The 72,089-nt window shown below is 36.4% G+C and overlaps 5 protein-coding genes across 10 annotated transcripts; 4 read left to right on the top strand and 1 right to left on the bottom strand.

Moving 5' to 3' along the window:
- Positions 1-13,475: 13,475 nt before the first annotated feature.
- On the bottom strand, positions 13,476-29,360 carry LOC133785482 (iron-sulfur protein required for NADH dehydrogenase, mitochondrial). 4 transcript variants are annotated; one of them, XR_009871422.1, is made up of 10 exons: positions 29,158-29,360; positions 28,906-29,026; positions 28,426-28,548; positions 27,787-27,884; positions 27,501-27,627; positions 27,078-27,163; positions 26,794-26,919; positions 26,520-26,699; positions 16,565-16,615; positions 15,682-15,903 (listed from the first exon to the last, which is right to left on the bottom strand). XR_009871422.1 is itself a non-coding variant. In XM_062224719.1 (9 exons), the coding sequence occupies exons 1-8, from the start codon at positions 29,182-29,184 to the stop codon at positions 26,529-26,531; spliced, it is 879 nt and encodes a 292-aa protein (XP_062080703.1). In that variant the 5' UTR covers positions 29,185-29,360; the 3' UTR covers positions 13,476-13,493; positions 26,520-26,528. The 4 variants fall into 4 exon arrangements, 3 of the variants coding, with proteins under 3 accessions (XP_062080703.1, XP_062080696.1, XP_062080707.1); XM_062224719.1 differs by lacking the exons at positions 15,682-15,903; positions 16,565-16,615 and adding an exon at positions 13,476-13,493; XM_062224712.1 differs by lacking the exons at positions 15,682-15,903; positions 16,565-16,615 and having other exon boundaries at positions 26,365-26,699.
- LOC133785469 (uncharacterized) lies at positions 22,885-26,015 on the top strand. 2 transcript variants are annotated; one of them, XM_062224706.1, is made up of 3 exons: positions 22,885-23,352; positions 23,562-24,963; positions 25,058-26,015. In XM_062224706.1, exons 2-3 carry the CDS (start codon positions 23,902-23,904, stop codon positions 25,934-25,936), a joined length of 1,941 nt encoding a protein of 646 aa, XP_062080690.1. In that variant the 5' UTR covers positions 22,885-23,352; positions 23,562-23,901; the 3' UTR covers positions 25,937-26,015. The 2 variants fall into 2 exon arrangements, with proteins under 2 accessions (XP_062080690.1, XP_062080686.1); XM_062224702.1 differs by having other exon boundaries at positions 22,885-24,963.
- Positions 29,361-29,571: 211 nt separating the features above from the next.
- On the top strand, positions 29,572-31,961 carry LOC133785501 (protein MAINTENANCE OF PSII UNDER HIGH LIGHT 1). The gene is made up of 3 exons (XM_062224731.1): positions 29,572-29,853; positions 30,294-30,428; positions 31,404-31,961. Exons 1-3 carry the CDS (start codon positions 29,650-29,652, stop codon positions 31,776-31,778), a joined length of 714 nt encoding a protein of 237 aa, XP_062080715.1. The 5' UTR covers positions 29,572-29,649; the 3' UTR covers positions 31,779-31,961.
- Positions 31,962-33,661: 1,700 nt separating this feature from the next.
- Positions 33,662-38,229, top strand: LOC133785460 (myosin-binding protein 1-like). 2 transcript variants are annotated; one of them, XM_062224698.1, is made up of 4 exons: positions 33,662-33,733; positions 34,654-36,014; positions 36,101-37,599; positions 37,717-38,229. In XM_062224698.1, the coding sequence occupies exons 2-3, from the start codon at positions 34,745-34,747 to the stop codon at positions 37,576-37,578; spliced, it is 2,748 nt and encodes a 915-aa protein (XP_062080682.1). In that variant the 5' UTR covers positions 33,662-33,733; positions 34,654-34,744; the 3' UTR covers positions 37,579-37,599; positions 37,717-38,229. The 2 variants fall into 2 exon arrangements, with proteins under 2 accessions (XP_062080682.1, XP_062080676.1); XM_062224692.1 differs by having other exon boundaries at positions 33,667-33,733; positions 34,619-36,014.
- A 28,165-nt stretch (positions 38,230-66,394) lies between these two features.
- Positions 66,395-68,117, top strand: LOC133785452 (cytochrome P450 94A2-like). Its single transcript, XM_062224687.1, has one exon. The coding sequence runs from the start codon at positions 66,471-66,473 to the stop codon at positions 68,025-68,027; it is 1,557 nt and encodes a 518-aa protein (XP_062080671.1). The 5' UTR covers positions 66,395-66,470; the 3' UTR covers positions 68,028-68,117.
- Positions 68,118-72,089: the final 3,972 nt, after the last annotated feature.

Below are 72,089 nucleotides of genomic sequence, written 5' to 3'. Positions count from 1 at the left end.
AAATATTCTCTTGTAATAGACTCTGAATTTTTTTTTTTGGGATCCCAATGTATACAGTAAACGTTCTAGTGAAACGTTATATCTCAACCAAAATGTTTAATCCCTAAAACGCTAATCATACCTAGTTACACATTTATGCCCAAATGACTCGATTAGCGAGTTTAGCACTGTTTGCAATGTGCACTATAGCGGTCCCTGGAGTTGGGGCGTTACACTTTTGTTGAAGAAAAATATATAATTGACAAGTGAAAATATCCCCTTTTCTTATATTGGTTTTGAAAACATAATTTTAAGACATAGTTTGCTTCCCCTTTTAGTTTATTTAAAAATTTCAATTTAGAATACAAAAATTCCAGCAAGCATAAAATTCTCATAAAAATGCTAAAATGCCCTAAAATCCTTTCTACAATCTTTTCAACAATTCACCTAACATGTTTCTAAACTTTTTGTGCATTTTTATATGACAATTAGTATGCAACCCCAATGAATCAATAAAATTACACCATCCTATCTCATATTACACCCTAGTCGAAAACCCTATGCATGTGTCTAACCCAATTTGCCTTTTTAATATTACCATTGGCATGCAATTAAACAACTAACTCATTTTAGGAACATAAACTCCAAATATTACTCTTTGGCCGACACACCTAATAACATGCTTTTAGTATGAACTTTGCATTTTAATTATCAAGGCATCAAGATTCATCGAAACAACAACAACCCAATATAATTCTTTCAAAACAATACAAATCAAAACTCTTAGTCATTTTCATGAAACCCTAACATGCTCTATAGCGTCCCAAATTTGCTAATAAGGCTTAGTGCCTTGATTAGCGTGTCGAGAGGGCAATCATTGATTTAATTATGTTATTACGTGGATTAAATGATTATGTGATTAGACATGCATGTTTAGGTGAATTAAATATGCATGTGGGCCCATTTTTGTTAATAAAGGCATATTTGTAATTTTGTCTCGTTGAGGGCGTAAATGTGATTATGTGTATGTTATGACTGAGACCACATGATTGTGGAGATATATTTGTGATGTGTGATCCGAGATGGTTCTAGGGAGCAGATTAGTCACAACGGGATCGAATACTTGGCTCAGGGTGACCCTAGGGGTATTTTGGGGATATAGCATGTGTTTGGGATTATCGAGTAACAGGTAGTAATTTTGCGATTGTTTAAGTATGTCGGGATTAAATGGGGATTTATAGGACTATTCGAGGAATTAGCGGGAATGTGGCAAAAGATGATTTTGCCCTTGGTGGTGTTAGAAGGGTTAAGGATAGGTTAAGGGCATTGTTGTCTTTTGTACTAGGGGATAAACTCAGCCATAGCCTTAGGAATTCTGTGGAATGAACCAAAAAAAATTAAATTAGAAAACACTTCCTTAGCCTTCTTTTTTTTTGTCTGCCACGTTTCTTCTCTCTCTCGTTAAGGCTTGGTTGATCATCTTTTTCTCTGAAAATTCTGGAGGAAAAGGGCTGGGGAATTGAAAGGAATTGAAGTTTGGAAGAGGTTAGCTGTTGGGAATTGTGCCCTGAAAGCATATGTAGTAGACACTGTTTTAAGAAATAAATAAATAAATTGAATTTGTTATGCATATATTTTATGGACTATATTAGTATGTGATAATATTAAGTAAATATCAGAAAAATTCTTAAGTTCATATATGTGATCTCAACCACGTATTTGTACGGGATGATTGTGTTTGAGATAAATGAACTTGAATAGTTCACAGTAAAATAAAGTTATGAAATCTTTAGATTAATTACTGCAAGTACGATCCACTAGTATTATGAATACATGTGATCTAGATCCAGATCATTAGTGTAGTAGGACACTTTACTGGAGGTACTTTATATATTAGAGAATATATAGAACTAGACCAGATATGTTTAATAATACTTAGTTAAATACCGTTTCGAAGTATTAATTAAATATATCATCTGATGATCATATACAAATGGATCTTGAACTCCTGTTTATGTTATATGAGTTCTTTGATTCACTCGTTAGGGTCTGTCAGAATAATCAGGCTAGAAACTTTTGTTTTGGGAACTCATTAATGTAAATGGTTTGGGACATAATATAAAAATATGGAATCTATACCTTCTCGTAAGAGATTGAATAATGGTTCTCTTAAGGGTTGACTTTTGGGACTGAAAAGATTATTGAGCTCAAATTCATAATTTAGTTATGAATAAACATTCACTAGTAAAGTCAATAGTACTTAAGGAAACAAGATATAATTAAAAGGGTAAAACAGTAATTTTATTTCCGATTAATTATGAACCATCATTAGAGGGTTAATTTGTATGTAATGATTATATCAATTGACACTTTATTATTATAAAGTACACAGTAAATGAAATGTCTATAATTACAAGAGTGCAGAGTGCAGCCTCATATTTATAGTGGAGTAATCATGAGATTAATAAATTAAGATTATTTAATTAAAGAGTTTAATTAATAATCTCAAATTTACTGGAGATTGGAATTATAGGTCCATAGGTCCCCACAGCGGCTCTATCAATACTATTCAAAGCAAGAGTTGATATAAAGAGAAAAATGGTGAAAAAACATATTTAAGAATAAATTTGTTCTTCGGGCCAAATATGCAATTATGTGATAATAGTGATTAATTAATTACTTAAAAATTAGTTGTAATTAACAAAATTAATTAATAATTAATATATAATTTTTGAAATTATATTAAATAATTATTTAATTATGATTTTTGAAATTATAATAAAATTAATATTTAATTTTCGAAATTAGTATTAATTAAAATTGGTTTTAATTAATTAAATATCTTTATTTGAGTGGGAGATAATAATATGATAAGTTCAAATTGGATTTAAATTTAAAAGATTGATATTTATTCAAATAATTAATTATATTTGATAATTAGTTAAAAAGATAATTAATTCAAACTTGAATTAATTATTAGGTTGTTGGATTTTATCTGATAAGGTAGTTTGAATAAATAATTAAATAATTGTGGAAAAATTAAATATTCCTAAAATATAGGGTGCTACACGACACACACAGTCCCTGGACTGTGTGTGGCGTGAGCCACATATTTTTCAGGGATAGATTTTTCACTTTTATTTATTTAATTAATTAATTAATGGAAAATTCAAAAGTTAGTTTTTTGATATTTTCATTAATGAGATAATTAATTAGTAAAAAGATAAATTGTAAATTGGTTATAGATTTATTTTTTAAATTTAAATATTTTCTATTTAAGTTAGACTTATCAGAAAATAAAAGACATTATTTTATTTGCTCTAAAGAAAAGAACGATATTTTTCTATCTCTCCCTGAAAAAGATAAAGAACCAATCTCAGGCCTATTATCTTGATCTCATGTGTTGAGTACATCAAGTTGAATCAGAAATTTACCATCCTTTATTCTCTAAGTGCCCACACACTTCTTGAGGTGTAGAGAACGTTGTGGAAGATCTTGGTGTGAGTACCTGGGAGCAACTTGGATAGGAAGTTCGTTCAAATTACGAAAAGATAGCAAGTACACTTAATAGACATCAAGAGTTATGTCTTCTATTCTTTTCTTGCTTATGATTAATGTATGTATATTAATGGATCCGTATATTTAAAGGTAGTTTAAATATGTTACAAAATTTTTGTTGTACACTGGGCCAACCCACCACCATTCCGCTGCGTATTAAAAAACTCGTTCCTAACATTAGCAGCAGTTGAGGGTGAAATCATCACTGAGGTAAGGCTTATAACATGCTCTTTCAATTAATTTTCTGGTTAAGTTTGAAGTTTAACTGAGTTTTAAACTTAGGTTGAATTTAATCTGAATTGGAGGATTTGGCTAGCTTTCTAGGGTGTTTACATTGCTGATATTATGAATTATGAGTTTAGTGTTGAATTGGGTGTGAATTGGAAGGTTTGGCTGAGGAAAAACGTAGTGAAAACGCATGAAATTTCTGGGTTTTGGGGCTCGAGCCGCGGCCCGCATGAATCTAGAAGGCTCTAGAGGCCTTTGAAACCGTCAAGGCGCCACAACGTAGGTTGAGGCGTGTCGCAGCCCGTGTTCTCCAAGAGAGAGCCCCAATGCTCTCTGAATTGTAGCGCGAGCCGCGACTCAAATTAAGGGGAAACTGGCCAATTTAGGGGTTTAAGCTTGCAAATTTAAGGGCTCAAGAAGGGTTCTATGACCTGGTTTAGTAGAATTCGAGGTCTCGGAGGCTAGAATATTATTTTGAAGTTCTTATTTGGTTTAGTACTTGATGGGTTATTATTATTGCGTTGTGAATAGGTTTACCGCCAAGGCTCGGGTTTAGAGGATTGTGCTTGGGATTGCACTATTCTGTCAGCTTGGGACACAGGTAAGAAAAATGTTTGTGCCCGTAAAGCAGGGCATGGCTCGATTATCTGTGTTTAATGCTTTATGTGAATGTTTATGACTTGATATGCCATGTTTGTATGCTTGTGAATGAACGGCGAAGGCCGAGAACGAAGAAGGCTGAAAACGGCAAAGGCCATGAACGGCGAAGGTCGGGGACGGCAAAGGCCGGGATCGACATTAAGCATGCTGAATGTAGGTCGCTAGGGCAAGACCCTCTAAGGGTGTTGTACTTACCCGCTTGGTGAAGATCGTGAACCCAGTGCCTAGTAAAGCACTTGGGTCGGCATAGGTCGTTATATGTTTAATCTGCTATATGTTTAAGTTGTTTATTGTTGGATTGAATTGTGATATGATATGTGTTGAGTTTTATTGCTGGGCCTCGACTCACGGGTGCTCTTGGTGAAGGTAAGGGCAAGGGAAAGGTCGACCAACCATGAGCTGGAGAGCTTGGAGCGGTGTGTACATGTTCGGCCTACCTGGCTGCCACGGCCGGGGTTGTTTTGAGAGATGCTATAAATAGTTGAATTTGTCGCTTAGGTCGACTGTACCTTAATTTTTGAATTGTAAATACATTTTGAAACAATATTTTGGGATCCCAATGTGTCACTTTTATAACTTTAATGAATGCCCAAATCTTTTATAATTAACGTTCGTCAAATGAGTATTTATTTCGATTTAATCACAATTTTCAACCTAAAACCTCGATTAGCGAGCTGTTGGCACATTTATAAATCACATGGTAACGACTCTAAGGTAGTAGGGTGTTACAACTTGGTATTAGAGCATGCCAATGTTTATGGTTCTTGGAGATCGATCGAACATGTACACTCGCTGCTAGAGACAAGCTCGACTCAGGGTTGGTCGCTATTAAGGGAATTATGTGTTTAATTGCTTGTCTGAGTTACCCTGTTTGCCTGTGTATATATGATGCTAGGGCATGGCCTCTTTGATTGCTATATCTTTATGCAATATGTTGACCTGGCATTGTATTTGACTGATGCGACTAGGAGGTGGATTTTAGATATTGTTATCGTGCCTGATGTGCGGCGTCATTGATTGCAGGCATATTGAAGCTATGCCTCGATGATCGATTAGACTCCGCGACAATATGGCTGAAGATGACAACCAGGGTCAGGACCCTCCACCTGCCCCACAGAACTGGCAACTAGATGTTTGTCAAAATGGAAGCGAGACTTCAACGAATGGAAGATGAGATCCGAGAACTGAGGTAGCAGGCCCCTCCTCGGGATATTGGGTTACAGATTCCACAGGTTGTGGCACCAGTGCCAACCCAACCTGTGATGGAGAGTAGGTGGGAGCCCTTGTATAAGAGGTTCAGGAAATAACCTCCTCCCACCTTTGAGGGCGGTCCAGACCCACTGCGGGTAGAGCAGTGGATGAATATGACTTCTTCCATCTTGAATTTTATGAGGGTGGATGGGAACGAGAGGGTGGCCTGTGCCAGTTATATGGTGAGAGAAGACGCCCGCATCTGGTGGGAAGTTGTGTCCAGATGAGGGATGTGATGGTTATGACCTGGGAATAATTTAGAGATATCTTCAATGAGAAATACCACAGTGTTGCAGTCCGAGCTGCAAAGGTGGACGAGTTTATTAATCTGACTCAAAACCAAATGAATGTTACAGAATATGCGCTGAAGTTCAACTGGTTGGCGAAGTTCGTGCTGGACTTGGTGCCTGCTGATATGACACGGATGGATCGATTTGTACGGGGATTGAACGTCATGATAGTCTGTGATGTTAGATAACATTAGATCCATAGACTACCACTTATGCATAGGTAGTGGAGAAGGCCCTTACAACGGAGGGGGATGAAGATTTGATATGGAGAGAGGGTGCCGTAAGGCTCGATGCTCGGAGGACAGTGCCTCCTTTCACTGGTTCTAGTTGGGGTAGTGGTCCTAGTGAGCAGAAGAGAAAGGCCCTAGATTCTTTTGTCCCTCTTGGTCGAGATAGGAGGGCACAAGGTGCTTTTAGTGGCCGTCAGAGCGGGGGAGAGAACTGGATGAGCTTCCTAGAGTGTCTACGGTGCAAGCGATGACATTTGGGGGAGTGCAGAATCATAGCATGCTTCATCTGTGGGAGCGTCAATCATCTGAGGAAGGACTGCTCACAAGCCAGGAAGGAAGAACCAAAGAAGAGTGATAGCCTCACTCAAGCCAGAGTGTTTACCTTGACCCAGACCGAGATTGAGGCTAGTCCCTCAGTCGTGACATGTCAGATTTTTAGTGCTGGTTCTTCATTTACTGCATTGATTGATTCAGGAGCTATTCATTCGTTTGTATCTGCTAGAGTAATAGATCGTTTGTGTAGACCTTGTGATTTTTATGCTAGGGGATTCAGGACTTTGTTGCTAATTGGGGAACTGGTAGTCTCTAGGATATGGGCTAGAGCCTTACCAGTAGAGATAGACAGTAGGGAGTTGTCTATGGATTTGATTGAGTTAGCGATGGATGACTTTGATATGATTCTAGGGATGGACTGGTTATCAAAGTACGGGGCGACGATAGACTGCAAGCGAAGAATGGTGACCTTTGAACCGGAAGGGGAGGTACCCTTTGTATTTGTGGGGACAGTGAGTGGGCCATGAGTACATATGATCTCTGCACTGAAGGCTAATGACCTAATGCAATAAGGTTGCATAGGGTTCCTAGCAAACATAGTGGATACCTCTAGGATTGTTTTAGTTGGACCGGATAAGACCAGACTAGTGTGTGAATTTCTTGATGTATTTCCAGCAGACCTGCCAGGGTTGCCACCAAACCGAGAGATCGAGTTCGTCGTAGAGTTGGCACCAAGGGTAGAGCTAGTATCTAGGACACCTTATAGAATGGCTCCAGCAGAGTTGAAGGAACTGAAGATTCAGTTGCAGGAGTTACTGGATCTAGGATTCATCAAACCCAATTTTTCACCATGGGGTACTCCAGTTTTGTTCGTCAAGAAGAAGGATGGGACCTTAAGGATGTGCATTGACTACAAATAGTTGAATAAGTTGACCATTAAGAATAAGTATCCACTGCCCAGGATCGATGACTTGTTTGACCAGCTACAGGGGAAGATGGTGTTCTCTAAGATCGACCTTTGGTTTGGCTATCATCAGCTGAGGATTAAAGAGGAGGACATACCAAAGACTGCATTCCGTACGAGGTATGGACATTATGAATTCTTGGTCATGTCCTTTGGATTAACTAATGCCCCATCAACCTTTATGAACTTAATGAATAGGGTCTTTAGGGAATATTTGGATGAGTTTGTGATCATATTAATCGATGATATACTGGTGTACTCCTAGAAAGAGCACAAGAAACATCTTCGTTTGGTACTACAGCGGTTGAGAGAGCATAGGCTATATGCTAAGTTCAGAAAATGTGAGTTTTGGTTACCCTAAGTAACATTTCTGGGCCACATTGTGAGTAAGGATGGGATTCTGGTGGACCCAACCAAGGTCGAGGTAGTGAGAGATTGGCCCAGGCCGAGCAGTGTAGCGGAGGTTAGGAGCTTCTTGGGATTAGCAGGATACTATCGTTGGTTCGTTGAGGAATTCTCCAGAATAGCTACACCGTTGACTGAGTTGACGCATAAGAAAACCAAGTATGTCTGGACGGATAGATATGAGAACATTTTCAATGAGTTGAAGCGGCGACTGATTAGCACTTCGGTATTGAGTCTTCCATCAGACAATGAAAAGTTTGTAGTCTACTGTGATGCTTCAAGGCAGGGTTTGGGGTGTGTATTGATGCAAGTTGGAAAGGTGATAGCCTACGCGTTGAGACAGTTGAAGGAGTATGAGCAGAGGTATCCTACTCACGATCTGGAACCGACAGCGATAGTGTTCGCACTGAAGGTATGGAGGCACTATCTGTATGGAGAGACGTGTGAAATATACATCGACCATAAAAGTTTAAAGTGTTTCTTTACATAGAAGGATCTGAATATGCGCCAAAGTCGTTGGCTGGAGTTGGTAAAAGACTATGATTGTGACATTTTATACCATCCGGGGAAGGCCAATGTGGTGGTTGATGCATTGAGTCGGAAGGGCCCATGGCAGTTATTCAGTTCAAGGTAGATATTAGAAAAGTTAGCTGAAGAAATGACTAGAGTGGGAATTGAATTGGTAGTTAGTTAGCTAGCCAATATCACACTTCAATCCATGCTCCTTGAAAAGATCAAAGAAGCATAGAGAGAGGATCCCCGGTTGAGGAAACACAAGGAGGACGTCTTAGCCGGAGTGGTGTGAGACTTTTCTATTTCAGAGGTGGGTTTATTGAGGTATAAAGGTCGAATTTTCATTTCGATGGATTCTGGTATCAAGCGTGTAATGCCCCGGATTCCCTAATATGGTTTAATGGGTGGATTAGTAGGCCGGGAGGGCCATAACTGTTTAATTATGCCATTAAATGTGTTTATGCATGTTTATGAGAATTATATTATAATATAATGTTAATTGTATGCATGTCGATGATATGTGTTGAGACAACATTATGATGTGGGTTTGTTCGAGCTATTTGGCGTGAGACGATCGTAGAATATTGATTAGCGGTTTAGTCACAACAGGTTTAAGTGTCGGGACTTGGGTTGAGTCTTGGGGTGATTTTGATGGTTAGAGCGTTACCGGGAGATATAGGGTAACAGGATGTGAATTATTGGTACTTGAGAACATTGAGAATAGCGGGATATAGAAAGCATTAGTTATGATTAACGAGATAGGAGGGAAGTACCAAATATGCCATTGGGAGCCTTTAGGAAGTATTAAATGACCTAGGGGTAAAATGGACATTTCACCCCTAGGATAGATATAACCTTTGATGGCTGAAGTAGATAGTGGAAAAAACAGAGTATGCAAAAGAGTTCTCCCGTATCTTCTTCTCTTCACTTTTCTTTGTAGTTTTTGAACCAATTTTGAGGATTCAAGCTTGGGAAGCAAGCCTTGGGAGTTTGGAAGTGTGTTCCACCATTGAAGAGCATCATAAGCCAAGCTTTGGGTAAGTTTTTGACCATGGTTTTCTCTGGTTTGCCCTGTTCTGGTTCTGTTTTGCAGCTGAGATTCCTAGGGTGAATTCATGATTTTGTTGGGAGTTTTGGCTAGGGTTCCCATGCTTGTGATGTTTAGGATGTGTTAGAATGGTTTTTGGGTTCATTTGGCATCAAGAATAGGATTTGGAAGCTTGGAGATCGAGTTAGAATCGAAGAAGTTGAAGAAGGTCGGTTCAGGGGAGTTTGGGTCTGGAGGTAGCGCTATAGCGCCCACCTTAGGGCGCTACAACGCTCCTCAGGAGGCTTTCTGGCATTTGGGAGGTTCTGAGTTTAGCGCTGGGGCGCTAGGGGTTGAGCGCTGTAACGCTACCCTGTTCCTTCTAAGTCCCGTTTTGGGTGTCTTTAAGGGTTTTTGACTTGGGGTTTCAATCCTTAAGGCCCGGGATCGAATCTACTCACCGTGTGGGCATGTTTCGAGGTCCCGAGGGTGGTGCTTAGGTTAAGACCCTATTATTGTGGATTCTCATTAATGGAGGTTATAATTGGTTGTGACCAGGTAACCGCTAAGGAACTAAAAGATCGATCGTTCTCAGGAGTCGTCTTTATCATATTTCTCGCTCGAACCTGAGGTAAGAAAACAGTGTATGAATACAGTTGCACCCTGTATAGGTATATGACATGCATGGTTTGATATTAAGGCATGTTGGTTGATATATGTGGACATGGATTGCATATTAAATGCTAGTGAACACTGTTTACCTGTTTAAGACACTGACTAGTCAGGGACCGACTCTAAAGTCGATGATCACGCATTGAATGGCCCTATGGCATTAATGTGGGAACGACCCTAAGGTTGAAGAATTTATAAGCGCTTGCCTGGTCTATGACCAGATGTTTATAGCCAAGGTATATGACCTCGGTGACCGTTGTCACATGGCTAGGGGACGTTGTCCATAGCTTCGACTCTAGAGTCGTGAGGAAGGTTATGTTGGTGACCAATCACCATGCACCTGTCCTGAACAAACTTATGAAAGAATCACTTATCAAATAAGCCCTGGTGGCCCTATCGTCACATGGCTAGAGGGAGCGATGCTCATTATTGTGACTTTTGGCTATTGTCACCTATTTGTTGAACTGATAGCCCTGAATGGTTATTATGATCGTTGTTGATATTATATCATGCTTTATTGTGTTTTCTTGCTGGGCCTTGGCTCATGGGTGCTATGTGGTGCAGGTAAAGGGAAGGAAAAGCTTAGCCAACCCTGAGTGGAGAGCTTGGGCGATGTGGTGTACATACAGGGCCGCTTGACCGCCACGGTCAAGGAGTTCTCAGAGGGACTAAGGGTTTACCCTATTTTTGCCGCATAGGCCGGCGAGGATTGTAAATTTGAAACTGTAGCGTCTCTTTTGTATTATGAACTACTTGTAAACATTTTGGAAGGCTCATGAGCAGTTTATTTACTTAATGAAGTGTACCCTTTCCTTTTTGCTGGTTTTTCACCTTAACCCGATAATAACACTTAGATCACGTTTTCAACCAAAGGATTCGGGTAGCGAGTCAAATTTCCGGTTCACTGTTCACCGAAACTGTTCTGGGGTAGCCAGGGCGTTACAAAGCGAGAGATTCTAGATGAGTCTCATACCACTCCCTACTCCTTACATCCAGGTACGACGAAGATGTACCAAGACTTGAGAACTTTGTATTGGTGGCCGGGGATGAAGAGGGACGCAGTGGATTATGTGGCCAAGTGTTTAACCTGTCAGCAAGTGAAGGCTGAACATCAAAGGCCAACAGGGTTTCTGCAATCTTTAGGGATTCCGAAGTGGAAATGGGAGGATATCACCATGGACTTCGTGGTTGGATTACCAAAGATAGTAGGACAATATGATTCTGTGTGGGTGATTGTGGATAGGTACACCAAATCAGCCCACTTTTTGCTTGTTAGAACAAATCATATGGTGGAGCAGTATGCTAAGTTGTTTGTGAAGGAAATTGTGCGACTTCGTGGGGCTCTGAGGTCAATAGTGTTCGACAGGGACCCCACCTTCACCTCTAAGTTTTGGGAGAGCCTGTAGCAGGCTATGGGCACACAGTTGTAGTTTAGTACCGCCTATCATCCTTAGACGGATGGACAATCTGTGTGACAGTCAGAATCCCGTGATCCGTAAGGGGAAAGACCGGGTAAGCTGTGCAATCCTACACCGCCAGGGGAAGGTCAAGTGTAATGATTCTAAGACTGTGTAGGTATGAGACTACACAGTTGAAGAGGGCTTAAATGGATTGATGGGTACTACCTATATCAGGAAGATGCATCTTTTTTTCGGTAGCCCATCACTTGAGAACTCCAAAGTTAAGCGTGCTTGGCCTGGAGTAATCTAGGGATGGGTGACCTCCTGGGAAGTTTTCCCAGGAAGTGTGCGAGTGAGGACAAAGCACGCTGGAAAGATTTGTGTTGGTTTGTAGGGCCAGTCGTCATTCCAGAAAGCAGCCATAGTGATGTGGGGCGTCACAAATGGTATCAGAGCCTTGACTCAGCCGGAAGTGTGGCCGACGGGGACGTCGGACCCGTAAGGGGGGGTGATTGTGACAGTCAGAATCCCGTGATCCATAAGGGGAAAGACCGGGTAAGCTGTGCAATTCCACAGTGCCTGGGGAAGGTCAAGTGTAATGATTCTAAGACTGTGTAGGTATGGGACTACACAGTTGAAGAGGGCTTAAATGGATTGATGGGTACTACCTATATCAGGAAGATGCATCTTCTTTTCGGTAGCCCATCACTTGAGAACTCCAAAGTTAAGCGTGCTTGGCCTGAAGTAATCTAGGGATGGATGACCTCCTGGGAAGTTTTCCCAGGAAGTGTGCGAGAGAGGACAAAGCACGCTGGAAAGACTTGTGTTGGTTTGTAGGGCCAGTCGTCATTCCAGAAAGCAGCCATAATGATGTGGGGCGTCACAATCTGAGAGGATAATTTAGATATTAAAGGATATGTTATGGGCCTGTGTGCTAGATTTTGGGGGAATCTTGGAGTAAGTATCTCCCTTTGATCGAGTTTTCGTATAATAACAGCTATTATGCAACTATCAGAGTGGCTCCGTATGAGATGTTGTATGGGAGGAAGTGCAGATTGCCCATCCATTGGGATGAGATGGGTGAAAGGAAGTACTTAGGTCCTGAGGTTGTTTAGAGAACCAATGAGGCGATTGAAAAAATTAAAGCTTGGATGCTCGCTTCCCATAGTCGAAAGAAGAGTTACTCAGGAGTGTAGAGTTTCAATTCGGTGATCATGCGTTCCTCAGAGTTGCTCATTTGAGAAGAGTTAAGTGATTTGGAGTAAAAGGCAAGTTAAACCCTCAGTTTGTTGGCCCCTTTGAGATTCTGGAACGGGTTGGAGAGGCAGCTTATAGATTGGCTATGCCTCAAGCTTTATCAGGGGTTCACAACGTATTTCATGTGTCCATGCTCCGGAAGTATGTTAGGATTAATGCCTTAAAAGCATGTAAAGACATTTTATTGATTTTAAATAAAAGTACAATTTTATATTATATTTGAATGTTATAATTATTGTCTAAATTAATTATATAATAATATCAAGAAAATTCCCTATTCATTTATGAAAATATGATCTTGTATTAGTACGAGAGAATTAAGATCATATATAATGAATAAAATAGTCAGTAACATATTAAAGTATGGAATCTTTAATGAACGGTTACTAGTACGGTTTGTGCAACGCCCTGGGTAGCCAAGACCGTTACACTGTGTGTGTTTAAATCATGCTTAATTCGCTAAATGAGACATTAGGCCATAAACGTGCATCTAAATGTAATTACTCGTCCAAGGTTAAAAATTTCGGTTAAAAGAAATTGACATTTCATTAAAAACATTAAATTGTACATGGGATCTCATAATAATGTTTACAAAGTTGTTTACAGTTCCAAAATGGTCATTACAACTCAAAAGTTATAACCCGCTGACCTAAGCGGCAAAATAGGGTTACATCCTAGTTCCTTTGAGAAACCTTGGTCGTGGTGGTCAAGCAAGCGATCACATATGTACACATCGCCACCTAAGCTCTCCAACTCATGGCTGGTCCAGCTTTCCTTTCCCTTTACCTGCACCACGTAGCACCCATGAGCCAAGGCTCAGCAAGAAAACTTAATGCAAGTGCATGAACAATATATATAGATTCAGATGCATATCTAGCATGCCCAACAGTAATAACATTACTCATGCATGCATACCATTCATATAAATGACTACAATGTCATATGGGACCAAATGCCCTAAACAAATGATTAACATAATTATATCAGGGCCCAATACCCAAGCACATGACTAATAAGTCACACTGGGGTCTCAGCGCCCTAGGATCTGGGACTAATAAGTCACCTTGGGGCTCGTTGCCCTATCCTCTGCATAACCAGCCTTGGAGCTGACCTAGTGTACCTGACACTTTAGTTTCCTACGACCATTGGGTCGAACAAGCGTGTAATGCACTCCTGATTAGATCCAATCATATCGACCAAAGCTCAGTGAGCTATTGCCGCCCTTGACTCATAAGTCAATGCTTTATGATCAGAGCTCAGCGCTATTGTCGTCCTTGATTAATAAGTCAATGCTTTTCTCAAGTATATAATGCTTAACAGGCATTCATCATATAACAAACATCCATATATAGTGAACTCAACATGCTTCATCAATAATCACAGGCATAATCATAATCATGCGCATTTACAGGGGCCAATGCCCAATCAAAACCATATTCAGTATTCGGGCCAAGCCCTAATCACGTATGTCACATAATGGGTGCAGTTTTCTTACCTCAGGTCCGAGTATAATGTAAAATAAGAACGACCCTCGAGCACGATTCTGATCCTGAGCCCCTAGCGATAACCTAGTCTCAACCAAGTATAGAATCCCATCAATAATGAGTAAATAAAGGCTTCCGGACCGAGTCCTAGCCTCCAGGACGTCGAATCCTACTAAACTGGGTAGTAGAATTGACCCCGAGCCCTTAGGTTTGAGATCCCACACCCAAAACCTCCCTAAGGCCAACTTTCCCCTTAAGCGTCGCGGCCCCACACCCCTGAGCCGCGGCCCGCCTCCAGACAGAGGCCCCTGCCCTTTTCTGCCTGCGCCTCACGCCGTGGCCCTAATGCCCATCAACCATGTTCTCTTCTTCGTTAAGCTTGGGCTGCGGTGCCCAAGAACAAGGCCACAACCCGACCTAGAACTCAACCAAAAACCTTCATTTTTCCCATTTCAAAACACTCCATAAACATATCCAAACATATCCAAATCCCAAAAACAAAGTTCTCAATCATTTCAATGGCCCAAAACCATCAAAACTCAAGCTTCAAGCAACTCAAAAACTCATCAAAACTAAGATTCCAATTCAAAACTTACAAAACTTTAGGAAACGGAAACTCGAAAATTCAAAGCTTAAATTACCTCTGATTATATCGTTTCTCGCTAAATCCTCCGGTTAATAAGTTTCAAATATTTCCTGGAATTTCTATGACTCGATCCTTGCTTGAATCTGAGTTCTAAAACTCGAGTTTCCTTTGAAATGCGACAAACGGTAATAAAGAATAACGGGAGAGTGAGAAAAGTATTTTTGAACGTATTTTCTTTCTGACAGGTTACTTCAAGCTTAAGTAACCTCAAATAAATCCCAATGCTTGGGATCCCAAAAATGCCCCCAAGGGTAAAATAGTCAAATTCCTAGAATTTCCTCCTGATCTCACTAACCCCCAATATAACATCAAATAATCATTCAAATTACCCAATATCTCGATAATGTACTAAATACCCAATATACCCATTAACTCACACCGAGTCAAAATTTGATCCCGTTGTGACTAACCTAAATATATTCACATAATAATGTGGTCTCACACATATATCACATATATGCCAAATATATCCATAACAGACCAAATTACGAAAATTGTCATTCTAATAAGAAACAGACACACATGTTTAAATAATACACCTAAACATGTATATCAAGTCATATAATATTATAATTCACATAATCACATATTTACACGCATATAAAACATGTAAACATGTAATTTATATAATTTTCCATCCTGACCATCTAATCAATGCCCTAAGCCTTATTAGGTAATTTGGGACGTTACAGTTTGCTAAGCATACGAGATGTAACGACCCAACTTAAAACCCATTAATTTACTAAATACTCCATATTTAAGTAAATTAATATTTACATGAATGTCTTTAAGAAAAACAAAACTTTTATTGACACAAACATGAATTAACACCTTTTACAAAACATGCAAGTTGAGATCTCGATATTTAAAATAAAACATGTTTTACATGCACGATGTAAGTAAAAATACACGTTTTAGACACAACATAAACTAAAGGTTAAAGACCTTTAAAATAATAATACATTAGTAACAACCCTTGACCCCCAGGTCAACCAATCACGACATGCACACATCTGATTAAGCCTGATCCAACCCATCGCCTCATCAACTACGCTTATGCCTTTACCTGCAACACATAGTACCTGTGAGGTAACGCCCAGCAAGAAGAGCTATATAGGACATAATCTACAAGCCCAACAATATGAGTTAAAAAACACAAACATAGACATAAATTAATTCATATAATCACAACCTAAAACTTATACTACTCCTAACTTATACCCTTACATACATTATAACGTTCAACAATAATTCATATTGTGTCGTACCATTCTAGTAGCATAACTTTACATACCATACCATAGCATAACATAACATACAACAATCATAACATATCACAAAACAATCATAACATTATTACCGGTGTCATTTCGGCCATAAACCAGTGCTAATCTGGTTAAGTGTGCAACCAAGCACGAGAAACGTAAGCATGCATTTTATTATAACGTAAGCATGAAATTTATCGTAACGTAAACATACATTTTCATAACGTATAACACAATCACACATAACATTCATAACCTATAACATACCTCACAGCACAACCCATAACATAATTCCTAATATAACTCGTAACATAATTCATATCATGGTTCATAGCATAATTCTAAGCAAAGTTCACAACATAATTCCTGACATAATTCATAGTAAAATTCAAAGCATACAAAGTTTATCACACTTAAGTACGTCGAGCGTACACCCTACGTGCATGTGTCCACTCTTCTTACCTTAGGTCCAGCAGCGACGCAATCACCTCCCTTCAAGTGTGTTGTCGAGCCCTAAATCCAAAACATACAACATATATCATTTAGAGACTCATAATTCAAATCAAAGGTCATGAACCAAACCTTACCCTTCCTAAGACCCAATCAACCTTATATTGTCCTTAGGAAAGTCCTAAAAATGTGTCCAAGAAGTTAAGGAGGAAGTCCCCAATGAACCCTATATGAAGCGGCTTCAAAACGGCCTAAATACAACCAAAAACGACCCCGTCGCAGTCAAGCTTCGCAACCCTAGCATTTAGCAACGTGGCCTATAATTTTCCCAAATTCTGGGCATTCTGGGCACTCTGGGCGCCTAGGCGCTAATTCAAAAATCAGACGCCGACCAAACTTCGAAATGTCATAACTCCTTCAATATAAATCTGATTTTGATGATTCTTTTTGAGTTTTTCTCATCTCAAATCCCTCTATATCATCATATAAGTTTTATAGATAAATAAATACCAAAAATTTATGAGAAGCCCCTAACTCCATAACCCTAAAAAATCTTATGAATAGAACTTCTTCTTCCACAAGCTATGAACATATATCACAAAACCAAACCTTACATCATCATTAATTCATCCCTAACATGTTTATAATAATTATAGATTGATACCATAGTCTCTAACATGCATATAAACCAATCAACCCAACCTATCATGCTTTCTAATCAAAACCACCATTAACATAACCCAAACATTCAAGAACAATCAAAGAAACTTAAAAAGTGTGAAAAGTTCTTACCAAGATCATGTGGAGAAACCTAAGCCACAAAAATATCCTCCAAAAGCATCCTAATTGAGCCTCCACATGAGGGCCTAGTGATCCATACGCATATGAAGCGACTCTTATCCTTCTTCTTCCTTAGATCTTGAACCCTAGTCTAGAGAGTGGGAGTGAGAGTGAGAGAGAGTTCTCTCCTTTGATCATGTGTTGAGCAACCACCATATTCAAATTGTGAGTCTAACCCTAATCCTAATCTCAATCTCTCACTTTCTATTTATAATGACTCATTATCGCCAAATTACCATCCTACCCTTGACATAAGTCATTCTAACAATATCACTAAACCCATTTTAGTAATTCTCCACTTAAACTATTAGTTTTCATAATCCATAATTAATTTATTCCCCATAAGTTATATTTGCTCAATTATGACCCCTCTTTCAACAATTCTTGACAATAAGACCCCTAGCACTTGAAGGAAATCATGATTCGTCACTTTAACACATATCTTGAGCAGTTTCAGTATTTTCCAACGTAAAATATCTTACACTGATATAATATCACATATACATATTCGTAATTTCTCAAAATTACAAAAATACTCCTCAAGTGTATTAAATTATCAAATTGCCCTCACAGACAAAGTTACCAATATACCCATGAAACGAAAAGACGGATATTACATGAGATGCAAGTAATCTAGATTCAAATTATTGATGTGGATAGATATCTTAGTAAATGTGCTGTATATAATAGAGATTATATATGACACGACCGATGAGAATTAATTATCTTAATAAACTTGTCGTTTGACGTAAAAATTTAATTATTGTCATAATAGATGATCATTTGTAAATTAGTCTAAATCCTAATTATTCATGAACTCCAGTTTACGTTTATTGGATCTTTTGATTCATTCGTTAAGGTCTCTTAGAATAATGAGGTTAATGACTTTTGTTTTGGAGATTCAATATCATGGATGACTGGGAACATGAATTACAATAATGGAATCCATGCTTTCTTAACGGATCGAATATTGGTTCCCTTAAGGGTTGATTCTGGAATTGAATAGTTATTGAGCTCAAATCTATAATTAGATTATAGATTAATTATTCGCTAGTGAATTAATGGTACTTAAGGATCAATAGGTAATTAGAAGGGTAAAACAGTAATTTTGACCTGCTCTAATTAATGAACCAACAATGGAGGACAAAACTACATATATTGATTATATCAATGGACTACTAGAGAAAACTCTGCAAATATAATTCTATAAATACTTATACTGCAATTCCATATTTATAGTGGAGTAATCATGAAATTAATAAATAAGATTATTAGATTAAAGCGTTTAATTAATAATCTGGTTTATTGGAGTTTCCTATTATAGGCCCATGGTCCCCAGATCACCTATGTCCTACACTGTCAAGGGGAAGGATGTCAAAAGAAAGATTTGTTAAAAAAAATGACTAAATTGCAAATGAATTAATTTTCCAAGGCAAGAAAATAATTATTTGATAATTATGGGTAATTGATTAATTGTGAATTAATTAATTATTTAACTATATAGTTTTTATTTTGAAAAACTATAGGTTAAAATTAATATTAATCTTGCTTAGATTAATATAAAGAGAGATAATAATAAATTATTATTTATAATATGATATTTATTTATTTAATTTAAAACTGATATTTTAAGATAAAATTAATTTTGAATTAACTCATATTTATGTTGGAATAAATATCTTGTCTTAAATTAAAAGTTGATTAAATAAACAAATGAGAAAATTAGGGCAACCCTAATAGAGTTGGACGACACACACTGTAAAAATTAGTACAGTGTGTGGCGCCTAGCATCAGATATTTTTATCCTGGGATTTGAATTTTGAATTTCAAATAAATTTGTTTAATGAGTTATTTAATTATTCTTTTTAAATATGATTTAAATAGATAATTAAATGAAAATATCTAACCAGTTTTAATCTGAATTATATTTTAATTAAATAAAGACTATTTAATTAGATTAAATATCTTTATAAATCTGATATACGTAATACTCATATGAAGGAGAATGAATGATCAGACTCTCTCTAAAAAGCGATAGTTTTCTCTAAACCTGAAAACTATTCTAAACCTTATCTTTGTCAAAAACCTTCTAAAACTCATGTGTTGAGTACATCTAAAGAGTCACATAAATCGATATTTTGAATCCTACGTGCCTACACACGTCCTTGTATGTTTGAGGATTGGTCTGGAAGATCAGGGTGTGAGATCTCAGAGTACTGGATAGGAAGTTAGTTGATTTATACAAAAACACTCAAGGACACTTGATAGGCTACAAGAGGTAATCTCTACTCTATTTGTATGTGATTTAATATTTATATATGTGTATGATCATAGTTGGTATTAATATTTATTAAAATGAGTTAATATATTCTACTGCGTACCTTTGATTTGATTATTTAATACCAACAAAGTACGTATAAGATTCTATGCATGTGTTGAGATATGAAAACCTGGAGCTGGATCAAGATTTGTCTTATGAGGAGAAGCCGATTCAAATTCTAGACCGAAAAGATAAAGTCTTGCGAAACAAGACCATTGCCTTAGTAAAAGTACTGTGGAGGAACATCAAAGTAGAAGATGCAACTTGGGAGCTTGAGACTGATATGCGGGATCAATATCTTGAGTTATTCAGGTAAATTTCGAGGACAAAATTTCTGTAAGGAGGAGATAGTTGTAGTGTCCCAAATTTGCTAATAAGACATTATTGCAATAATATACAGTACACAATCTTAATTTTTATTATTTATATTTTAAAAAAACATATTTTTTAATTACGTAATCTAACTTATATAAATACATATTCATATTAAACAACAAAAAATATTATAAATACATTATATATAAGTGTGGTGTGTATACAAATTGTAAAACTGTGTAACTACATAAGAAATTAGAATAACAATTTTCTTTTATCAAGAATAAGCAAGTTTTTATCTAATTATTGATGTGTGATTTGAATATCATCATAAATATTTTGTACCTTAAATATGATAGTTATTTGTGTTCTAAAATGTTATCATATTATTATTTTAAATCATAAACAATATTTTAGTTAATTTTTCTTTTAACATATGTATGCCATTTTATTATATATAATATTGTTTATTTATTTAAAATTTATTATATAACAATCATATAAATTTAATAAAACTAAACAAACATAAATTGCACATTATTTGCAGCTAGTACATATATACGTGCTACATCTCAAAACCTATAAATATTTATGCTTTTTTTTTTTTTGAAAGAATAGCTTAAAAAAGGTACGTTGTTTATTGTACTTTTATCTTCCCGTTTAAGTTTGTCCTTTTTAAAAAAAAAAAAAATTCTACGAAAACAAGCTAAGAATTTTATTTTCTAATCTGCTCTTCACTTTTATTTTTCTTTGAATTTGTTTATTATATAAATATATATTTTCAAAAGAAAGCTAAGAAATTTTGTCTTGTTTATCTTTATCTTTTGCTTTTTTTTTTTGTTGAAAAAATTTCTTTGAAAACAAGCTAAGAATTTTGTTTTCTTGTCGATTCCCAGCTTTTTTTTTTTCTTTTTTTCTTTTCCTTTCAATTTAATGCTTTTCTTTCTTTTCTTTTTCTTTTTTTATAAAATATATGATATATTTATGCTTTATCATCATATACAACTAAGAATAAAATTCACTCACTAGTAATCGAAAATTACTAATTTACTTTTAAAATGCTTTGAATGGTACATTGCCATTTTTGTTGTAATAAAATTTGTGAAGAATAATGTACTCAAATATTACTTTCTCATAAATATATACGTACATAAATCATAATGCATGATTATTTATTGAGGAGAAAAATGTCACATAAACATGCATGTCTAAATTGTAATACCTTGCTCGCTTATTTCTAGAATGAATTTAATTTTTCTTTTAAAATTTTATTTTCCTGCATCTAAAAAATTGTAATAACCTACCTTGCGTGGCCACGGTGGCAATACTTAAATTGATTGGGTTTAGTATCTTTATTAGTGGTGGAAGTATGTAATGCAATTATAATTTAATTTATATATTTTTTATTATATAAAAATATGTAGATAACATTAATTCTTTTAATTTTTTTTTCATTTAATATAATTATGTTATTCTTTTATATATAATATATAATAGTGTTTATTTATTTGAAATTTAAATGATAATATACAAATTTAATAAAAATAATTAATAAATTTTATAAATAAAATTAAGTAAATGTGCATTGTATGTTGCTTGTATCTAGTAGATAAAAAAAGTGTGATTGACAAAATGCAAATATTAAAATAGTTGTATATTTTTTCATTGTTAATGGTACATTTTTTACAATATAATAAACTTATTTACAACCAAAATTGAATAAATTATCAAAAAGCTACATGCACAAGGTAGTTTTATTATTTCATTTACATTACTTTATTGTTTTTTTATTTAATTGCATAATAAAACTACTAAGTTGCATAATTTATTTAATATTTTAAAATTATAAATTTTATAGTAATTAAATAAGATTTTTTGTGTATTTATTTAGCAATTTTGAAGTCTAAAACTAAGACAACTAAACAAAATCTAAAATAAATATTAAAAAAATATTCATAGCATTAATATTTATGAATTCATTTGTGTGTGTTTTTTCTTTTTGCAAATTATATATATTTTAGATTATTTGTGTGTGCTTAAAAAGTAAATTATTTGATGTTGTTTTTTAGTTTGAAATTTAGTGTTCATAATAATTTAAATTTTGGTATTTTCTATGTTTTGATTTATGTATTATATATGGTGCATTATAATTTTAAAGTTAAATACTATTTTCTAATTTTCTTTTAGAAAAAATACTTATGAATTTCCACATAATAAAATATTCAAAATTTCTAAATTAAAAATATTAATTTAAAAAGTTTATTTGAGCATATTTTAATTATTTATTTTAAAAAATTTTAAAGCTAACAAAAAATATATTATTTAATTAATGGCTAGAGCAAGTAAAATAAGTAATTTCTCATTAATTAAACTAAATAAAAAAAATAAGAAATATGTAGATTTATGTGTTATTTCACTATTACATAGATGTTTAGATATACAAAATACGTTAAATGACAAAATAAATAATTAATAAAAGAATGAAAAGAATAAATTTAAGCACATATATATTTTTCCTTTATAGTTTTGAAAATATAATTAATAGAGTAATTTAAATAATTTAATATGAAATTTTAAAATATGTGATGAAAATTATAATGGCTCATTTATTATTATTTTTTCAATTTATTTACCTTATTTAGATGATTTTTTTTTTTTTAAAGTTAGTTACTTTATTTAGATGACTTTAAAAACAATAAAGAAAAGTGTTAAATTTAACCGAAAGCAACAATTTTCATTAAACACACATTTTTATTATATAAAGATTTAAATAGTTTATACTTTTTTTAACATTGTGTTTTGTAAAATGATTCAAATTAATACTCTTAAACTTAATTTTGATGAAAAAAATTGAATATGACAATAAAGTTGTTCGGCAAAATGATTGTGTTTTTGTTATGAATTGTTAGTATGGTGAATTATTAGTGATTTTAGTTCAAATTTTTTTGATTAAACTCAAGTTTAGGAGTCTATTTAAACTACTTTACAAAATACATGATCCAAAAAAGTATAAACTATTATGTAAATTATGCTTCACTTCTTATTTTAAACAATCTTGTTGTTCAAAAAAAAAAAACAAGATTCTTTTTCTTTTTCTTTTTCTTTTTCTTTTGCCCTTAGTTGATCTTTCTGTTTCTCAGTTACTTTTATAGATACATTATATAAACATATATGTATCCTCATCAATCTATACAAAATCAAGGGCTCTTATCTTTATATCCACACTTCAATATTCCTCTCACTTGACATCTCTCTTTAATTTTTACTTTGAATTTGGCGCCTGACCAGCCTCTCTTTCTTCTTCCTTATTCTCCTCAGCATACATGTAAGTACTCTCCCTATCTCTTTGTTTTGTAGTAATTATGATTTCACAGATCTCCTTCGATGTAGTACTAGTATATTGCATTAAACCTATTTTGAGGTTTTAATTTGTTTCGTTTTGTATCTTAACTGTTATACAATGTACAATACGATAATTTTGTTGTTATAATGTCTTAATTGATCATTCTTTTTACTTACCTATGTTTAAATCAGATACCTATGTTTAAATCAGAGCTAGAAAGTCGGATTGAATCACAAAGGACTACGTGCATCTCTGTACTATCATTTTAAGAGTGTTTGGTATAAGAGTTTGATTTGGTGGGAATAAGAATGCCAAATCTTACCTATGTTTGGTAAATTTATTTTTAATGGCTTGAGAGTTTCTGTTTCCAAGTGAGTCTCATTTTTTAGCTTGATTTGAAGCTAATCTTAATCCCTTTAAACACTTGAGTTTCACATTCTCTTAATCTAAATTCCTTCTAACTCTACTCACTCAATCCTAAACCTCATACCAAACACCCCTTATAGTATTTCTTTGGCGATCGAATTGAAAATGGAGATCCAACACTTTAGACATGGGATGCATCCTTTGGTGTTAAAGGATGGCAAGAACACAATAATCAACGAGTCCATTAAATGTGACATTTGTGATCGCTCTATCATTGCATCAGCTCCTTTCTATAGCTGCGATACATGCCAATATTACCTCCACAAATCATGTGCCCAATTGCCACAAAAGATCATTCACCACTCCTTTCACCCTTCCCACCCTCTCACCTTATCAATTCATGAATACAGATTTTGCCATTCTTGCAACACATATTTCACAAATTCTCCCATGTACTTATGTACTGATTGCGACCTTAGCTTACATTTGGAATGCGCAAAACTGGTCCCCATTACACACTCTACTCATCATCATCCAATGTCACTACTCATAAATGAGGACAACAAATACGCAGCCGATTGCTTTGGATGCCGATCAATGATAAACTCTAGTGACCGTGCTTATGGTTGCACAGAATGTAAGTGTTTCATTCATGAATCATGTGCCGAGTCTCCCAAACAAATTCAATATCCTTTTCATTTGGATCACGACCCTCTTTCCCTTCACATGCAATACTTTGGGTTTGAATGCACAGTCTGTAAGAAAAGCTTCGATACGTGTTTCAGTTACAACTGTGGAAAGTGTAGTTTTCAGCTATGCTTGAAATGCAGTGCAACCAAAACGAGTGCAAGTATTAGGTTTGGTAATCACCCACACCTTCTTTGTTACTTGGACAACATAATTCCTATTAATAATCAGTGCAGCATCAATGATTGCTATGGTAAACGACCAGATGTCTCTCAGAGCAAAGAACTTTCTCGCACCTCTTCTTGTGTAACTTATTGTTTGGAGTGCAACTTCAGAGCCCACTTACTTTGTGGACCATTGCCTTTCACAATCAAATATGAGTTTCACATTCATCCTCTCATTCTTGTTGATTTGATCGCTGAAGACGATTCAGAAGATTATTATTGTGATATTTGTGAAGCGCAGAGAGATCCTCGAATACGCGTTTATTATTGTGAACCGTGCAAGTTTATAGCACACATACATTGTCTCACCAACGAGGTCAGCATGTTGTTGATAGTTACAAGAATTATATGTGTCACTACAGTTATTTCATTATTTTAATTATGTATATTTAACTGTTGAATGTGAATAGATCATAAAAACACTAACAGGAGACCTCAAAGACGTGGAGCTGAACAATTTAGGAGAAGATATTTGGAAACTGATGATGCGAAAAGGAAACGTTGAATTTGTAGATATAGTGGAAGAAGAGCAAGGAAAATCTCCCATAACCTTGAAAGATTTGTTACAAATGGACAAGGCTTTGAAGAGCTATTACAAATGGAATGAGGCGCCATCAGAGTTAAAGGGACACTCGGAAGAAAAGGTTGACACTAAAGATATTGATTGGATTGTACAACTTTCTCGCTTTACCACCAAGAATTTTGATGAATTCTGGAACGACCTTTTTGAGTTCTACCGGAATACAACAATGGAATTAGAATCAGGCGATTTGGGATTGAAGATTGTAACCGTCAAAGGTCATAAGATACCATTTACTTTAGCACTTGTTCTGAATATATTGCTTGATAAGTATGGAGATGTTGGTTCTCATAGTACAAAATCTGAAAGCAGGAGGCACATAGCGTATTTCATTTTATGTAAGGTCTTAAAAGAAATGTGCAGTATTTTGGTTGGAGCCATCACCAAAGAACATCTTCAAAAATGGTATTACCACTTGACTTTCGTACAAAGAAATGGCTTTAGAATTAATTTTGCAATTACTCATCTGAAAAAGCTCGTACGTTCTTTCTTGGGTAATCAAGCAAAACGACTTGAAGCTGAAATTCCCACAATAATAAAGAAAAGGATGGCAGAGCTAAAACAAGAGATAAAAAAGGAAGAGTTGAGATTGGAAAAAAGTGAGGAGTATAATAACAAGTCTCTACCAAAGTCCGAGTTCATGGAGGATTGTTTGAATTTGGCTTCTACATCGAAGTGGAAGAGTGCATGTAAAGATTTGCTATTCTAGTCATCTTTGTCTAGCACTATCCACTATTGAATATGAGTTATTATTCTAGATATTGAATAAAAAGCATTTTATTTGCTTCTTTTTGGAAACCACCTGTTTTCATCTTCATCTTCTTTCTTTGGAATTGTTTTGATCCAAAGTATTTTATTCTCTTTTTCTTCTCCTACCTTTATTTCATAACCCACCACCCTTGACCTTGAGCTAGCATCTAGGGTGGGGGCAAGCAAGTACTCTTGCTTCATTCACCTAACTAAAAAGTAATGATAGACAATGCTTTCATTATTTCTAATATGTGCCCCTTTTATTCTATATGGTCATAATCAGCTATGCTTTTCCTCCAAGAATCCAATTTACTCGTTACTCGATGACTTTGAGCACAATATTTCTAACAAATAGAGGTATCCCCTCATTTCCTGCTTCTCCACACCTCAACTCAAACCCCACAAAAGAATGGGTTATCAGCTAACAGTTCAAACATACTCAGCAGGGTTACTTTATAAGTATGAAAGATGAAAGAGAAAATATATGAGCAAAACCAAAGACATGTGTAAGCATTGCTGTCTAATCATATTCAGAAGTATACCATGCAAAATCACAGTCGAATCTCTGGTTGAGTTTGTTCTTCATTAGACATTTTCTCAAGTTTGTTGACAACTTTATGGGCCAGATCCACATACGCTTTAGAGACGGCAGAATTGGGTGCTGATATTACTAAGGGAACACCTTCATCACAGCCTTCTCTGATTGCTGGTTCCAATGGTATCTAACATCATTCAAACACAAACGGATCAGACCAAAACTAATGAGCTCAACCAAAATCTTGATCACAACTGAAGATATTTAATGATTTAGCATACCTCGCCAAGAAACTCCAGTCCCATCTCGTCAGCTGTTTTCCGAGTACCATGCTTTCCAAAAATGAACGAGGGTTCACTGCAATGTGGGCACTTAAAGCAGCTCATATTCTCTATTAGCCCCAAAATCTACAAAGTAATTAGAGTTTGATTAAAAACATCTTTAATGGAAGCATATTCTTATCATCTAAAGTATATATGCAAAGCAGGAGGGGAAGAAGGTGGTTCATAAGATAAGAACTAATTAGCATGCAACTTTAAAATAATGTAAAGAGAAATAATCGTACTGGAACTTGAACTTTAGAGAACATGTTAACTCCTCTACGAGCATCCATTAATGCAACATCCTGAGGTGTTGAAACAATCAGTGCACCTGCCAGTGAGGCGCTTAAAGTTTTAACAAACAAAGAAAACTCGTACAACCAAAATAATATATAAATTGAAAAATAGATGCATGCCCAAAGCCTGACTTTATTTTAGTAGCACAAGTTGAGGCAGGAATAGGAATAACTCATAATTGATAATTCTATCAGCTTGTATGCATGCAAAATTACAAGGTGTATATTTATTATAAACTTGAGCTACCCAAGACTTTGAAGCACAATATATGATCCTGAGCTTTCAATAAAGGACTTTGCCTAAACTTCACTTTGGGGATATTCGATAAATTATCACGAGATAGCTTATTTGAGCATAGTTTCTATAATTACCTGACAGTTGAAGCCTTTGTGATAAAGTTATCTGAGTATCACCAGTGCCAGGGGGCATATCCACTACAAGAATATCAAGACTTCCCCACTCAACCCCCCTTGTCATTTTTTCAAGAGCACTCGATACCTATAAGAGATGACATTAAAGTTCTATAAAAACGTTAAGAGTCTTCTGAGAAAACATACTGTTGGTCTTCTTCGATAAGTACAAAAAAACAGTACTCAACAGAAAACAAGCAAGAGAATAAAGAGACAATTCTAAGACTAGAATGATGCAAAAACATACCATAGGACCTCTCCAGACGAGTGGGGCATCCTTTTCAACAAGAAGTCCGATTGACATACACTTAACTCCATAGTTCTCAAGTGGAATCATTTTCTTATCTGCGAAAGGAAGAAATTTAGGATAGATTGTTTCCAAAAAAAGTACCTATGAACTACCATAACAAGCACCCACTTGAGCTAGTGATATTATCAAGACAAAAATACCAAGGACCAAGAGGTTAAATTCATATAGAAATGAGTTGATAGACAAAAGAGTAGCTCACATGTATAAGTTTCTCTATTTCCAATAGAGGCTTGTTTTGCTTAGTTTAAGCAGCGGGGACAGAAATAACTGAAAGGGCAGAAAAATAAAACTGGGTAGAAGTGGGAGATAATAGGAGTCTAAATGCAAGTATATGTTACCAACATCTAAACAGGTAAATTGTTCTCAGAAAGCTGGGATCTAATTACTAGCAAATAACTAAAAAAATAGAAGAAAAAAATCTTTATGATATTTGAGTTGAAAAGAAATCACTCAGCTAACTTCTCTAGTCCAATTCTAACACAAATAGTCAATGCATAATAATACCAACTTAGAACAAAATTCAAACTGAGCATGAAATTGGGAATTACTATGGAGAACTTAGTGAAAAAAAAACACCTTCAGTTACTTCCGGTTTTCTATCGAGCTTCATCATGATGGGAACATTTGGTCCATAAATATCAGCATCAAGCAAGCCAACTTTCAAATGACACTTGTTGGCAAGTGTAACAGCCAAATTAACTGCAAAAAACCACCAATATGCAGAAATCTAATTGCCATAGTAGGAAAACTTACAAAAATTTAGCAGGGCCCTCATTTAAAGCTGTGAAATACACAAGGCAATGAGCTCATATCACCACAAAATACTATTTTGAGAACCTATAGTTATCGTCAAATTACCCAACTTGTCACGATTATTTATCTTTCGGCTCATGTCATGTAAGTAGACAAGTCCCTAACAGTACAGAAATCATTCACGAATTACAATTTAAACAAGAACCCATATCCTGAAATTCTTCAAAAAAAAATTTTAAAAAAAATCAACAAATGAAAATAATTAAAAAGAAAAGAGTCAGGAAGAAAAAAACGCCAAATTACCGGCAGTGGTGGACTTGCCAACACCGCCTTTACCAGAAGCAACGGCTATAGCATGCTTAATTCCATCAATTTTAAGCTCCTTACTTCTTGTCCCCTGATAACTCCTAACACCTCCGAGCCTCTTCAAATACACATTACCCATCGAACGCAACAACATAAAAGAATCAACTTTCGCAGCCAAACCGAATAGAGGCAAAGGGAAAAAGCTTACAAGATGCGACGAAACTACAATCTCAAGCACAAAACACTTACAGCGAAGGACCTCAGAAGCTCCTTCATCTCGGAGCCCAAAAAAAGATCCACAATCACAGGGACTAGAGTGAAGAACAGAATACTCGCAGTCGCAGTAGCTTCTTCTTCTTCGTAAAACCTCAACAAAAACCCAAAGCTAAAAACTGAATGCGTTTGGTGTTTTGATGATGCGTTCAAGTTTTCTACGATTTTTAGTCCCACATCGGAAAAGTACAATTTTCGCGAAAGAAAGGGTACAAAAGAGAGCCAGGTAAGATAGGTGAAACATTCTTACGTGGCAAAAAAGGACACGCTGTCTTCTGCTGATGTGGCTGTCCAAAAGAAAAAGAAAAAGAAAAGAAAAAAAAAAGATATTTTCTCTAGAGTATAGAGAATGGACACGTAGCCATCTCAAAATCCACTCATCTTCAGCTCAACCACATAAACTTCCTTTCTTGCTTCAACCTCAAATTTTCCTTCACTGCTTTCCCGAGAAAATTCTGATTCCAAACAATGGTGAGCAGTGCTGTGGCTCAAGCCATGATTGCGGCGAACACATTCTCATGCACATTTCCTTCCCAGAGAAGCTTCTGCAACTTTGGTAGATTCCACAACCACAGACTCCATCACCCTCGAAATTCCAGGCTTCTCATTGTTAGAGCTTCCGTCGTCGAAGAGGAAGACTGCAATGACGAAGAATGCGCCCCTGATAAGGAGGTCAATTTCCTTTTAATTTTTTTTAATCTATTATTTATTCTTTATAATCGAAATCCATCACTATTTATATATGCAAAAAGCTCTTGAATTGAGGAATTTAATTTTTTGGGTCCTTCATAAATTTCTTGTTTTAACTTTATAATTGATTTTCATTTGAAAAAGATTAAACATGGAAATGTTTTAGCCCAAAGTGGAAAGAGCTTGGTTATTTGTAACAGGGGAACTTCTCATTTGTGTAATCTATCTCTTAATAGTGGTTTGTAAAAAGATTATCTCAATCGTTTTGCCAAAGATAGAATCAGAGAACTTGTTCTTTAGTATCTGGATTTAGAGTTTCTGGATATGTTATGCGCAAATCGTCTGATTATTATGTTTTTAGTGTTAATATGTTTTGGGTTGAATTCGAGTGAAAGATTGACTTTGGTAAATGTGTGAAACAGGTTGGGAAGGTCAGTATGGAATGGCTCGCTGGGGATAAGACCCAAGTGGTCGGCACATATCCCCCACGAAAGAAGGGTTGGACTGGATATGTTGAGAAGGACACTGCCGGACAGACAAACATATATTCGGTTGAGGTTAGTAATTGCCTGATTCTTACAATTAGTATTGTTTTGCCATGTTCTTTAGGTTTTGTCATTAAGGACCTTAATGGTTGCACAAAAGAAAATTGAATGGCTCTTGTCATTGTTCATTCTAATAGCATAAGATATGATGATTACTAGGGTGAAAAAATGTGAATGAGCTATTCAACAACAATCACTCAAGAGACAGTCATTGATTGTCTAGGTTAATAATGTCAAACAAAGCCACGAAAACAAATCCATGAAAATCTCAGAATTGGAAACCATCTACCAATTCAACTCCATCAGCACTAGTAAGCCAGGTCGGGGGGGTGTTCCCCTACATTGCAAGCCCCTTCTAGAGCATTCATTTCACCCCCGTTGTCCTGCATAGTTCACACTATGCCACTTTCGATGCTTCATTTCTTCTGGAATTCTACATTAATTTAGAGAATCCCTGTTGCTTGAATGAAGCAAATTTTGATTAACACAGACTTGAAATTCATATGGAAGATCATAAAGGTTATACTTTAAAGTATGTCAATCTGATTGGTGGTTGGGATATAGGACAAAACAGGAAATAAAAAAACTGTCAACACACTAAAGTCTGCTTTCTGTACGCATGGATTTTGATGAGTGCAGCAGGTTAGAGAGTGAAAAGGTGAAGTTTAGACTCTTTCTTTGTTGTTGTCTTCTTTGCAGAAACACTTAGGTGTACCGGCTCTGATCTGATGCAACTCTTAGCAGCCTTACATGGAGGTTGATAAGAATAAGATACAATCAATTAGAACCCTAGGCTGGTTGGGACTCTCTTACTAACATTCAGTAGCAAATGTACAAAATATCCCTTAACAGAAAACCTAGACAACCTAAACAGCCCCACATCAGATTTGCTTATTTTCTTTTTTGACTTCATCTTTTTTCTCCACACTCGAGTGTGGACAGTGGATTATGGCATGGCTAGGAACTAATATCATTTAAATTTTGCAGCCTGCGGTTTATGTGGCTGAAAGTGCAATAAGTTCAGGAACTGCAGGTACTTCTTCAGATGGAGCTGAGAACACAGCAGCAATTGCTGCAGGCATTGCTCTCGTCTCTGTGGCTGCAGCATCGTCAATCCTCCTTCAAGTTAGTAAAACAAACCCTCCACCTGTGGTGAAGACAGCTGAATACAGCGGACCATCACTAAGTTATTACATCAACAAGTTTAAGCCCCAGGAGATTATTGAAGCCTCAGCACCAAGTTTAGATGTAACGTCCTCAACGCTGCAGCCTGAGAGCCCGGCTCCACAAGCCCAGATTCAGGTCGAGTCTCAATTTAACCAAGAACCTTCCACTTCAAGCAATGCTTCCGCTTCTTCTTAAAGAAATGAAATTGGCTATGCTGAAATATAGCATTTATGATATGTGCCTAAATTTATGATTTTGCCGTGGTTTAGTTTAGTTATGTATAATTGTATATCATTGTGCATCTATTGACCATTAAGATGTAAATCATGAGTACAAACATAAAAGGAAAGATGTTAAATGATATAGGTTTTCATGTAATTTTGGCATTTGCTTGACACCTTATCATGTAATTTTTTTTTTCTTTCTATACAGCATATTTGTGTTATATAATTGTAAGTATAAATTATCGAGAATGCCAGTCAATCTCGGCTTGAAGGGCTGTCCCAAAATGATGTGGCCCCCCCAATTGGGTGGCAGCCTGAAAAATTGTCGAATTGGGTGACGCCACATCAGCTCGTGATGCTACTCATCCTTAAGGTCAACTCCAACTATGAAATGCATTTTAATGTTGAACCTCCTTTAGCACTATATTTTTTTTTCATTACGAACACAATACTAAAAAGTATATTCTATATTATTTATTATTTTATAATTTATATAAAATAATATACAAATATATTTATTATTAAATACTAATATAAAAAGCAAAAAAAGTAAATTAAAATTTTTTTTTTGCCATTGTTACAGTACTCCACCATATTTGATGGGATGGTGTAACTTGCCAAATACAATTGGGTTGGATTTGCTTTTGTGCTTTTTCAACATTATATTTGTTGTTTTAGAATTTTGTTGTAACTGCACTCAGGCCAATTTTACTCATAAAAATTTGTAGTAAAATTGTATAAAATATATATATATATATTTTAAGGGCATTATTATTAGTTGAGAAGATAGTTGCACAGGTTTACATAAGGAGTGAGAGTATGCTATCTTTTCTTCCCCATTTAATATGTCACTGTAAAGACTTAAAAAGAAAAGGTAGCATTATGAGCTGAGCTCCACCTCAAACTAAGAAACAGATAAAAGAAATGAAGGCGGATCAAAATATTTAAAATTTTGGGGTATTTGGGCCATAGTTTGGTTATTTGAGGTTAGCCCATTATTGTTTTAGGCAGGCCCATAATTTGGTTTGATGAGTAGGAGAACAGTCAACACTACGTACATCTAACTAAGTCGCCATCATGTTATGCCCATATTTTTTTATTTGACAACTAAGCAAAAGTGAATGTTGATAAGTCTAATCATTTGTCCCATCTGTTATCCTTTAATTTAATTTATTTATTTTTTCTAAAAACATTGTTTATCCAAATATCAATTATTCATTACAACTTTTAATAGATTCAAAATATAAAAATCCATTGATAAATCTTTTCATATTTTTCTTTTTTTAAAAAATGAAAATTATTTATCATTTAAAAAATCAAAACTAAATGAATCCATTTAATACTTTGTCTCTCAATTGAATAATATCAATAATATTTATAACTTATAATATTAGCAACAGTGAAGGCAGAAATCTTGTTAGATATATTATGAGTTATAACAATATATAATTTTTATTAAATAAATGATATCCCTTTTGTCAACCTATTAATTATTTAAACTTAAAAGTGCAATTCATTACCCACCTATTTGTTTTTATTATTACTTTACGTCACTTAATAAATTTTTTATTTGAGTAAATATACATATTTATATATGGCAAAAGTAATTATTTGTTTTATTGTTGGAAAATAGTTCACTATTTTTATTACAGGTATTATGCACTTATTAAAATAATTATATTAAAAAAATCAATATGATTTTTTTTAAAAAAAATTTTTGACAACCAAACAAATCACAGACAGTTGTGGTTTCAACGGTCAGTTTTTTACCATCTTCTCCTAATTTGATTTAATTATTTTCACAAATAAATTTTAATGTAATATTTTTTCACATATATATATATTAATAAAGAATTTATACGCGATTTCTGAAACCAACTCTTCTTCTTCCTCTTCTGGATCCTCCACCACCAAGCTCCGAAGCAGGTACATGACCCTAGATTTTGTAATGTTATATGAATCTTTGATTGCGATTGCGATTGTGATGCAATTTGTGGTTTGATTTAATCGCGTTCTTATATGCAACATTGTTTTTGGCTCAAGTTTATTTGAAAGATTAATGCTTTTTCTTTTTGGGAAACAATTCATTGGGAATTTCTGTTTTGTATGTTTGGAAATTATGATTTGGGAACAATTTGTGATTGAATTGCATGGAATTAGCATTCTAAAATGGAGTTTGGTTTGGTTTATCATTATTAATTGGTTAGGTGATAATGAGTCATTGCGTTAGTTTCATTTAAAACTTTTCATTGTTAGTTGATCAAACATTATTTTGCACAGTTGGGGGGTAGTCGCATTTTATTGGTATGGCATTTGTTCTCGATTGTTCTTGTATTGTTTGTTTATTTCATCATAATCAAGCGCAATTTGTTGGGGTCTATCTGCTTTAAATGTTAATATTATCTTAGAACTGGGTTTTCCTAAATGTATTTTTTTAAATATATATATGTATATAGTTAGATAGATATATACATTAAAGCTTTATTTTACTGACCCAATGTATTTAGTTCTTAACTATTGAGAGTTTAATTTTTTTTTCTTCATTTGCCCTGTGCATGTTTCTCTCATTATTCACTTCGAATTTGCTGGAAATTCTCTTGGAAAAGAGTTTCTGAGTCAAATGAATTGGAAAGATTTTACAATTTTATATTTTGAACAATTTCCAGTCTTGAGAATTAAGGTTTCCTTCTTTGTTTGCTCCCAAATATATTTGTTTCCCGTGCTAGTTATTGATTAAAACTATTATTGTAGATTAATTTATCATTTTTGCTTTCCTGAATCCTTATTGTTTCTTTCTCTGGTATCCTGAAGATGGGATGCTCATGCTCCACTTTTGGGTTATATAGGATTGAAATGGTCTCCTGCTTTGGTTCCCAAAACTCTCCTTGATGTTGTCCATTTGGTATCACATGAACTTCTAGATCAGTTTTTGGGGAGATGGCAGCAGCAGAGGGAAATTCATTGGTGGAAGCACACCAGAAACCCCGGGGGTTTATGGCCAATCTAACATCTGCAGCATGTGAATGGTTTTTGATATTTCTGTTGCTGATTGATGCTGTGTTGTCATATCTACTCACGAAGTTTGCTGATTACTGCAAATTGCAGACTCCTTGCATTTTGTGCTCCAGGCTTGATCATGTTATAGGCAATGAAAGGCCTGAATTTTATCGCAATCTGCTTTGCAGAAATCACATATCAGAGATATCATCTTTGATTTCTTGTCATATTCATGGTAAACTTGCTGATGGCCACGGAATGTGCGACGATTGCATCTTTTCATTCACTAGGAAGAATTTATCTTTCTCAGAAATGAACAGGATTTTGGGGGGTAAGTTGGGATTGGATAATTGTGGCTCTGGTTTACAAAGCTTGGTTATAAGTGATGGTTCTGTGGGTACAAAGCCATGTTCTTGCTGTGGGAAGCCTTGGAGACCAAAACAGAATAAGCAAAGATTTTTCCAAATAAAATCACCTGGGAATGTATTTCCTAAGCGTGATTTTCCTTTACCACGATTTCCAAGTCATAGTCGCCTGCACCATCGGAATACCTCCAGAAAGATGAAAAATCAATATTATCATTCAATAAAGTCCCAAGGTCTTGGAAAAAGAAGTTTTGTTCCTTTGTCTGATGTAGGGTACACTGAGTTGAATATCAATTCTGACTCTGAATCTGAGGTTGCATTTTCTGATGATGATGGTAGAAGTACTATACCTGGAAATAGTGAATATGAAAACGATTTTCTAGTTCTATCTTCAGAAAATCCATCTAAAGTTCCCTCCAATGACTTGATATCAGCAAAAGTGATTAATTTCTCTGATACTAGACCTTTGCTTTCAGAAATGTGGGTGCAGTCTGATGTTAGCAAGGCTCATCTGCCAATTGCTTTTGATGGTGCTAGTGCAGATTGTATAGCTAGACTCAACTGGCAGGAATCCCCACAGAAGCCTAACCCTTGTAGACTGCCTGAGCTAATTTTACCTGAGGAAAAATCGACATCATCAAATGTATCTGAAATTCCACAAAAGGCATCAATTGAGAACAAGCTCGAACTTCCAGATCTGTGTGATTTCAATCATATTTCACATGAAGAATCAATTGAGAACAAGGTTGAACTTCCAGATCTGTGTGATTTCAATCCTTTAGGATGGTGTGACCTTTTCACTTTGGACTACTGTCCCTCTTTTGTTCAAACTTCATCAGTGGCGGGTAAGTTTTTTCTCTGCGCCTTGGTATCTGTGAATGTGCACGTGATTTATATGGGCCTGATTCCTTTCTGAAACTGTTTTTGGCAGAAATTACAGGAACTAGTGACATTAGACATGCATCCATTGACAACCCTGAGGAAGTTCTGCAGTCACTAAGTATTCCATCTGCAACATGTGTTGAAACTTGCCAGGTTGTTGACAATTTAATTCTGAAGCCAAAACACATTGATGAAAGCAAGTTGTGTGAATTAAATGACAGTGAGATGGAAAGAGAATCATCTTCACGTATTGTTGAACTTTCTGTCATGAGGAAACCTGATAGACTTAATGAGGAACCAAAAATGATGCCATCTTCATCTGAAGATACTTCCACTCAAGGGATTGATTTATCATTAAAGAATACAAGAAGATGGGAACATGATCATGGAGATGTCCAGATAACTTCCAGCTCAGATGACATTCAGATTTTTCGAAGGTCTGCCTCAGTGGAGTCTAGTCTTGAATCTCTGGATGCAGGCAATGTAAGTGAGATTGAGGGTGAAAGTATAACTGATCGGTTAAGAAGACAAGTTGAATATGACAGAAAATGTATTAAATCTTTGTATAAGGAGTTAGGAGAAGAAAGAAGTGCTGCTTCAGTTGCTGCGAATCAGGCAATGGCCATGATTACTAGATTGCAAGAAGAAAAATCAGCACTCCATATGGAGGCCCTTCAGTATTTGAGAATGATGGAAGAGCAAGCAGAGTATGATGTAGATGCACTTCAGAAAGCTAATGATCTCCTAGCTGAAAGGGAAAAGGAGATGCAAGATATGGAAGCTGAGCTAGAATTTTATAGGTTGAATTTTCCTGATGAAACAGTTTTGGAAGATTTGCCTGGGGAGAATTTTGAATTGAATGGCATGAGTATGAAAGTGGATAATGCTATCATACCCTGCCAAGATAATAAAAGTCTTCCTCCAAACTTGATGATTGCTGGGATGTCCAAAGATAGTGAGGAGCCTTCTGATACTAAAATTCCACATTTGGGGTTTGAAGAAGAAAAGATGTACATTTCACGATGTTTGCAGAGCTTGGAAATGAAACTACATGAAATTTCTTGTAGTGTTGGTTTCTCCAGCATAGGCAATGGTGAGCATTCTAAAATATTTGCAGATGATAGGATAGAGGGAGAAGAATACCTTAAAAATGAGAAGAATTTGGCAAATATTCAAACGGATGAATATGATTCCTCTTTGAAAGAAGATTTGCACAAGTGTAATGGAAGCTATGCTGCTCAAGAAGACGCAACTAGCTCAGATGGTGAATATAATCATCGTGCTTCCTCCGATAGGCAAAAATGTTTCCCTGACCAAAGAGAAGTTAGTTTGGCTGCTCTAGAAAGTGAAGTCTCAGACCTCAATGACAGGTTGGAAGCACTAGAAGCTGATCATTGTTTTCTCGAGCATATGATTAACTCTCTTCAAAATGGCAACAAGGGATTACAATTTGTTCAAGAAGTAACTCATCAACTTAAGGAATTACGGAAAATTGGGATAAGATTAAGAAATCAGTCTGCTTCTTGAATTTGAATAAACTTTTGCACGGTAAGCTTTAGAACAGGATTAAGATTAAAGAGTAAACCCTTTTATGCTCCTTTTCTATTGCAAATCCCTCTTTTATCTCTGTGGCTTCTCATTCATGGACATTGTATTGCTTGTCAGATATAAGCCAAGAAAACAGGCTGGAAATCGTGACAGTGCCAATAGTCATCTCTCAGTATGTCAATGCAAAGGTCAAGAACTCATCAATCATCATTCTAATTCCCTCAGTAGCCATCAATTTTGGAAAATCGGACAGAGATCTTCATGAACAGAACAGGTAGCATTCAAAGTTTTTTTGAAGAAAAAGTTAGTACATACTAAGAGAGACAATATCAGGAAAAAAAAAATCAGAAAAACAGCCTCTGCTGCTGGGCTTTGTTTTTGCTATGTTTAATATGTTTGAAAGCTAGAAGAGCTAGCAACGTTAATAATTGTTTTTTCTTTGCTTTTGTTATTGTTAGGTTGTAAAGTTGGTATATCTTTGTAGTTTTTTTTGCTATGATCACGAAATCACTTTCTTCTGTAAGTTTGAAAAGTTGGTGATTTTGTTATTTGATTTTTGTAGCAAAACATAGAGATAACTTTATAAAGGCATGAAAGTGAAGTTGATACATAAACATTTATTTTCTTACAGTCTTACAGCACAAGTATATAACATTTTATCATCATTACTTTGTCAAATGAGCTATTAATTGATTTCTAGTTTGCATACTTGTTTGTTAATAAACAAATAACAAGAGCAAGTATGTTATTGCTAAATACGTGATTAGACCATCAATTTATTTTTTGATATTGGGGGAGGGGATTCGAATTTATGACCCTTTTTGTGGTTTTTGTGGGGAGAGATGCAGTACCATTAGTTTTGTTTATGAGTTATGACCACTAGATTATCTATTTTGAAAAATATTTTTTTTGGACTTCATGTTTTCTAGATAATATCAAAATAGTTCTATGAACTCGATCATGGTCAAAATATTTATGTCCTCAAATTTTATTTATGAAGTCATGAATCTGAAAAATACGTAAACAATTTAAAAAAATAAAATTTCACAAATCAAATTTAAATTTATATTTCAGGTTCACTCTTTTTTTTAAAAAAAAAATAAATAAAATAAATACAAATTTTCGTTCACAAACCAATCATGACTCTTCAAGCATAGATGATGGAACTATAGAGACCTTAATCTTATTTTTGTCTTTTTGTACAAGTATACTTGATTAATTTACAATCTTTATACTTTTTTGTAAAACTTCTAATTGTTATATATAATTAGGATATTCTTTTATAGGAGTTTCATTTTAAGCCTTATCGGTGGAGTTTTTAGTGTTTCTCGACCCGTAAACAATTTTCGATATGATTTTTTTATGACCGTATATATTGTAGCTATTTAGAGCATCCTGCAAATTTTCAGAAAATTCCAAATAGTTTACAGTACCGAAAATTATGTTTAAACATATTGTTGCACGCATGACTAATTTTTTTATGCATGTGGAAATCAACATGTTTGAACTTAGTTTTTGGTACTATAAACTATTTGGAATTTTCTGAAAATTTGCAGGATGCTGTAAATAGCTACAATATATACGATCATAAAAAAAATCGCGTCGAAAACAATTCACGGGTCGAAAAATACTGAGAGCCCCACCGATAGAACTTAAAGCGAAGTCTTTATAAAAAAAATTGTCCTATATAATTATAATGGCAATTATTTTTTTATATATTGACTCAAATTATATTTACAAAGGGAAATTTGATTAATCATACTTACATTAGCTTAATAATTAAAATTTGAACCAAAGTTAACCACCATATGATATCAATGCTCATCTTTCATTTAATACCAAAAATACCCCTCTCATAACACCTTTCCTCTCTATTCTCCCTCTTCCTCTCTACCTCTCTTCACCATACCTCTCTTCACCATACATTCTCTCTCACTCTCTCTTCACCATACGTTTTACACACAAGATTTTTATACTAAAATCTTGCAAGAAAGATACACATTCGGACATTGTGGATTGTTTGAGGAGAAACACCAAGCTTTGTGTTATTTTTGCTCATAGTGAAGAGATTAAATGGGTAAGTGATTTTCTTTGATTCTTGTTGTTGTTGGTTGCTTTTATGATTCATAATGCTGTTTATATGTTGGATCTGTAGTTTGTTGGTATTTTTTGCTGTTTTTTTGGGTGAAAATCGTGTTATGTGAAAATCTGCGTTTTCTTGGGTTCCCTGAGTTTTTTTTCTAAATGCCCGATAGTGTCCGATAGAGACCCGATACAGGCACGATAGTTGTTGAGTTTCAAGGTTAGGGATGAAGGTCCGATGGCAACCCGATGGTTGCCCGATAGTTTGGTTACCCGATGGTTATAAAGGTACGATGGCTACCCGATGGTTGCCCCGATTATTATTTTAAATCTATACACCCTTTTAAGTACGATAATGGATCGATAGTAGTCCGATATATGCCCGATTGTTATTATTAAGTTACTGCGGACCTAATAGTACGATGGTACTCGATGTTACCCGATACTTGCCCGATATTAGTGTTTTAAGTGATCAAAAAACATAAATAAAACTTTGCCCGATACCGCCCGATACTGGTACGATGCCAAAACATTTGAACTAAATTTCGACATTTTGTTGCCATTTACTGATTTTTTTTCTTTGTACATGATAGGGTCAACTTTGTTCGCGTACTTAATGTATAATGGTGTTTGGGAGCGTGAAGGTAGAGATTGGGTTTTTAATGGAGCCGAAAATTTAACGTTCGAGTTGGAGAAGGACATAACTTACTCACAACTTGTTGAACTTCTGTACTCAGAGCTGGAGGTTGACAAAGTGCAGTATGACCTGAAATTAAAAGTGAATTATAAGTACATGAAAGGGTTAATGTATCGGCCTGAACTTATAAGGAATGACAAGGGTGTAAGCTTATATTTGTCAATGCTTTTGAAGAAGCCAGATGAATTTGTTCTCCTTTTTGTGACTTTGGTGGAGAAGAATATCATTGTTGATCGTAATCCTCCACCAAGTACTGTTAAGGATACTCGTAGTGAGGTTGAGACTTATGTTCCAGAAAAAAATCTGGAGGTGCTGGTAGCCACTACTATACCTGAATCAAACCCTTTCATACCAACAGTTGACCATGTAGCACAGATGCCATTTCATGATGATTTTCCTGATTGTCCTGACCCTGAAAATGATTTTGAGGGCAATGACGACCAAGAAACAGAGGTCCGTTCTCAAGCTTTGAGCCTGAGTCCACTGTCGTACCAAATACCGAGGCAAACAACATGTAGAAGTAGACCCCATAGAGAAGATCGCCAAACACCTGGTACTAGTAGTAGTCGTCCAGACGGAACAAATGATGCTAGAGAATTTAGTGATCCACTCTCTTCTTCGACATATTATAGTAAATTCAAAGCTCAGATGTTTACAAGAGAAGACATTGAGGATAATAGTCACTATATATCTATGGGTGGCACATCGGGCGGGGAGATTCATTTAGGAAAGTTTTTCAGAGACAAGGAACATTTAAAGAAGGTTGCTGGCTTGTTTGCAATGAAGAAGGGATTCGACTTTATAGTTAAGAAGTCTGGTACTGATGTTTGGTATATTACATGCAAGGATCCTGATTGTGGGTGGAGGTTAAGAGGGAAGAAGAAGCAACTTTCTAACATGTTCGAGGTGACAGCATTTGAAAATGTACACACATGTTCCCTCGATGTTCGAAAAAAAGATAACCGTCAAGCATCACCTTTGGTAGTTGCCGAACTGATCAAGGATAAATTCTCAGTTAACGGTTCAGATTATTTAGCCTCCAAAATAAGAGAAGATATGAAGAATTCTTTCGGGATCGAAATGAGTTATGAGAAGGCTTGGAGATGCAGAGAGAAAGCACTCCACATAGTTAGGGGTACGTCTGAAGCTTCATATTCGAAGTTACCTGGGTACTTGCACATGCTGCAGTTGAACAATCCCGATTCCATTACTGATTTCAAGGTAGACGAGGGTCGCTTCAAGTATTGCTTTTTTTCTCTGGGTGCTTGTAGGCGGGGATTCAAGTTTTGTCGACCTGTTATATGTATTGATGGGTCCTTCTTGAAAACTAGGTATGGTGGCCAAATGTTGTGTGCCGTGGCATTGGATTCAGACAGCCACATATTTCCGATTGCTTTCGCAATGGTTGACAGTGAGAACCACGACTCTTGGACCTATTTCATGAGGAAGTTGAAACAAGCGATTGGTGATGTTGAGAACTTAGCATTCGTATCAGATAGGCATCAAAGCCTTGTTCATGCTTTGGAACTTGTCTTCCCTGATGCACCCCATGGCGCATGCTACCACCACATTATTATGAACGTGGCTAGCAAGTTCAAGACTGATTGCTTCACGGATCATATTTACAGTTGTGCATACTCGTATAAGAAGACAGATTTAGAAAGAGAATTTGAAAAGATAAAAGCAATGGATGTTCGAGTTGCACTATATCTTGAGGGCATTGGATTTGAAAGATGGGTTCGTGCGTACTTTCCAGGGGACCGTTACAATGTAATGACAAGTAATTGGGCTGAAAGTTTCAACAGCAAAACTAAGGACGCAAGAGCCTTCCCGATCACTGCTTTTGTTGAATTCATCAGGTTTACTATTCAAACATGGTTTGCTACTCAAAAGGAAAACGCTGAAAAGTGTAGCACGACTCTATCACCAGTTATGGAGGGGGACTTGTCATGTCAATTTGAGAAATCTCGGTTCTTAAGCGTCGACAGAGCTGGACCTTATACATTTAATGTCCACCCCGGAGGAACAGTTCAGAGCGGTGGTATAGTTGATTTGGAGGCACGACAATGCAGTTGCGGCCTATTCCAAATCATGAAGATTCCTTGTCCACATGCATGTGCTGCTGCTCAAGAACGAAATATTAGCATGTACGCATTGTGCTCTCAATATTACACAAGAGAGAGTTGGAAGAGCACATATGAGGGGACAATTATGCCAGTTGGTGATGAGGATGATTGGGAATTGCCTGAAGACATTAAGAACATCCAAGTTGGAGTACCAATTGAGAAGAAACCTGTAGGCCGACCGAAGAAGCAAAAGGTCGGACGAATTAGGAAAAATCGATATCCTTCTAATGGAGACAAGGTTGTGATACAACGATGTTGTAGCAAGTGTGGTGGTAAAGGGCACAACAAAGCGTCTTGCAAGTACCGAGGTTAACTTGTTTTGTTTGTATTCTAGTTGACCTATTATGTTTTATTTCTGCTTGAACTAGTAATATTTGTTATGTGCTGGATTTTGCAGGTTTTTTTCTGTTTTTTTCTCCATTATGAAACTCTTAAATATGTAATAATCCAGTGTTGGTTCGATAGTGCACGATGCCGGTACGACAATGCACGATATTGTTTGTTGTAGGATTATTTAAATGTATCTTACAATATGGTACGACGTTGCTTGATGTAGTACGATAGTTAATGTACGACATTAGGGTACGATAATGTACGATATTGGTCCGATAATGGTACGATGGTATGGTTTCAGTACAGTTCGTGAAATTTGTGAGGCATGTGAGGGTACGATAGAGTACGATAGTGATCGACGATAGTACGATGCAAAGATTAAGCACATTAAAATGTAGTAATTACAAAAAGAGCAATCAAAAAAATTATACAATTCAAAAAAATTAAGACCGTTCAACATAAGTTTTGGTATAATAAGTCTACACACCACCTTTGCCTAAAAAGTTTCATATTATTGTCAGTTACATTATCAAATGGTAGTTGTAGAAGCTTATGTTCAATATGATCAATTACGTAACATCCGCAATCGCCACTGCATTAGAAAATAAACAATAATTTAATAAAGTTTTGTAATTAAGAAATAATAATTAATATGTGATATTTAATAAAGTTCACCTGGATTTTGTTTGCGGTACGAATTCACGTGGAATGAGTTTCCAATCGAAGGGTCTGACCTGACTCTCTGATGCTGTCAACTGAGGCGCGAGTATAACGTCATGGTTCTCAAATAAACCGGACTGTCGCAAGACCGACGGGAAAATGGTACACCAGTCAACCATCAAGCTGATCAAATCGTTTTCGGAAATTGATCCAATACTGGAGTCAAAGATGTTGAGCATCCACCCATTCAGGTCTGCCTCTACAGCTACCCAATGCATTTGGTCTTTCAAGAAGAGGGCAAAATAAATGAACTCCTTGTTCTGCCAACTCGGTAAGAACTGGACTGCATCACCCCTAACCAGGTCCAATATACTGTCATCCCAACTAAATCTAGAGTAGTCAGAACCTGGAAAAGCGTCCCACCGACCCTTCAATGATTCGGGAAAAATTGTAGGCATAACAACACATTTCTGAGGGTACACGTTAGGATAAAATTCTAGACGCCTCCTCATGAGATGGAATGCTGCATCTAAATGCTACATCAAAGGAAAATTAAGTCAGTAACCACATTATCGTACCAAAATAAACAAACAAAAAACTATCAGACATGAATATAGTAACTATCGTACCCCAATCGTACCATTATCGTACCCCAATCGTACATGAATATAGTAGCAATAAAACCTTCTATCGTACCCATATCGTGTTAATGTCGTACCATCATCGTACCTTTATGGCAAAAACTAGTATTATACACCATCGTACCCACTAGCGTCCCACTGTCGTACCATCATCGTACATTATCGTACTACCATCGTACCTAAATTGTCCCACTACAAATTCTAAAATTACGATGGTAATAGTAACTACTTAACAAATTATATCGTACCACTATCGTGCTAATGTCGTACCACCATCGTACCATTGACATATAAACAGTTTATAATTTGACACTTATAATTATCGTACTACCATCGTACCATATCGTACCCATATCGTACCACTACATATAGAAACATTTAAATAAATTTTCAACATTATTTAATTATGAAGTTATAGAAAACTTACAGAGTCAGAAAGCCATGTCCTCGGAGTATGCAGTTTCAGGAACCAAGCAGCATCGTGTGTCCCTGAGAAGCATTCCCTCGGATATTTATTCCCAATGGTGCCAAGCAACCACTTGTGAAAGGTCATAAGTAATTTACCATCAACAACCCTCAATGGATCCACATTCACTGCTGTCTTCGATTTCTTATTCCTTTTCCTCATTGCAGTGTACTCATCGAACCGCCTAGGCCTCTTTCTTTCTCTCCTCTTCTCCGGTGCTGGTGGAGCTATGTTTAAGAATTGTACTTCAGAATCTTCAGTATCTCCGATTACAGTAATTTGCATATCCTCTGGTGTGCGAAAAATGTGATCATCTACATCATCAGGTTTGTAATCGTTAGGGAGAATGTCTTCATCTACAGGAGACTGAGGGCCTTCTTCAGTGGACTGAGGGTGTGGATCTGGAACTGGCCTACTAAGATCTTCCATCATTGTCATCAGCTTCTGCAATTGACCCAAGATCTCGGACTGACCTTTAATAAGGGCACTTTGTTGCCCTTCAACCTTTTCCAACCTGGCCAAAATCATAGAGTAGCCTGGTTGCTCAGCTTGGGAGGAGGTGCTGGCATGAGGTGTTGATGGGGGAACCTCAGGTGCCTCAGGTTGAGCTGGTGGAACCTCCTTAAAAATATTTGCTGCTTCTGCTTGCTCAGCTAACTTTTCAGCAAGCTTTTCAGCCTGGCTCTGTAAGGCTTCCTGTGTAGGCTGTCCATCGGGACCCACCTCTAGTTCCTCTAACCCCATGTCCACATACAATGGGGCTTCATTGTCTGTAAGGGTCCTCACATACTGTTCTTCAGCAGGTCGGGCACACAGGTAGGGGTATACTGTCAACTGCCACAAAAAACAATGCATATTTAGATTGGAAAGTAAAACAATATAAAAAATAAGTAATTGTCATCTGTGAAAAATGGTAAACTATCGTACCCCAATCGTACCCATATCGTACCCATATCATGCAATTATCGTACCCATATCGTACCCATAACATAACAATATCGTACCCGTAAGTGAGAATTACTTGCTAACTATCGTACCATCATCGTACAACATCGTACCAATATCGTACCTCTACTACTACATTAACAAAGAATACATATCGTACCCCCATCGGACCATCATCGTACCAAATCGTACCACTTAGTCAGTTTTCAAACAGTTGACAAAAAACCACAAAATAACCCCATAATCGTACTCAAATCGTACCATATCGTATTCCTATCGTGCAGTACCCATAAAATTGCATATCTAGAAAAAAATATAGAACATTCAAAAGTAAAGTAAAAGCTCACCTTTTTGGCAAACAACTTAATAAGTTGCTCTTTGTGTATCTCTACTTTCTCCTTGCTCTGCCAGTTGATCATTCTTGGTATGCCTTGGCCCAATCTCACAGCATGATCCTGACCCAACTCAATGATGGACTCAAAAGCCCAATACTGCAATGCTGCAGCATACCCATAAATAGAGTACTTGGCCTCCTTCTGAGTCTTTCCTTTCTCAATCTTCTTCTGTAAATGCTTCTTCATTTCAACAAAGTCTTTTTGACAAGTTTGTAACAACTTCTGGTATGATATCTTCCCCCACGGGTACTGGAAAAAGAAGTCAACGTCGTCTACCATCTTCAGCATGTCAGTCCAAACCATCAACTTCTCCTCACGACCTTTCAAAACACCCTCAACTAATAAGCACAAACCCATCTTGTACACATCATCAACTATTTGACAACTCTCAAAAGTTCTGCGCAGTTTCCCTATGCTCACTGGGGAATGACCATTGAAGTACTCAAGAATCAACCGATCCGAAGTGGTCTTCGCTTTAATCTCAGCTTCAGACGGTCCGGCCTCAAAATTTAAACCAGTAACTAAAGCGAACTCCAATTGGCTAAATCTACATCTTTTTTTCTCAATATAAAACTGGACTTCGTCAGTCTTCTCCCCTCTGAATTTGTGCAACAACAACTGATGGACTAAGGCACCAGAAAAATTTAATGGTTCCGCCATGAAGAACTGTTTGAAAGGGGATTCCTTCACCCTATCCAATAAACCACACTGTATAAATTTTGCTTTAATCTTTGGAAAGTACCAACTGCCGCGCCAAGTGATACGTCCCGTAAAATGTTCCTCTACTGGAACTATCAGTTGTGGAGGTCTTAAGTTCTGCATAAAACAAATAAATACCCAATTAAATAGAATAACAAAAAAAACATCAAATTTTATATTCTGCAATATACTATCGAGCAACTATCGGAATCTATCGCACCATATCGGACACTAATGGAAAACTGGAACTATAACATTATCGTGCACAATCGTACCTCACATCGTACACCATCGTATTATAACATACACAACAATTTGTTCCCACTATCGGGCACACATCGTACCCAACATCGTACCCTATCGTACCTCCATCTTCAACCTCAAGTTATCAGAAAACACAACCTATCGTACCACCGTCGAACCACTATCGTACCCCTATCGTACACTCATCTTGAACCTGAAGTTATGAGAAACACAAATACTATCGTACCCATATCGACCCACTATCGTACCCTATCGTACCTCTAAAAAAACCCAGAATTTTTTTTCAAAATTTTACGGTTTATCAGATTTCACACAGTCAGATTTAACACAGTCAAATTCAACAATACATACTATAACATTTTTCAATGGAGAAGAGATTAAAAAAAACACATACCCTAGACATTTTTGCGCAATGGGGTGTCGGTTTTTCTTCTCCGGTGAGGGGTTGGAGCTTGGTTTTTCTTCGTCTCCGGTGGGGGTTGGGGCTTGGTTTTTCTTCGTCTCCAGTGGGGGTTGGGGCTTGGTTTTTCTACGTCTCCGGTGGGGGTTTTTCCGACCATCGGGTGAGGGAGAGAGCAGCGTCGGGTGATGGTGGGTGAGGGAGAGAGAAGCGTCGGGTGTGAGTACTTATGTTGCTCGATGGTTTTGTGGGAGTGAAGAGTTGGGATTTGGGAGGGAACGGGAAATGGGCAGGGGAAAAGCCGAAAGGTACGGTTTTTATTAAGTTTTTTTTATCACTATCGTGTACCATCGGGTAAAATCGTGTACCATCGTACTATCGGGCAAGCATCGGGCACTTATCGGGTACCATCGTGTACAATCGTACTAATAGGTCTGCATTAACTTAATAACAACTATCGGGCATGCATCGGACTAGTATCGATCCATTATCGTACTTAAAGGGTTTGTAGAATGAAATAAATATCGGGCAACCATCGGGTAGCCATCGAACCTTAATGACCATCGGGTAACCAAAACATATCGGGCAAGCATCGGGTGGCCATCGGACCTCATCACTAACCTTGAAACTCAACAACTATCGTCCCTGCATCGGGCCTATATCGGACACTATCGGGCATTTAGAAAAAAAATCAAGGAACCCAAAAAAACGCAGATTTTCACAGACCACGATTTTCACCCAGAAAACAGCAAAAAATACCAACAAACTACAGATCCAACATCTAAACAGCAATCTAAATCATAAAAATAACCAACAACAACAAGAATCAAAGAAAATCACTTACCCATGTGTATCTTTCTTGCAAGATTTTAGAGAGGAAAGGTATGGGATTTTGTTATGAGATGGGTATTTTTGGTATTAAATGAAAGATGAGCATTTGTATCATATGGTGGTTAACTTTGGTTCAAATTTTAATTATTAAGCTAATGTAAGCATGATTTATCAAATTTCCCTTTACAAATGACAATTTTTTTCTATAGTGGCAAATATTTATATATATATATATATATTATTCATTCTACCCGACCTATTCTTATACTAACTAATTATTTAATTGTTCTTTTAGATATGCTTTTGTCATCCTCGGCCAAAATACTTTTGTTTTTTCAAACAAATACCAGTTTTAGTTGTTAACAACTACCTACATTAAGTGTAATATCATTGACACACGTTATAGTTGATAGGGACAAATAGAACTTGGGGTTCTAAAGATGTATCATTTATGTCTCTAATTTTTATTTTGTTGCAATTAAATCACAATTTTTACTTTTTGTCTCACTTAGATTCCCAAAGTTATATTTTATTAAATAAAGAGAATTTTTAAAAAATATGGCTTTTATACCATCAATGTGCAAAAATATGAGAGTTATACTTTTCTTAATTTGTATGGGAAATTTATTAAAGAAAAAGTTAAAGTATGGAAACACAATTAGTAGCTAACTAAATATATGGAAATGTCATATTTTTTTATCATAGTTATGTTTTCTTTGATTTTGAAAGTAATTTTATTTTTATTTTATTTATTTTTTTCCATCATTTTTTAATTATTTTTTCTTTTTTTCCCTTATTTTTTCTTCCATTTTTTTCTTTTTCTTTTTTTTTTCTACCAATTTTTTTCTTTCTATTTTTTCATTCTTCTTCTTCTTTTTTCCATTTTTATTTATTTATCTATTTTTTTCTTTCATTTGTATTGTTTTGTTTTTTTTTTCATATTTTTTCAGTTTTTTTTTCATTTTATTTTTTTTCATTTTTGTATTTATTATTTTCTACTTCCATTTTTTTTTCTTTTTTCACACATATGAGCTTTTTTTTTCAATTTTTTTCTTCTTTCATTTTTTTTTTCATTTTTTTCTACCAATTTTTTCATTCATATTTTTCTTTCTTTTCATTTTTCCATTATTTTTCTTCTTCTTCTTTTCATTCTTATTTATTCATCTATTTTTTTTCATTCATCATTTCTTTTGTTTTTTTTTCATTTTTGTACTTATTCTTTTCTCATTCTATTTCTTTCTTTTTTTCAATTCTTTCACACATATATTTTAACATTATATAATTATTCTACTATTTTTTATTTATTATCTTTTATTATTGTAATTTTTTTTATAGTGTTTTCCACTATATGTAAAAAAAATTCAAATCAATTATTGTAACACTTATAGGAATACCAAAATTTGGAAAGAAAACTAATAAAAATATGACAACGTGAATGGGTAACTGGTTACCTTCACATTCTTTGTGTGTATATTTCTAAGGGTAACTAGTTACTTTCACGTTCTGGTGTATGTATATTTATGGTTTCTTTATGGTAACTAGTTACTTATGTTACTGAAATCATAGTTACTTCTTCTTCCTTTTTTAATGAAGTGTTCTTCCATTTTTTCCTTCAAATTTGATGTTTCTTTTCATATTTAATATGACTAACTTGTCACCCCTCTTAGGTAACTGATTACCTCTCTTATGGTAGAAAATTACTCATCTCAGGATAACTAGTTACCCCTCCTGGTGCATATTATTTAACTTAGCTCTATGATTTTTTTTAAGATCAATCAAGTAACTGGTTACCCTACCCAGGATTTGAAAAAAAAAACGTACAATCTTAAAAAAAATGTTTATAATAAATAAATAATAATTTTAAAAACAATTCATATTACAAAAAAAAAATTGTAAAATAACCAAAGAAAAATTTAATATAAAATTAGTAATATAAAAATAATATAAAAAACAAATAACCTAAAATAATAATAATCAAATTACAAACATACCTTTCCAAATTTGATTAAGAGTAAAACTATGCCATAAACCAACTTTTATACAAAAATATGGGAAAATAAACCCATAAAAGTGAAAATTCTTAAAAAAAGCCATAGATTAACTTTTTTTTTGAAAAAAAGCCATATTTTTGCATACTCTATTAAAAATCTCATATAAAGTGTAATTTATCCTTATTTATAAAGGTAAAATAGGATTTTAACAAAAAAACTTATTTTTTTTCTTCAAACATTTTTTATATTAATTAATTATTATAAATTATATTATTTTTGGTAATTGACCTAAATATTCTTTTGAAATAATAATATAAATATCTTTTCTATTATACCTCTAAAATATATAATATATAAATTAGTTTATTATTTTTAATAAAAAAATTTACAGACTTTAAATTTTAGAAGCACGAAATTTATTAAAGGTGTTTCTATCTATAACATCATTTTTTCTCACTAAATACATATTTAAATTCCTCATAAATTGTTAAAAATTATTTCCACCTTTAGAAATGTGTGTCGTGAGAAAAAATTAAGATATAGATAGAGGGACCCTTAATAAATTTTGTTTGTAATATTTAAAGTATATAAATTTTCTTATTAAAAATAGTAAACTAATTAATATATAAGTAGTATATTAAATATTTTAGAGGTATGATAGAAAATATTTTTTTTTATATTACTTATTTCAAAAGAATATTTAGGTCTGTTATCCAAAAAACAGGCATGAATGACATGGCAAACATTTAATACACGTGGCTGACATCTGGCAGAATTCGTGCTCAACTATCGACCAAGAAGACATCTATTGTCGCAACGTTCGATCTCTTCATACGACCAGCCTGGTCGTACGCATGCTATACGCGGAGAAGATCTTATGCAGTTATGATAGTATCTAAAATTATCTCCCATGATTTCCTGAGTATCCAATTATTTAGGAAACAATATTTGTAACAAATTAATGTAAATCGTCCTTGAGCCTATAAATAGAGAAAGAGAGCTCAAGGGAAGAGGAGGATCTTCTTCTTCTTCTTTTTTTCGCTTTCTGATCATTTGATATATTGTCTTGTTCTTCAGAGGTTGGTGAAACTCATTGAACCCTAGTTCTTTGATCACTCCTTTGAATTCTATATCAATAACAATTCGAGTGGACGTAGGTTATTACCAGATTCTGGGGCCGAACCACTATAAACTCTTGTGTTCTTTATTATTTCGTCATCCCATTCTTTCCAACGTGTTTGTCCACATCAAGTAAATTTGACTCCGTGTCAGTTGGCCAAATTCAGGGTCAACATTCTGGTGCTTTCATTGAGAGCTTGATACATTATCGCTGAAAGATCAATGGCGAAAACTACCTAAAAAACTGGATAGGCGGCCGGCGCTGCACCATCTCACCTGCCTCGTCCTCCTCCAAACGTGGCTGAGGATGAGCCACATTTGGAATTCGATGAGGAAGAGATGGACTCTAAAACACTGAAGAATACCCTGGGGGTATTGCAAGACGAACTGGTCAATCTGAGGGCCAGTCAAGAAAGTGCTGCCGAAATCATGGCGCAGCAGCAACAAGAAATTGAACGGCAACGCCTGGAGCTAAGCGAAAGACAGGCGGAGATGGACCGTCGCTAGAGGGAGGCCATGGTAGCCATCGAAGCAGCCCTACAACTGGCTAGGAATTAGGCTGCACCTGCCTCGCAGCCTGATCAACCTGCGAATGGGCCACCCCACAGGGGTCCTAATCCTAGCCTGCCTATCCAACCCTCGAGCCCACAAAGGCCCGAGCAGCCACCAGCACCTCAGGACGATGTCCTGCTGAGGGACCCTGAGGCACAGCCTCTCTCCCAAGCTGGTCGCGGCAATCCCCCGCAACAGAGGCAGAATAGGGCTGGGCAGCCGCCTCGCAGTCCTAGACTCCATAGGGGCGACGAGCCAAACCCTCCAAGCAGAGGACAGCGTGCACCTGGTAACAGGAGGAACTCAGAGTTAGGCTCTGTGGTCCGAGGCCCCCCACGGCATGATATTGCACGGGGACCTGCCAACCAACGCAGGCCACCCTCTAACGCTCAAGAGGTTCCAGCCCGGGAAGGCAACCGAGGGAACAGTCGATCCCACCATAGCCAATCAAGGTTTAGAGATGGCCATGGTTATAACGAGGCCGACTCAGTCAGAGGAAACGCCGGTCGGAGGAATGAAGAAAGAGGTGGGGGTCGAAGCCTGCCACCTAGGGATGACCAACCCGACAGACGGGACGCTGGGGGGAAGCCCAGGCAAAATAACGTCTTCAATCGGCTTGGAGCTAGCGAGCAGCGGAGAAGAGACGAGGACTTACGAGACGTACTCAACGATCGCCGGGAGCGGCACGACGAGTACGTCCCCCCAGCACCAGAGGCCCTGGCGATTCCTGGCGCCGTACAAGCCCAGATAGATGCCCTCAACTAGGCAGTGTAGCAGCTGGTCGGGGGAAGAACATCTTATATCGACCACGATAGGAGAAAAGGCACTCCTTTCGTCCAGAGGATAGCTATGGCAGAAACTCCTGGCAAGTTTAAAATGCCTACGCTTCCGAACCTTGACGGGTATGGTGACCCGGTATCTCACGTCAACAAGTTCGAGATACAAATAGACATTCAGAAAGTGTCCGAAGATGCTCGGTGCAGGATCTTCCCTGCAACACTTTCTGATGCCGCACAGGAGTGGTTTTTCAAATTCTCTCCTGCAAGTATAGTTTCTTGGGAAATGTTCGTAAAGGAGTTTTACGGGCAGTTCTACGCGGGTCGTGTGCACCCGACTGAGGCAAATCAGCTGGTTGAAATACGCCAGCAAGACGGAGAGCCACTGAAAGACTATGTCCAGCGCTTTATGCGAGCAGCTGCTGGAGCGAAAACAGTGGGAGACGAGGGCAAGATGATGGCCATAACCGCAGGAGTTAAGTGCCGCATGCCTCTCTGGGACAGCCTCAGAAAACATGGGGTCAGAACTACCTAGGAATTTTTGGATCGAGCTGATCGATATATCAAGCTTGAAGACGCCATCGCCAATGAAGGGAAGCTCCCAGGCAAGGACAAGGGGAATGCCGAGCTCGCCAAAGCCGCCAATGGGTCCAAGCTCAACGGCAACGGGAACGGCAACAACAATGGCAAGAATGGGGGGAAACGGCCACACAATGAGCCTTCCACCTCTGACAATAAACGAGCTAAAGGTAATCGTTATGAACCTCGGTTCACTAACTATACTGCCCTTATTGAGTCTCGGGGAGAGGTTTATCAGGCCACGAGTTCCAGTGTGCCTTATAAGAAACCTGCTCCCATTCGAAAGGATATTTCGAGAAGAGACACTACTAAGTTCTGTCGTTATCACAACAACTACGGACATGATACCAATGAATGCAACCAGCTGAATGATGAGATCGAGTTCCTTATTAGACAAGGACACTTGAGAAGATATATACGGGCCTCGGGAAATTTCCAACGAGAAGCTCCAGGTGGCAACGAGCAAGCGCCCACACGCCAACGCTCGCCACCTTTGCAGCCTGATCTCGTGACTGGCACATTTTTAACCATCTGCGGAGGCCCACACCTCGCGAGAAACAGCGAAAAGGCCAGGGAACGATATGCTCGGACTTTGCGCCACGACCAGGACATCGAGATGATGACTGTGGATGACCGCGCGCTAAAAAAGGCTCGGTCAGAATAGGGCGAAATAACCTTCTCTGATAGCGATGCCCAACATGTCCGGTTCCCATATTCCGATCCGCTGGTCGTAGATATCCAAATGGCCAATATGATGGTGAAGAGAGTGCAAGTTGATACAGGAAGTTCGGTGAACATCCTGTATAAGTCTTTGCTGGAACGCATGAAGTTGTCCGTCAAGGACCTGGAGCCCTGCAACCAAACAATATATGGCTTCTCTGGTGAGGGACTCACCCCAGCAGGGTCAATCAGACTACTAGTGACGGCAGGTACAACGCCTGCTACCAGGACATTACTCGCTACTTTCATAGTAGTCGATTGTCCTTCAGCGTACAGTGCCGTCATTGGGAGGCCTATACTGGTTGATCTATGGGCCGTCACCTCTATATGGCACTTAGCCATGAAATTCCTGACAGATGCAGGGGTAGGATGCGTGTTGGGAAACCAGAGGGAGGCCAGGGAGTGCTACAATGCCTCAGTCACGAAGGCGAAGAAGGGAACGTCAAAAAGCACTCCCCCTGATAGGTTGCAGATAACAATTGATACACAAGCCAATCCGGTGATGAAGTCACCAAATAGGGTGTTGCCCAAAGTGTGGATAGAGATTTAGATCCTCGCTTTGGGGATTTTGAGGAAAATGTTGGACCCGTCGAGGACCTGGAAGAGGTCCAACTTGACGAAAAAGACCCGACCAGAGTCGTGAAGGTCGTTTAAAACTTAGAACCAACCACGAAGCATGCACTGGTGGAGATTTTGCGGAAAAACCAGGAAATCTTTGCCTGGTCGCACAAAGACATGCCTGGGATAGATCCTGCAGTTATTAGCCATGTCCTGAACATAGACAAGAGTTTTCCACCCGTGCAACAGAAAAGAAGGCTGCTCGATAAGGATCGGTCGAGAGCCTTAAAAGAAGAAGTTGAAAGATTAAAGGAGAATGGGTTCATCAGGGTGGCGTTTTATCCATCGTGGGTCTCTAATCCAGTACTGGTTCCCAAGCCTAACGGCAAATGGCAAACCTGTGTGGACTTCACAGACCTCAATAAAGCCTGCCCGAAGGATTGCTTCCCACTCCCAAGGATCGATCAGTTGGTCGATGCTACTGTAGGACACGAGATCCTCTCCTTCATGGATGCATACTCAGGCTACAATCAGATTAGCATGCATCCCCCTGACGAGGATCACACCAGCTTTCGGACTGATACGGGATTATACTGTTATAAAGTAATGCCCTTCGGACTGAAAAATGCAGGTGCGACTTACCAACGATTGGTTAACCACATGTTTAAAGAATTGATCGGCGTAAACATGGAGGTGTACGTGGACAACATGCTGGTAAAGTCGAAAAAAGCAGAAGGACATGTGAAGGATTTACAAGAGTGTTTCGATGTATTGAACAAATACTAAATGAAATTAAATCCTCTCAAATGTTCCTTCGAAGTCGGATCAGGGAAGCTCTTGGGGTTTATTGTCAATTCAAGAGGAATCGAGGCCAACCCCGACAAGATAAAAGCCCTGATCGACATGAAATCGCCAGAGAAGATCAATGATGTACAAAGTTTAATTGGGAGAATTGCTGCCCTAAGTAGATTCATTTCCAAATCAATGGACAAATGCGTCCCTTTCTTCAATTTACTTAGGGGCAACAAGAAGTTCGAATGGACAGGAGACTATGAGCAAGCTTTTCAGGCCTTAAAAGCCCATATGGCACAGCCTCCTATTTTATCAAAACCTATCGAAGGAGAAACTTTGTTCATTTACCTGACGATCACTGAAGTTGCTGCTAGTGTGGTACTAGTATGAGAGGAAGAAGGCGTACAAAAAGCGGTTTACTATGTAAGCAAGAGGCTAATCGGAGCAGAACTGAAGTATCCTCCCATTGAGAGGTTAGCGTATTGTTTAATCTTGGCCTCAAGGAAGCTACGTCCTTCCTTCCAAGCCCATCCTATTACAGTCTTAACTGATCAGTCCCTTCGGCAAGTCCTCCAAAAACCGGAAGCAGCTGGGCGTTTATTAAAATGGGCAGTTGAACTTGGGCAGTTCGATATTACACATTCACCGCGAGCAGCAGTAAAGGGACAAGTCTTGGCTGACCTTATTGCAGAGTTCACCGAACTCCCAGACAACGAGCAGTGCGAAAAGCCTAGTGCGCCTGAGCCTCAAGATGAAGCTCCTTCATGGAAGTTATTCACAGATGGGTCGTCCAACGAATCTCACGCAGGAGCATGGGTGATCTTGATAACGCCAGAAGGGCATCGATTTCACTACGCCATTAGGTTCGACTTCGCGGCATCAAATAATGAAGCCGAATACGAAGCACTCCTCGCTGGATTAAGAATGGCTAAAGACATGAGTATAAAGGTGTTGGATATTTACAGTGATTCACAGCTGGTAGTGAATCAAGTTCTATGGGAATATCAAGCACGAGGCCTAAAAATGGTAGCCTACATGAACAAAACTAAAGATCTGTTGGCCCAGTTCAAGAGGTATACCCTCCAGCAAATACCTCGGGATCAGAATTCGAACGCAGATGCCTTAGCCAAACTCGCGAGCACGAAAGATGCTGACACTTTGAATATTGTGCCAGTAGAAAGATTGAGCGAGCTGAGCATACGAGCAAATGAAGCCAGCATGGAAATCCGGATGGAAGATACATGGATGGCGCCTTATTTGGAGTATCTTACAAATGGTGTACTAGCAGCAGATAGAAACAAGGCCAGAACTCTTCAGAGGCAGGCTGCTAGGTATATACTGGTCGATTGTGTTCTGTACCGAAGGGGATATTCCATGCCACTGCTCAGATGTATTACACGAGAGAAAGCTAAGGAGCTGATGAGGGAAGTACATGAAGGCTTCTGCGGGGATCATGCTGGGGGGCAAAGTTTGGCGAAAAAGATTCTAAGGTAGGGTTATTTCTGGCCGACTATGAACGAGGATTCGATGGAGTTTGTGCGAAAGTGCGATAAGTGTCAGAGATTCTCCAAAATCCCACGCGCAGCTCCAAACAAGTTAAAGTAGATGCAGAGTCCTTGGCCTTTTGCAGTATGGGGTATAGACTTGATTGGATCCCTGCCAACGGGAAAAGGCGGAGTGAAGTACGCAGTCGTAGCAGTTGGCTACTTCACCAAATGGGCCGAAGTTGAGCACTCGCTACCATAACGACCAAGAAAGTTCTTGACTTTGTCATCAAGAACATTGTTTGCCGATATGGTTTGCCTCGAAAGATTGTCTCAGACAACGAAACCCAATTTGACAGTGACTTATTCACCGACTTCTGCAAAAGGCACGGGATTATCAAAAGCTTTTCTTCAGTCACGCATCCATAAGCAAATGGGCAGGTCGAAGCAGTGAATAAAACGCTTAAGGACACCCTAAAGAAAAGACTTGAAGACGCTAAAGGAGCATGGCCAGAACAGCTGCCTGAAGTCCTCTGGTCGTATAGAACTTCTCATTGAACAGCGACGGGTCACACCCCATTTTCCTTGGCATACGAGTATGAAGCTATGTTACCTGTCGAATTAGATCCCCCCTCACATCGACGCATTACATACGACCAGAGCCAGAATAGCCAACTATTGATGGAGTCCCTAGACTCAATTGAAGAAATACGAGAAAGAGCCCAACTCCGAGTTGCTGCGTACCAGCAAAAGATCGCACAGTATTTTAACTCAAAGGTGAAAGAAAGGAAATTCAACGTCGGTGACCTAGTGCTACGACGAGTTTTCCTGAATACCCGCGACCCCACTGCTGGAGTGCTCGGACCAAATTGGGAAGGACCTTACCAGATTGAAGAAGTCCTTCATCCGGGCACCTACAAACTTGCACGCTTAAATGGAGATCTCGTTCCACGCTATTGGAACGGTGAACACCTGCGCAAGTACTACCAATGAACAGTCCTTTTTAAAGGACTGGCTTGTATAAATTTTTACTTTTTACAAGTTTCGAAAAAGGATTAGCCACGTTGTATGGCTAATCGCTTATAAGTGTAAGATCTTTTTTAAGATCACTCGTAAAGACATGATTAGTCCATTTTTAATACGAGATTATAAGGGACTGTGCGCAGCTAGTCATTCTTGCCAACCATTGTAAATTTATTTTTACAAGTATTTGTTCATTACGTGTGTTGTTTTGCTGTATTATAAGTGTTATGTTTCCTCCCGAGTAGCAATGTTCGCACAGGTCGTGGTCAAGGAAAGTGACCAAGGACCTAAAGCTCCTCAATCACTTGGGGGGCATATAAGATACATCGATAGCAAAGCATACCAAAGGGTATGTAAACACATGAACAAAATGAGTGAAAGCATGCTACGGTACTTAGAGTATTTTTCAAAATTTATGTTTTGTTAAATCAAACCAAAGTACTATGCTAAGTTCGGTCATGCGAACATATATTATAATAAAAAGAAACATTATAATATCAATAAGGCAATCTTTTACACCGCGAGCAGTATTGCTCGGATGTAATTGTTCAGTTATAAGTAAAAAAGCTGCCCTTGCAGCAATAAAAATAAATTGTCTTTACAAGCAAACCCGTGGGCCATAAAAACAAAACAAAAGAAAAAAATTTACTGAGCAGGAGAATCTTGAGGATTAAGGGGAGTGCCCTGGTCGGCCGCAGGACTAGCATCATCAGCAGGAGCCTTAGCCTTAGCCTTCTCCTCTGTCTCCAACCGGATGGTGCACTGCGCCATCAAAGTCCTCTTCAACCGCTCTGACAGGTAGTTGAAGTTGGCCTCCCAGTTGTGCTTCCAGAAATCGTAGAAGTAGAGGTGAGTGGCTTCCTTGTACTTCTTCAAATTCTTGACCCCTTCCTCCTCGAGCTCCTACACTCTCCCCTCGAGCTCCTGCACCCGCTCCTCGAGCTTCTTCGCCTTTTCCCTGCTGGCAGTCAGATCGAGTCCAAGTTGCTTACACTCTTGGGTGACAAGTACAGAACTTTCCCTCCATTTCTGCCGGTCCTCGTTGGCTTTCTTCAAGGCCTCTTGGCTGTTCTGAAGTTCTTTAGTGAGAACAGCTTGGTCCTCACACATTTGTTCGTACTGTCTGGACAACTCTTTGTTCTCCTCGAGCAGCTTGTCCTTGTCAGCTTCAAGTACTTGCTTAGCCTGAGCAAGCCTGGAGTCAAAATTCTTTCCGCGAGAAACCAACGCCCCAACGCGGCGCCAGCCAGCAGTTAGAGTTAGCAGCCCCTGAAGGATAAAAAATGAAACAAAGGGATAGAAATCAGATATGAATAAAAAAAGGGAATTTACTCATTTGGTACCTTATGTTTTTGCAAAGTATCATTTTGGTACTTTTTGTTTTCAATAATGCTCATATGGTACCCTGTATTTTAAAATTATATATATTTGATACCCTAGACTCAGATTTGATAGATAAAATTTTGTCAATATAATCATACTGTCATCAGTTATATGTAGTTAAGTAATTAAATTTAAATTTGGAACTTACATAATTGACAGCAGTTTGATTAAATTTGTAAAATTTTATTAATTAAATTTGAGTCTAGGGTACCAAATATGTACGATTTTAAAATACAGGGTACCATATGATCATTATTGAAAACAGAGGGTACCAAAATGATACTTTGCAAAAACATAGGGTACCAAATGGTTACCTACCCATAAAAAAATAACAAGAGGTTACTTACGCTAACTATCTCGTTCAGCCTTCCGTTGACGACCTGGTCGGCATCCATCGAAGCAGTGTCGGTGATGGCGGCCTGACTGCGTCTATGCTTTGAGAGTTTGTATATCCTCTCTCGGGTTGACCCGACCACGAAGCTGGGCAGGGAGGGCAAGTTGTCCAATGCCTCCTTGTCAGCGGCCCTAGAGGAGGGCTGTGGATTAACAGTTGTGGGAGTCGACTGCTCGGTGGGGGGCGGAGGTGTCGTGTTCTCCTTGGAAGGTGCGGCGGTTGGAGCATCGTCTGTTCGAGCCTTCTTCGAGGGGGTCTTGCTGCTTTCCCCTCAAGTCCTCTTGCTATCCTTCTTTGGGACAGAAGAGGCAGCGACCGCCTCTGGGACAGAAAAGGCAGCGACAGCCTCGTAATGATCGAAGACATCCTGAGAGTCCATACCTGCACAAAGGGAAACAACTCGAGCAGTGAGATTAAATGGTCATAGGGGGAACAGGGATAAAAGTAAATGGATTACAAGTAAAATATCCGGGCTACAACTACTGGTCGTAGCTTTATTTACTGAACTACCTAGTTCCTGGAAGAAATCTGAGTTTAAAGAGGGGGCATTCCTAAAGTTGCCGTCCCCATCAAATAGATGAGAGGGAATTGGCAAGTTATTTAAAAGTGAGATTATTGTACCGTTTACATTCGACGAATCGTCAGAAAGTTCGGTAGGCTCGACAACCTTTTGTTTTCCCTTGCCCTTGGGGACTGAAGGTTTCTCCGCTCGATGGGGGACTGCAGTTTCCCTGATCGTAACCCCAGTTGGCCGCCTCCGAGAAGGCGTCGCCTGAGGTTGCTGCTCGGGTTCCTGCTCAGGTTCCACGTCGGCTTGGACACCGCCCGCTGAGGGTTCATTCGTCGCAGATTGGGAGCCCCAAAGGCCGACCAGCCTAAGGTTAGCCTCGTTGACTAAGTTTTTTACACTCTTATCAGCATTTGGCATGCTGGCTAAGATTGTTGCCCTTGAATCCATTCCCGGAGTAGGGATGGGACGTAACCAGGGGCCTGGAACACAATGGATGTCAAGATATTATGACAGAAAAACACTAAGTAAAGAGGCTGCTCGCGTAAGAATTTTTTACCTCCTCGGGTGAAGGCCAGGTTGTCCGTAGCAAGGTCAGGAGTGAGGAAGTATTCATGGTGATACTTTCCCACATTAGAGATATGGGTGGTGTCGGACAAAAAAGTGCATCCGGATTCCTGATGGCAGAAGTGAAAAAACCCCGTACCATCTTGGTTGGGGTTGGACTTAAGGTCAAAAAGAAAATTGACCTCGTGGGGGGAAGATACTAGCCATTTTTTGAGCTTATAAAGGATATAGAGTGCGGCCAGCATTCTATATCCGTTCGGGGTGATTTGAAAGGGGGCTACTCCGAAGTAATTAGCCACCCCCTGAAAAAACGAGTGGAAAGGCAGGGTGGCACCTGCCTCAATGTGGAACCTCGACCAGGCGCTGTAAGCCCCGCCTGGCAGGTTGGCTCGCTAGTCGATAGATGGTTTAACTAAGGTCACACCCGTTAGATTGTATCTGTTTAAATAATTGGCAATCATCCGCAGTGTCACCGTACTTTGAGGGACGATGTGCCACGCAACGGCTGGCTGGTCAACATGGCGAGGGCGGGCACGCCCTTGGACATTGGTCTCTGGAGCGAATTCGCCTCGACCACTGGTCGAGGGGGCATCAATAGAAGGCTGGCTTGAGGAGTTAGGGTTTTTCCTTTTTCGAGCTTTTGTTTTTGTTCGGGCCATTCTTTGATTGGGGACTGGAGGACAGTTCGAGCTAGGGCGAGAAAAATGGATCTCTGGTATCAAAGTAGATGGGTTCTCTTCGCCTTCAAGTAGTTGGGCCAAGAGGTCGTCTTCAATAGGTCTTTCTCCTCCTCAAGGGTCTTGCATATGAACTGCAAACAAACAATGGAGGAGATAAGACAAAGTCTGCGAAGTAGTGTGGAAGATTGGGATAACGTTGCTTGCGTCTAAAAAAACAGCAGCATCCTACTCCTACACTACAATTCGGCACTAATGATTTGAAAAACGGATCAAAGAGGAAAAGAACCATTTTCTGAAAGAGAACTGTTTCGACTCCTAAAGGGCGGGAAAATACCCAGTTTTTTCACCTAACTTAAAGATTGAATTTTTACGTCGATCTTACGCCCTAAGCCTATGATCCTTACTATCAAACTAAGTCCTAACCTATACAAAGCATAAAGACGCCCTCTCACCAAGCAATGGAAGGTTTATACAAAAAAAAATCCTCATAAAACCCTACTCAAGAACACAGAAATCACAGAACCAAGAAACGGCATGCATGGCATAATGAAAAGTTTAAAAAGACAGAATGATTACCTGGGCGAAGATGGAGATTCGAAAGAGAATGAAAAGTTCGAGTAAGAAAGATCGTCGGCTAGACGATTGACTGGTTTCGAAGCTCTGTATTCTGAAGGCAAGGTTCTTGAAGCTCTTGACAAAGACGGTAAGAATTTTTTTTTTAAAGAAGAAAAAGAAGGTATTTATGGGGACTGAGGTATGGCCAAAAAGTAGTAATCATTACTTCCCATTTTCGAAAAGTGGGGAAGTGTATAAGCCGTCAAATTGCCTTTTTGAAAACTGGAAAGGCTTGATTAGACATAATTATGTCACGGCTTTAAAAAACGCACGGGGATCCTGACAGACATCGTGGGGATATGAACGGTTGTTTCCTTAAAGTTTCTTTATTGCTGGTCGCACTAAACAAACTTGGGGGGCAAAATGTTATCCAAAAAACAGGCATGAATGACATAGCAAACATTTAATACACGTGGCTGATATCTGGCAGAATTCGTGCTCGACTATCGACCAGGAAGACATCTATTGTCGCAACGTTCGATCTCTTCATACGACCAGCCTGGTCGTACGCATGCTATACGCGGAGAAGATCTTATGCAGTTATGATAGTATCCAAAATTATCTCCCATGATTTCCTGAGTATCCAATTATTTAGGAAACAATATCTGTAACAAATTAATGTAAATCCTCCTTGAGCCTATAAATAGAGAAAGAGAGCTCAAGGGAAGAGGAGGATCTTCTTCTTCTTCTTTTTCGCTTTCTGATCATTTGATATATTGTCTTGTTCTTCAGAGGTTGGTGAAACTCATTGAACCCTAGTTCTTTGATCACTCCTTTGAATTCTATATCAATAACAATTCGAGTGGACGTAGGTTATTACTAGATTCTGAGGCCGAACCACTATAAATTCTTGTATTCTTTATTATTTCGTCATCACATTCTTTCCAATGTGTTTGTCCGCATCAAGCAAATTTGACTCCGTGTTAGTTGGCCAAATTCAGGGTCAACAAGGTCAATTACAAAAAAAAATATTTGGTGATAAAGAAGGATTTAAAGAGAAAAAATAGGTGTTATTTTTTTAAAATCTTATTTACCTTTATAGATGAAGATTTATTATAATATAATATAACTTTAGGGACCTATGTGAGTCATTAAACAAAGGTTGAGATCTAATTACTACAAACTAAATGTTGATGACCTAAGTGATACAATTGGTAAAGTATGAGGACTACAAGTGCTATTTACCATTGATAAAATTTCGGTCAAGAGAAAAATCTTAATTAATTCTCTAAAATTTGAGATTCATCAAAATTTTAAAATTTCAAATATAAATCACTAGCAAAGAACAAACTGGAATCAATAAAAATTTCAACAATACTAATAGTGATTTAAGAAAAAAAAGAAGGAAGGTAAAGATCTGCGACTCTAAACAAAGGATGAGAGAAATAAAGATTTTTGGGATCATGGCCAAGAGGATTTACAATGAGAGTTTAAGGCTATGTTTGGCAAGGAAGGAAAGTAAGATAGATGAATATGTTGGAAAGGATGGATGGAGAGGATATATAGTAATTATTCTTTATATTGTTTGGTATTAAAGTTAATGGTGGTGAAAGGATGGAGAAGAAATTAATTGTTAAAAATATCATATTATCATTTTTAAGATATATATGTATAGTTTTTTCAAAGGATAAATATGATATTTTATAATCTTATTTTGTCTTTTTATTAGATCTTTTATTTTTGGGGGATTAAAATTTATGGGTTTGGAGAGAGTTCTCCTCCGCCTTCCTCTCTTCCTCTTGCCAAACAAATGAATCTACATCTCCTTTCATCTCTTTCCTTTTACTTTTCTCCATTGACCTTTTTCTCTTCTCTACCAAGCATAGTATAAAGCCATATTTGGCAGGAATGAGAAAAAGTATGATATATGACGAAGATGATAAACGGAAAGAGATTATATTATTTGTTAATAAAAGTGAAATTAAAAAGATATAGAAAAAAATTAGTTGTAAAAATTACCATGTTACATAATTTTTAATATAAATATTTATTATTTTTTTTAAAATATAATTATGATATTTACATATTTTATTTTGTCTTTTTCTTAAATCCTTTTAAAAATAGAAGAATTGAATTTATACACCTTCGATTTTATGAAATAGAGTGAAAAGATAATTTGGTTGAAGTCCTCGTACCCATTAGGTTTAGTTAGCAATAAATAATATTCACCTTATTAGTATGAAATATTACAAATGAATGATGGATTCTATCTTAATATATGTTTAGGTGCCGAAATCACACCTCAAACCATTTATGAGATCTTCCTCTATCTCTCCCTTTACTTGTTTCCATCCCCCCATTCTTTCTCCCAATCAAACATAGTATAAGAGATCCTTATCTTGTGCTAGATAATATATAGTTTATGGTACAACATAACTAATAGAGTTGTTGATCAATTAAACACGTATCCCAAAAATAACGACACATAATAGAAATTTTGTGTGCAAGAAATTAAAAAAAAATGTTTGTTGCATTTTACTTAATTATTATCATCCAAAATGTGTTGAATATGATTGTTGCCTTCAATTTTTTTATATTCAATTTAGTGTTTGGGTAAAAAAAAAATTATCAACACTCATTTAAAAAAATGGATTTTAATTATTATAAAACTAAGGTCATGTTCATGCTTTCTATAATAAGTTATTTGACCTCTTAAAAAATAACAGATCAGATACACATCCCATATCCACGTTCCAAATGACTTTGAGTCAGTATGTGTATATCTATCAGTAACGGTCATTGGTGACGATCATGAAAATTAGCTTTTTACTCCATGCCAATCCCTTTGACCAAAGAAAAAATTAATTATAATTTCATCAATTAAATAAGGTAGATAATAGTTTCATTAGTAAAAAGATGCATGAAAGAGAAAAGAAACTAACACACGTTTACAGACAAAAACACGAGTAAAGTAATTATTTGTAGGTATATACTATATAGTGTACCAAATTATTTTACACAAGATTTAGTGTATATATATATATATATTATTGGTGGTTCTCCCGTGAATCTTTAAAAATGGGCACACCTGTGCATCTCTCTTCAGTTTTTAGGTCGGGAAGTATTTTTGGTGTAAATTTTTTTATGATCATGTATATTGTAATTATTTAGGGTATATGTAAACTTTTAAGAAAAATTTATAGTGCCGAAAACAATGTTCAAATAAGCTACTTTCCACGCGTATAAAATAAATAGTCACATGTGCAATAAATTATTTGAACATTATTTTTCGGCACTGTAAATTATTCAGAATTTCCTAAAAATTTGCATGATGCTTTAAATAACTACAATATACACGACCATAAAAAAATTTGCGCCGAAAATACTTTTGGAACCAAAAACTAAAGAAGGCTGTACTGATGTACCATTTGGGAGATGCACTCGAGATTTTCCCTATAGTATTTGAGTATAATATTGTAAGTCTTATGACAAAATTAGTACTATATATTGTTTGACATTGTATTCTATTTTTTGTTTTCAAAATTGTGTTTTCAGAAATGAGAACATAAAACAGTTTTTGTAATTTTCAAAAAACAGCAGGTGTTTGGTTAATGTTTTCTAAAAATAACTTTTTAGTTTTATTTTTTTAAAAAAATCTTAAATAAAAAATTAATAAATATATTTACAAAGAGAAAAATCTTTTAAAAGTTTGTAATAAATAATGAGAAAAAAAAAACGATGAAAAATAAGGAGAGAGAAAATGAGAATATAGAAAGTGATGAGAGAGAAAATATGAGATAATATGTGATGAAAGATAACATTTTTAATTATTAGAGAAAGTGATGAAAGAGAAAGTGAGGAGAGAAAAAGTGAGAAAGATAAATTAATAAAAGTGAAAGTGATGTGAAATAATAATTAAAAATATTATGTGAGAAAAAAAAAATTCACAACAAAATTTGAGAACAACTTAAAACAATTTTTTATTATTCTCAAGTTTTTTATTTTTTTGTAACTTTGTTTTTAAAAATTATTTTATAAAAATAATGTCAAACACCTCTATTTGTTTTTAGAAAACAATTTTTAGATTTGAAAAATAAAAAATAATTTTTTAGTGAAGTAACCAAATACATTTTTTTATTTGTACTTTACTGTAACAATGTGTAATTAATTTCAACAGTAGAATTAAATATTAGATGATCTTCACTCAAAAATATTGATGTTTAAGACTATTTATACATTGTAGCGTGTAAAATGAGTTTGAAATTACTGTATTGACAAAGCAAATATATACAAATATATATTTTTTAACATATTATAAGGTACAGACAGATATCATTCTAAAAAAAGTCAGCCAAACGCATGACACTATTTTTCACTAAGAAAAGAAGAAGTACCGTCAGTGCTCGTCAATGATATTTTTGACAAAATCCAATCAAAATTGGACAAGTGGAAAGATATGAGCAGCAATTTATTGGGCTCAGACTCTACCCAATCAAACTCTGCAACGTGTCATATGCAGATCCATACATAGATTTGGCGGGGACATATAAAAGAATTAAATGAGGTGTGGTAACTGGACAAGTGATCTTGATTCCATATAAAACGATCAGAAAACAAGATCAAACTGAACAAGTAAATCAGTTAACTCAAAATGGTGATATTAGCTTTCGTCGTCTTCTTCATTGCTCCCTTAACTCTCTTTTTCATACTCCGCCCTAAAAACGCCATTAAAACCACCACCACCAACACCTCATCCTCACCTCAACTGCCACTACTCCCCAAATCATATCCAATTTTCGGAACCTACTTCGCCGCCTCAGCCAACAACCACCGCCGACACCAGTGGTTCACTGAGCTTCTCCAGAACTCTCCCTCCGCCACCTTCGTACTCAACCACCTCCTTGGCCCCCGCCAGATCATCACTGCCAACCCCGCCGTCGTCCACCATATCCTCAAGTCCAACTTCCCCAATTACCAGAAGGGTGAATCCGTCCGCGTCAACCTCTCTGACTTTCTCGGCGACGGAATCTTCTGTGCCGACGGACAGAGCTGGAAGTTCCAGCGCCAGCTCGCCAGCTACGAATTCAACGCCAAGTCCCTCCGTAAGTTCGTCGAAACCGTAGTCGATGCGGAACTTCACGACCGCCTTCTCCCCATTCTCGCCACCGCAGCCGAAAGCCAAGACGGTGCCGGCGGCGTCCTCGATCTCCAAGACATTCTCCAACGGTTCGCCTTCGATAACATATGTAAGATTGCTTTTGGGTACGACCCGGCGTATCTGTTACCTTCTCTACCGCAATCGAAGTTCGCGGTGGCTTTCGACGCCGCGACTAAGATCAGCGGGGAACGTTCCACGTCTTTGATCCCTTTGATCTGGAAGATCAAGAGGTTTCTGGGAATCGGTTCTCAGAGAGAACTGGCTATCTTTGTTTCGGAAGTGAGAGATTTCGCCATGACTGTCATTAGGGAGAAGAAGAAGCTCGCAGAGAAATCGTCGCTCGAATCGGTGGATCTTCTGTCAAGGTTCCTGAGCTCCGGTCACTCCGACGAAAAGTTCGTGACCGATATCGTCATAAGTTTCATTCTCGCGGGGAGAGACACCACCTCCGCCGCACTCACCTGGTTCTTCTGGCTCGTCTCGAAAAACCCGCGAATCGAGCGCGAGATTCTGAACGAGATAACGAGCGAGAAAATCTCGTCGGAGGCAGCGGGCTCAGCCTACGAGGAGACAAAGGACATGGTTTACACGCTCGCGGCGCTGTGCGAGAGCATGAGGCTATACCCACCAGTGCCGTCGGATAGCAAAGAGGTGGGGAACGACGACGTTTTGCCGGGTGGTACGGCGGTGAGGAAGGGAGAGAAGGTGACGTACCATCCGTACTCGATGGGGAGATTGGAGTCGATTTGGGGTAAGGACTGGGCGGAGTACAGGCCGGAGCGGTGGCTGGAGTGGGACGAGAAGGCTGAGAAGTGGAGCTTTGTAGGGCGTGACCCGTACACTTACCCAGTGTTCCAGGCCGGGCCGAGGATCTGTTTGGGGAAGGAAATGGCGTTCTTGCAGATGAAGAGGGTTGTCGCCGGAGTTATGCGGCGGTTCAGGGTGGTTTCGGCCATAGAAGAAGGCGTGGAACCCGTTTTCGTGTCTTATTTAACTTCCAAAATGAAAGATGGGTTTCCGGTCAAAATTCAGAAGAGAGCTAATGCTTAATTAATTATCTGCTGATACGTTAATTATGTTTATTTGAAATTTTATCTATAATACTAATACTAATATTATTGTAGAATATGATATGTTTAATTGTTGTGTGAGTTTTTGGGAAGAAACAAGGCCAACGTGCAAACTTTTAATTTAACTTGAACAGCTCAAAATAGTCATATAATAATAATAGAATTATTTGGGTAGATGTTCATACGCTTTTGGATAGAAATATAATAAGGACGTTTTGGCTAAGATGGGAAATTTTGGTATTTATGGTAGTGGATTCATATATACAAAAAAGTGCCATCCAATAACAACATTACAAAAATTGCATGGTTTCCAAAAATGCTGCGTTTTATTTTTTTAACATCTATCTTTCTTCTCTCTTTTTCTTTTAGTTCATCATTCGATTTACAATACCACCATCACTATCAAATTTCTTTAAAAAAAACCATACACAACTTTGACTTTTCTTTCTTTTTTTTCTTTCTATATTTAAAGTGTTCATAGAGTATAAAATAAAATACCATGTGATAGTATTTTATGATATAAAACTTAAACTTACTAAAAGATTAATTAAAACACTAATTTATATATGATTAGATCTGGGCATGATTTTTCTTAAAAAAATTTGACAATTTTTTAGAAATGGAACGTAAAAATTTGCAGAAAACTTGATATACCTCAATACAGTTCGATAGGCCCTTAAAAATTATGATTTTCATTAAAAAAAAACCATTTGCATCGACATACCTCGATGTCACATCGATACACCTCAATGTACCTCGATAGAACTCGGTGCAATTCATAGAAAGTGCATAATTTTTCACTTGGGTGTCCATTTAAGGTGATTTTTTTTTTAATTTTGGTGTTTTTTGAGATCTACACGTTTGAGATGTGTACGAACACATTTGAGAAGTTCAAAAGTTAAAAACATATCTAACTTTGAAAATATAGGGGTATTGTTTTGAACTTTAGGGTGTTTCCAAGCTTTTAAATTTCCATATGGGTGTGTACACATCTCAGACGTATTTATCTAAAAAAAAATACCAAAATTAAAAAAAATTCACTTTAAATGGACACCAAAGTGAAAAATTATGCACTTTCTATGAATTGCACCGAATTCCATCGATGTGATATCGATTTTCATCGAGACAGATTATTTTTTTTAATACCTCGATACACCTCAATATATATAACTCGATGCCTAGGTGGATGACCCTTAAAAATCATGATTTTAATGAGAAAAAAAAATCATCTACCACAATATACCTCGATAGAATTTATATAAAGTGCATGAATTTGTTAAAATATAAATTGCCACCTTTGGTTCACGGGCTAAATTATTTCTGAAAAAGACAAAAGTATTTAAGTCTATTTTTTTCTTAAAATATTTATAAAACTTTGTTTTTTGTGTTTAAGTTAGAAAATTCTAAAAGTTCCTTTTGTTTTGTAATCAAATTAAAAATAGTATCATGTGTCCAAATAGTTTTCGAATAAGATGAAAATACTTTCAAATTTTATTAATAAATTAATTTTAGGGTTTTTTTTTCTTCATTAATATGTATATATAGCATAAGGTTTTTTCTTTTATGCAGTCAACTAAAAATTCTTTCATTAATATATATTTGTAGAAATATTTTATATCAAATTTATGACTTACATTAATGCTTCTTGCAAACAAACTAAATCTCACGAATTGAGAAGCATACAACTTCCAAAACAACCATTGCTGAGGCTTTGGACATGGCAACTCTTCGGTGTATCTCTACCGGAACTCCATTTGTATATACAATTTATAACTTTAAAATATTAAATTAATTATGCATCTTATTAGCTTAATTATGTAATTAAATTAAAAACGATAAAGTAACCTTTGTACATGTATTTGATGTTGTATTCAATTTTTATTTTAAATGATTTATTATATTATAAAAAATGTATCATTAACATTGAAAAACTATATATACAACTATTTTAATATTTGGATAATTAATCATATTTTTTTATAAATATAAATTAAATTATAATTATACCATGTGCTTCCACCACTAGTATATATATATATATTTATATATTATAAATTTGTGTTTAAGGAAAATTGTTGTTTTCCGTTAGATTTAACATTTTTTTTTGTTTTCTAACACTCTTAGTTTTGAAGCCATTCAAATATAAGTAAATAAATTAAAAATAAAAAGTAATAATATTATCTAAATAAGGTAAATAAATTGAAAAAAATAAAAAGAAATAAACTCGCCACAATGATTTATCATCACATATTTTAAAATTTCATATTAAAATATTAAAATTACTTTATTAATTATGTTTTCAAAACTATAACCAAAAAATATTAATGTGCATAAATATATTATTTTCATTCATTTTTTTAATAAATTATTTTCATTTATTTATTAATTATATTATTTTTTCATTTAAAATATTTTATTTATCCAAACATATATGTAATAGTGAAATAAGACATAAATATACATAATTTCTTATTTTGCCGTTTAGTTTTTTTAATGAGAAATTACTTATTTAAATTGCTCTAACCATTAATCAAATAATATATATTTATATATAAACTTTTGTTTGTTTTAATTTTTTTAATTAAATTTGTAAAATTTGATGAAATAAATTTTTTAAATTCATAGTCTTAATTTATAATTTTTTAATATTTTATAATAAGGAAATGCATAGGTATTTTAAAGTTAGTGAGATGAATTTTATATTGTTATGTATATACACAAGATGCAAAATATATTTAAAAGGAACTACTGAAGAAGTAATATCATAGAGTTCACTTGCTAAAAGAGATTTGATCAGAATCAGACTTTTGTATAGAGGCATGGACTTCAAAGACTATTAAAGTTTTTATAACTTTTATTTTAAATTCCACCAATATTTAATGTATTGGCAACTTTTGGTTGATGGGTGCAATGATAAAAATAAGTTGACTACAATTATTATATACTAACTCAAATAAAATAATATAGTATAGATTTAGGTTACTTTTTAGTCTTAGTTTTTTAAAGTTTTTTTATTATTTTTTTATATTTTAATTTTTTTTATGTGTGGTTGTGATTTTTTAAATGTTACATAGAAAAACAAAAAAAAATTATATACACTCAACTTTTGAAAGGGATAGAAAGTTGCAACTTTGTCTATGGATTAGTGATACCAAAAGTTAATCAACCTCTAAACGCCTAATTAGAAACAAAAACACAACTTTTGATACAAAATAATTAAAAAGATTAAAAAAAATTCTAGTTATATGCACACCATTGGGAATACTCATAATATATTAATTTGTAGATTCTTTGACATAATTTTTCATGAATTTGGATATAACATTGGCAAGAAGTACTAAGTTTTTGCTTTAGCTTGAAGAGAGTCGATCTTAAATATAGCAAATCAATCAAATTAAAAATTAAAACACTTGTTTTAAGTTTCAAATTTTATTTTATAATTTTTGTTATTTTTTAATCTTGAGCCAATATGTAAGTTCTGGTTGTGTGTAAATGTAATTTTTTTTTAATTTCCATGCTTGTAAAATTTAACGTTTGTAAAATTAATCTTAATAATGATAAACTAATTATATATTAAGTACGTGAAATATTACTTATTTTGGAGTTGTAATAAAATTTATTTTTATTATTTATTAATATTTAAGAATGATAAATATATTAATTTATCAAAATTATACATTTAAAGGATATTGGGAACAAAATGAAGAGCAGTGTCAATAGTCACACCATTTTTAATCACATTTATATATTTTTTTCTGTATAATTTATAGTAAATGTGATAGAATCAACGTGTCATGCATACACAATTATTTTCTTTATAAATTTTGTTCAATTACTAAAATGGATATATGTTTTTGTAAGATATTTTGATTAATAATTACAAATATTTGGTTTGGTGATCTACTATTGTCATCGGTCTAAAAGGTTACCTACTTTTTTATGGTACCCAAATTCCGGATCCATCTATCTTAATCACATATCACCATTAATAAAAAAAAGGCACTAAATGACAAAAGTTAGCCAAATATAAAGAGGAGAATTG

Source organism: Humulus lupulus, chromosome 1 (genome assembly GCF_963169125.1).
Source record: "Humulus lupulus chromosome 1, drHumLupu1.1, whole genome shotgun sequence".
NCBI classification, from domain to species: Eukaryota; Viridiplantae; Streptophyta; class Magnoliopsida; order Rosales; family Cannabaceae; genus Humulus; species Humulus lupulus.
This window is presented reverse-complemented; position numbering and strand designations above follow the sequence as displayed.

Coding starts and splice junctions, on each gene's coding strand:
- LOC133785469 (XM_062224706.1), top strand. CDS start 23,902: ATGGAGATCCAACACTTTAGACATGGGATGCATCCTTTGGTGTTAAAG. Junction 24,964..25,057: donor TACATTGTCTCACCAACGAG/GTCAGCATGTTG, acceptor GAATGTGAATAG/ATCATAAAAACACTAACAGG.
- LOC133785482 (XM_062224719.1), bottom strand. CDS start 29,184: ATGAAGGAGCTTCTGAGGTCCTTCGCT. Junction 27,885..28,425: donor AAAACCGGAAGTAACTGAAG/GTGTTTTTTTTT, acceptor TTCCTTTCGCAG/ATAAGAAAATGATTCCACTT. Junction 26,700..26,793: donor GACTGGAGTTTCTTGGCGAG/GTATGCTAAATC, acceptor GAATGATGTTAG/ATACCATTGGAACCAGCAAT.
- LOC133785501 (XM_062224731.1), top strand. CDS start 29,650: ATGGTGAGCAGTGCTGTGGCTCAAGCCATGATTGCGGCGAACACATTC. Junction 29,854..30,293: donor AATGCGCCCCTGATAAGGAG/GTCAATTTCCTT, acceptor TGTGTGAAACAG/GTTGGGAAGGTCAGTATGGA. Junction 30,429..31,403: donor CAAACATATATTCGGTTGAG/GTTAGTAATTGC, acceptor TAAATTTTGCAG/CCTGCGGTTTATGTGGCTGA.
- LOC133785460 (XM_062224698.1), top strand. CDS start 34,745: ATGGCAGCAGCAGAGGGAAATTCATTGGTGGAAGCACACCAGAAACCC. Junction 36,015..36,100: donor TCAAACTTCATCAGTGGCGG/GTAAGTTTTTTC, acceptor TGTTTTTGGCAG/AAATTACAGGAACTAGTGAC.
- LOC133785452 (XM_062224687.1), top strand. CDS start 66,471: ATGGTGATATTAGCTTTCGTCGTCTTCTTCATTGCTCCCTTAACTCTC.